This window comes from Phragmites australis, chromosome 6, assembly GCF_958298935.1.
Source record: "Phragmites australis chromosome 6, lpPhrAust1.1, whole genome shotgun sequence".
Lineage (NCBI taxonomy): Eukaryota > Viridiplantae > Streptophyta > Magnoliopsida > Poales > Poaceae > Phragmites > Phragmites australis.
In genome coordinates this window covers 3,879,354-3,950,934 of record NC_084926.1, presented here as the reverse complement: position 1 = coordinate 3,950,934, position 71,581 = coordinate 3,879,354, and the positions used below count along the sequence as shown (strand labels likewise).

General features: G+C 42.5%; 4 protein-coding genes and 1 pseudogene across 5 annotated transcripts; 3 read left to right on the top strand and 2 right to left on the bottom strand.

The window, feature by feature from the left end:
- The first annotated feature begins 17,258 nt into the window (after positions 1–17,258).
- Positions 17,259–31,682, top strand: LOC133921173 (MADS-box transcription factor 22-like). 2 transcript variants are annotated; one of them, XM_062365943.1, is made up of 8 exons: positions 17,259–17,763; positions 21,946–22,024; positions 22,795–22,856; positions 22,944–23,043; positions 23,130–23,171; positions 30,274–30,315; positions 30,581–30,735; positions 31,372–31,682. In XM_062365943.1, the coding sequence occupies exons 1-8, from the start codon at positions 17,582–17,584 to the stop codon at positions 31,394–31,396; spliced, it is 687 nt and encodes a 228-aa protein (XP_062221927.1). In that variant the 5' UTR covers positions 17,259–17,581; the 3' UTR covers positions 31,397–31,682. The 2 variants fall into 2 exon arrangements, with proteins under 2 accessions (XP_062221927.1, XP_062221925.1); XM_062365941.1 differs by having other exon boundaries at positions 17,265–17,763; positions 30,575–30,735.
- Positions 31,683–33,177: 1,495 nt separating this feature from the next.
- On the top strand, positions 33,178–38,243 carry LOC133921172 (peptidyl-prolyl cis-trans isomerase CYP40-like; annotated as a pseudogene).
- Positions 38,244–38,679: 436 nt separating this feature from the next.
- On the bottom strand, positions 38,680–42,497 carry LOC133921171 (uncharacterized). Its single transcript, XM_062365940.1, has 8 exons — positions 42,307–42,497; positions 41,922–42,224; positions 41,029–41,312; positions 40,203–40,331; positions 39,706–39,828; positions 39,502–39,609; positions 39,224–39,402; positions 38,680–39,013 (listed from the first exon to the last, which is right to left on the bottom strand). Exons 1-8 carry the CDS (start codon positions 42,437–42,439, stop codon positions 38,890–38,892), a joined length of 1,383 nt encoding a protein of 460 aa, XP_062221924.1. The 5' UTR covers positions 42,440–42,497; the 3' UTR covers positions 38,680–38,889.
- Positions 42,498–44,865: 2,368 nt separating this feature from the next.
- LOC133920357 (uncharacterized) lies at positions 44,866–46,415 on the bottom strand. The gene has a single exon (XM_062364973.1). The coding sequence runs from the start codon at positions 46,235–46,237 to the stop codon at positions 45,047–45,049; it is 1,191 nt and encodes a 396-aa protein (XP_062220957.1). The 5' UTR covers positions 46,238–46,415; the 3' UTR covers positions 44,866–45,046.
- A 1,246-nt stretch (positions 46,416–47,661) lies between these two features.
- On the top strand, positions 47,662–57,049 carry LOC133921169 (presequence protease 1, chloroplastic/mitochondrial-like). Its single transcript, XM_062365939.1, has 19 exons — positions 47,662–48,043; positions 48,429–48,609; positions 48,793–48,967; positions 49,057–49,189; positions 49,293–49,363; positions 50,739–50,822; positions 51,176–51,266; positions 51,381–51,901; positions 51,988–52,152; positions 52,256–52,474; positions 53,286–53,413; positions 53,509–53,698; positions 53,889–53,972; positions 54,054–54,151; positions 54,457–54,721; positions 54,826–54,988; positions 55,175–55,355; positions 56,411–56,482; positions 56,597–57,049. Exons 1-19 carry the CDS (start codon positions 47,755–47,757, stop codon positions 56,736–56,738), a joined length of 3,252 nt encoding a protein of 1,083 aa, XP_062221923.1. The 5' UTR covers positions 47,662–47,754; the 3' UTR covers positions 56,739–57,049.
- The last annotated feature ends 14,532 nt before the right edge of the window (positions 57,050–71,581 follow it).

The window sequence follows — 71,581 nt, the reverse complement described above, 5'->3', positions numbered from 1 at the left end:
CATAATTTATCATAATAGACATATATTGATCCAAAGTATTGGGAAGAGTATGCTTAGATGTTTACCTTGTTGCTCTGGTGACCGCCTAATGCTACTCACGCAGTACTCATAAAATTCTGATAGATTGGCGTCGCCTTCGCCCACGCTCGTGTCACGCGCTGGATCTTCGTTCACTAAATAAGAATATGTGCAATGATGAGTATAAATAAGGTGCAACAATATATGCTATAATATGCATAATAACATGTTAACAGTGCAAGATATGAAAAAAAAAACGAACTTTACGATCTAAACAACGCTGAAAAACTAACATGAGGTCGGAGATTCCAGGTTGAACTCATAACATCCGGTTTCCAGAACCTCCGGGGTGTACTCCAGACAGGGGTTCTCGGTTAGCCATTTTTAGATTAATTCAGAAGTTCCACATGCATACCTTGATTTGACTTCTAGAAGGAGGATTCGAAGAAGAAAGAGAGAGAGAGAGAGAGCTTGAGGGGAGGGAAAGGGGAGATGCTCCCTTGCCTTGGTCGGTTGGAGAGAGCGTGGAGGGAGTGAGGGAGAGAGAGGGGAGTAGGTGTGTTGCTGCCCCAAGGAGAGAAGGGGTGGTTGGCCACCCATGCAGGCCCCATATGCTAGGGAAAGAAGCCTATTTTAACTGCGAATACTATTTTTTTCTCGCTCGAAATACTTTATCGTAACCGATTGACTCTAAATGAAATGCTCTAGCGTTCCAAAAATAAAAATTACACAAAATTAAACATAATGCTTATGAAGCTTGATTATGCTTAATTACGTGATTATACTTTTAGTACGTGACAAAAAAGAAACTCCGGTTCACCGCACCCGCCGCCACAGCATCTGGTGAGTTCTCGGTGTGGTTTCGAGAACTAGAACAGAACAAACACATGGGATGGAGATTAGGTTGGAGATTGAGTCAAGGGTATAATAGTCTTTTCACATGTACTAAGTGGATAAAAGAAAACCAGAATCTATTTAATTGGCTAAAATGACAAGAAATCAAGGTGGGCAATATTTTTTGACATATTGCCGAAGCCAAAGTTTATGTTGGCAAATAATCAAAGCCCACATTTTGTGATGACAAATAGTCAATTTTCTCGATGATGATGTTGCTTCCAAAAACCATCGTACTGAGAGCCACACGATATATAGTTTTGAAAAAATAGATCATGGATGGACATTTAAAACTTCAAAAAGATCACACTTTTAGCAATACTATGGTTTTAAAAACAGCAAGATCTTTTACATCTAAACACCTCCAAGATTTCTAAAACCAAAGTATTTTGCAAAACCATAGTGTTTTTTCCAAACACACTTGACTGAAATTTAGGAGGCGCAATCAGGCTCCGGGTTGGCGACGGCGGGGTTAGACCTCCAGGGTTGGTGGGGGGGGGGGGGAGGGGGTGTTAGGGCTCAGGGGTTGATGACGACAGCTTCCCAATGAGCGACATGCTTAGATGGAGGTCGACGAGTGAAAGGCTGGCCCGAGTAGGGGAGACAGGTGTGGGGGCGAAGCGATGGGGATAGCGCCGACCGTGAGAAGCGGAGGATGGCCGGTGGGCGGTGTTGGGGCAAGGGCGAGCGGAGACGACTTGACAAAGTCATTTTAGCTCGACGGCGAGAGCGTCATCGGAGACATGTTGAGGCAGGCGTTGAATAGGAGACATGGGAGAGAGCGCGCAGGCCGCTGAAGACACGTGCAGACAGACGGGTGAGTGAGCTCTTCATGTCGGCACGCGGGAAGAAGAAACAGACACGAGAAAGTGGAAGAAAGGAGGAGCGCCCGATTTAGATTCATTAGTTGTCCTTTGTCGATTAAAAAGTCCCCAAATTTTCAGACACTGAATAATAACATCACCCTTTTCCAAAACTAAAAAATATTAGCGTTCAAACAGGGCCTAGAAGTTCAACGTGAAAATTACAACACTTTTGCGAAGTTTTCTCACGTTCTAGAACTACTAACCCTAAACTTATTTATTAAATCTTAAACCTAATCTCATCTGTTCATTTCATCCACCTGATATTCATCCATCAGTGATTCCTTTACCTACCTGTATTTTTTTCACCTACTCATTTAACATGAATATGACGCCTTCAATTGATAATGATATCAACTTAGCTAGTGGAAATTTGCCTTCCGTACAGTAACTACAACATAATATAGCATCGCTGCCCGTCGTGTGGTTGGGGGCTGGGGGTTGCGTTGTCGCCAGCGTGACAGGTCAGGAGTGGATGAGATCGGCATGATAGATGATGATACTCCTGTCATCGTAAATTAAGAGATTGACTAGTACTCTCTCCAATCATTAAAAAACTTTTAACGTCAATAACTTCTAAAATATTTAATTTCGAAACATATAAATTATACGTGTAGATTTATTTTAAAAATACTTTTATAATATTATATTTTTATTAAATATTATAACTATATTTTAATAAAAAATAATAGTCAGAATATGTATCAAATACATCGAAAAGTCAAAAACGACAATTATTTATTACCGGATGGAGTATTTCACACCGGTCTATCTTCCTCTTAAAAAAGACTTTTTTGGTAAAATCAGCGCAAACAATAGTATACAGCTTTACACTCCTACCTGATGCCTCACAGAGTCACAGTCCACCGCCTTGCCACTTGCCATCTTCAATCTCCCACCACCATCACCAATGCCCCTGTTGCTGCAGATGAGAATCTCGCCATCCACGTCGTGAAAAGACTTCTTGGTGCATGAATAAAGAGTCAAATCCAAAGGTGTGCAGATTTCGACTGATTTTCAAAAGAGAATCCGACTGGTTAGCAACTGCGATGAATTAAAATCTCTTTCCTGGGAAGAGCATGCGTGTCGACGTGTCGTGTGTCGTACCGGTCCAAACGTTGGGCGTCGCTGTGCTCCGGATGGGTAGCCCATCTGCCCACGTTGGTAGCCAGGTAGTCGCTACTACTAACATCCATTTCAAAATAATTGATAACTTTAATTTTACTATTAAAATTTTGACTCAATATTTATTTAAATATCTAGTTAAGTAAAATGAAAAGGTATCAATAAATATGTTATTAATTTTTAAGCGATCAAGCTATTTATATAAATATTCATAAAACAGACGAACGATCAAAGTTGTCAATTATCTGAAACCGAGGTTAGTGCTACCCAGGTGCATTGAACCGATGAATCTCACGAGGGACAAGCCAACCATGAATGTGACACGAGCACAGTTCCGTGCAACAGGAGGGCCCCAAAAGAGGAAGATCCATGCACCGTACGTGTACATGGACACCGAACACGTGCTGCTGCAGCGGCTTTTGCCCCGTGGTGCGGTGCCACAGGGGATCCCCTACCCTCCTGTCTGGCCTCCTTGAAAGCCACCCTGTCGTTTTGCTCCAAGAAAGGCGCCCCGGAGCAGGACGCAAGTCGCAGTGCGCCAGTGCGCCGGTGCGCTGCCCCCTGACGCGCCCTGAGCCGCTGCTGCGGTTTGGCACGTACGAGGGTCAGTCCCGCACCCACCGAATCGCGGCTCGCGCTGTGGGAGCTGTGGACTCGATCACTGCCCTGCCCGTGGGCGCGGGGCTGTACAGGTGCACAGCACTCTACGTTGTACGCTTGGCTGCTTGAGGCCTGTGGAAGTGACGTGGATCGCCGCGCGGCCATCGAGGAGTCAGGATTGGACGGCTCGGCAGCCTTCTACGTACGCTCGTCGTCGTCGGGGCGTACGCATCGGCCGTGAACTGCGTCTGGAAGCGCGTCCGTGCCCTGAAGATCTGGGGGATGGTTACGGTTCAAAGCCTGTAATGTTTCTACTTGTGGATGGGCCTATGCCCTACGGCCTAGTATATACTGTTCATGCCACCTGCTTCATGAATAATGAGATCCCATGCTACCAAATAACTCCTCAGTGAACTTTTGAAAAAGCAGTTGCACAGTCAGTTGTTTCTTACCGATTTATGCTAAGGTCATTCAACACATTAAAATTTCCAACCATGTTGATATTGATTTTTTAAATGATGTTGATTATTGGGATAATAAAAAAATGGTGCTAATATTGATTTTTTAATTACCAGCAGATCTCGTAAAAGATTCGTTCTCGATAATGTATCCGTAAAAAATATAATTATCTTTGTTGATCAAGAATCGAGTAAGAAACGAGAGACAAGATGTAGACATGTTCGAACCTCCGATTGGAGTAACACCTTACGTCCTATATGGATGTTGATGTATATGTATTCTCTCGGGTACAAACAATGAAGCTATAATTATTTAAAAAATAGATCGAATCTAAGCTAAATTACAGATGAAATCACCGAGTATCTCCTATAATTTTGTTGCTCTCGTCAAGATATGTATCCTTAAGTTACAATCGTCCTCCTCCTCTTGGGTCTGGGTCACCGTCTTATATAGAGCTGATGTACCATCTTCTATCCAACCGTAATTGATAGGAAGTTTTTCATCTTATCCGCCAAGACAAAACAGATAGATTCAGTCGAGATATTAGTCATACTCGAGTTGGGTAACCAATCGAGTCCTTCCTAGTACACACATTCTAGATTTTTATATGTATTAGGTACTGCGGATTCGGTTCCATAATACCCAGAGTTGTTGAGTATATGTGTGGTGTACCCTATCCGTACGATATATTTCTTATACGTATATACCCCATAGTTAAATATTCGACAATAGTCTCCTAACTCTGCTCAGGAGAAAAGGTTTTCACAAGTGTCCACTCGAGCATTGCCAAGTCTAAGCTTGGTTGAGTAAGGTGGATCAGGCTTTCAGTCAAAAGAATCGAGCAGAAAACGGATCATGTTCCGAGGATCGAGTGGAAGTGTAATTGGGTCGAGCGCCCTGCTGTTAGTCGCACTCAAGACTCGACAAAGGACTAAAACTCGACAAATCGACACTCTACTCTTAGTAGAGTTAAAAAAACTTTCAAAATTTAAACTGTTAGGTATAGGAGCATTTAATGCACTCAGACAAGTGTTCATAGATTCGCCCAATGCCATCATCCCGCTTTTCAAGCCGATCAAGACACCACAGAGACGGGAGTGGTAAAAAAAAGGCGATAAGCTTTGGGATATTTAACAGTACAACTTAGACTGTAGCAATTCTTCATCGCTCTCGATGCCAGCCTTTTCATACAAGCTTCCATCTTTCTCCACCTAAACACGCGCTGCTGCCGAAAAACTTACATCCATGATTTTGGTTCCCCCATGAAGACCTTAGCTCCTTCCTCACCGGAGAAGCAGCCCAATGTGATGAACACTGATGCCTTGCCTGAGCAGCTAGATGAGATGAAGCGCCTGACTAAAGCTTGGGTGATCTCGTCAATGCAAGAATCAAGACTTAAAGAGCTTGAAGTTGAGGGAATAGTGTCTCATCATGATCTGGTCAACTGGAGGCCTGCATCTGGTGAAGAGTTCTCATCTTGCCGATTCTACTATGAGATTATCATTTTTGAGTCCTTCTTTTGCTACGATTTCATTGCCCCCTTCTAAGTTCCTCCTTTCTGTACTCAGTTTCTACCAAATTGAGCTTCATCATCTAAATCCGAACTCGATCACTATGTTGAGTATTTTTGTTCATATGTGCAAAGCTTTTCTTGGTATTGAGCCTAGTCTGAATTCTAGTATCTCTACCATCTGAAGAGGAACAATGAGAACAAATATGTCAGAGGTTAGGGTTTCCAGCTGTGACATGGAATTAAAAACTCCTATATCCTAATCGTTTTAATCTCCTCTTGGTAAAAAGTTTGGAAAAAAAATACTGGTTTTATGTCTCCAACCCCGATCGAGTCCACTGCCCCTTAGTCTATAGTGGCCTATTTCCCCTACAAAATCCATCTTGATCGAAGAAGCACCGCAAATCCAACCACACCTCCTACTATGTCACGAAGATTGGTGAACTCGAGCAAAGTGGCATAACTGGATAGCACGTGGTCAAAGACATCATTAGTCGGAGGTCGAGTCTTTTGAAAGCGTTGGATCGCTTTGCTTGGGAGTATTCTAGAGACAAGGATAGCCCCATGGACGCGATCGGAGGTAAGATTTATATAGTAATTTGCTGCTTCTGTTATCGCAGTCAAGCTCTTTCGAGTGATTTTTTCTTTTTTTTATAGCTCTGTCTCCTCTAGATATTGTTGCTCGATTGGACAAACTCTTTTCTGAAGATGCGTATGAATGCTCTGTATAGCCCTACTCCCTCACGAACCCTCGATCAGAGGTGGAGATTCTATTAAGTAATAAATTAGCATTGATTGTTGCTTGTTCAACCTGATTCGACTTTTTGATTTCAGGTCCTAGTCTTTTATCAAGAGCACATCCTCACGACTGAGGTTCTTGATCTTGATGACACTTCTTCCTCCAGCACCGACAACAAGCAAGACCCTCACTCCGCAACCAGCGGTGTTACAAAAAAAGCAAAGACCAAGGGGAAAACTCTAGCGATAAAAAAGCAAAGGGTCTCTTCAATCCAAGAGATCGTCTTTGCAATATGATCTATTACACCTCAAGCATACTCGAAGAAAGAGCCAACTTGTAATGACATCAAGTTATCATGTGGTTACTTAATTACTACTTTGGCCGTCGAGCATTTACCCACTGACGCCTAGATTTCCCACTCGATCACTCCCTCGAGCAACTGACACATCTGATGACTCGGTAAGAAAGGTAACTCGAGTTACCTCCCCCGCATTGGTCATTCTTCTAAGTATTTACTCGATATGTCCAGAATGATGATAAGTCATTGTGGGCTGATTTCCTGCAGGCGATGATAACTTTGGCTTCATCAGACCCCCAGACCTTACCTTCAGCACAACAGATCAAAGCTGCCAGTATGATGAAGAGGAAAGTAATAATCAAGAGGAAGAAGTCGAGTTTTTGCCCGCACCCCAATCACCACAAGGTTAGATATGATTATTTGTCTTGGTTTGCGGTCTTTCTTCCTCTTTCTTAGCTAGTCGATGGCAGGTTGCCATGCTTGGAGAAGTCGAAGGAGAAGGAAACAAGTGACACATCCAACTAGCCAGTTTTGGCTTCTTCTAACTCACCACTTTCGCCTTCTCGAGTACAACGAACTTCTACAGACGCACCTAAGGGAAGCTCGGAGCCTACTGCGACCATAACCCTTAGACCAACCGTTGATCCTTGGACAATGATAAAGGATCACACAACAACTGATAAGGCTCAATATATGGCGATCAACCATGTTGTTCATCAAAGAGCTCGCGAGGAGAAGGATAAGGAGCTGAAGTTCCAACTCCGAGCTGTTGCTGAGTGAATAAAGGTCCATAGGAAGGATGCTGATCAGCGAGAAGAACTCAGGGGTGCTTTGAAGGAAGCAAAAGCTGAGCGGGATGCAAAGGCTGATGCTCCGAAGAAGGTAGAAAATGATCGGGACACCATGGCAACTAGTCGGGACACTACGGTTACAATGCTTCAAAAGCTAAGAGAACAGACCCTCAAACGCATGAACTAGTCCACATCCATAAGCGTCGGGATAATGTGGCATTTTTCAAAGTCATGTTAGTTGGTCCGATGGACGGGACATCACTTTATACCACCTCGGCTTAGGCCTTTGTTATCACCGGTGTTGATCAACTTTCTCGTATCCACCACAACTATAGTCGTGTCTAGATCGTTACGCTTGTCACCAGGTTTATTCTTCTTACCCTCATTCTTCGAGTATTCAGGCTTGTCCTTGCCACATTGAGGATTCTTAGCATGTACATGGACTTCGGCACACTTTGCGTACTTATTGACCAACTCGAAAAGCTTCTTAACCGTATGAATATTCCGGGTAGCCAGCTTCTCGACCAGATTTGGTTCTTTAACACCTCGCTTAAAGATGATCACGACTGACTAGTTGGAGATGTATAGGATCGTATTACGTCTGTCACTAAACCTGCGAATGAAGTCTCGAAGGGATTCATCCCTACCATGAGTCAGTTGATGAAGATCTTCTTCCACCCTTCGAACATACCCTAGAAGTTTACAATAAAGAGGAAAGTAATAATCAAGAGGAAGAAGTCGAGTGTTTTTGCCATCAACGAATTGAGTTGGGCGGTAGGTTAAGCAACCAGGACCTCGCAAGTCCATTGAGGGCGGTTAATAGATAATTGGCCATCTAAAAGAATCGAATGGCCCAAGAGGTATGGTGAATTGGATCTAATTAAAAATACTTCTACTGAATACTAAAATAAGTAGCAACCTTATCCTAGATATTAAGAATTGTCTGAAGAAGAGCCAATGGTCAAGGTTTACTAAAACTTCCTTTGACATTGGGTGTTGGTATGGACTTTCCAGTAGTCCAATATGCTGATAATACTTTTCTCATAATTGAGGCTTGTTCAAGACAAATGTTTGTGCTCAAGGTTCTTCTCAATACTTTTGTGGACTCAACTGGCCTTAAAGTGAATTATAGCAAGTCAATCATGGTTCCCATCAATGTACCGCCTGATAAAATGGTACATCTCACAAAGCCCATAATTGAGGAGTTCTTGCCTTTAGAACAAATGATTGAAAGAAGATTCATTAGTACATCTATCTATATGGGTCAGGCATGGAAATTGGAAATGGTTAATTCAGTATTCTCCTCACCGCCCACTTCCGACAGTAATTAAACAGATTGATAGCTATAGGAAACACTGCCTTTGGAGAGATTTGGATATGAATTCTAAGAAACCACATCTTGTTGCTTGGAAAATGGTGTGCAGGCCAAACTTAGAAGGTGGCCTTGGTGTGATTAAATTAATCACCCAAAATGACGCCTTGTTGCTCAAAACCTTGCATACATTTTTTAACATAACATATCTCCCTTGTGTCACTCTCCTTTGGCAAAATTATTACAGCCAGGGTTAGCTTCCAAGAATAACAAAGAAGGGATCCTTCTAGTGGAAAGACATCACTAAGCTAATGGACATGTACAAATGCATCTCAATAGCTTGCATTGGTGATGGAAAATCGATCTTGCTTTGGCATGACGTGTATTCAGGGATCCTTTCTGTCCATCACAAGCCAGAATTGTTCTCTTTTTCAATGAGACCTCATATCACATAGCATGATGTATGTAGACTCCCCAATTTATCTTAGATTTTCTAGCTGTCACTGTTGGAACTAGATCTTTAGCAATATCAAGAATTGGAAGGCATGCTTCGAGAACACAATTTAACTAATGCTCATGATGTATGGACATATATTTGGGGCTTGTCTTTCTTTTCATCTTCCAAAGCTTACAAAACCTTCATGTGAAACACTGCTATGCATCCAATTTTTCACTAGCTCTAGCCCTCCTCTTGTCAAATGAAACACAAGGTTTTCTTTTGGCTTCTTCTCAAACATAGATTGAACATAAGGTTTCTCCTCAGTAGGTAAAACATGGTGCTAGAATCATATTCTTGTGATATATGCATTCTACAGAGAGAAGAAACTTTGGGTCACTTAGTTCTTAGATGTAATTTTGCTTGTGCCTGCTGGGCTTTCGATTGGTCTTCTGGTGCCAAACTCTGATGCCTTTGCAAATTTTCAAACATTTCAAAAGGCAGCTTGCAGTTCCTTTCTATATGGAGGTGATCATTCTGATGGCTTGGATCATATGGACGATGAGAAATGATTGGATCTTTAATGATATAGATCCCACGGTCTCATCCTACAAATCAAAGTTTGTCCATGAATTTGCCCTGGTGGTTCTTTGTGCTAAGAAGATTTATTCCCTCGTATAACTGAATGGTTAGATTCCTTGTGATCTTTCCCTTTTCTTTTTTGTTTCTATGTTTCTAGTTTCCTTTCTCTTTGTTTATTTTCTTGAATGTACTTCTGTTTTTTTAAATATATTTTAATCAGTAGGACGAGCCCCTCCTGTTCTTTAAAAAAAATTATCCTAGATGAAATATAATGCAACTACGTGAACAAGCTAGAGTAAGACAACAAAAAAAGCAAGCAAAGAAATTAAGCAAATTGTGGAATTAAAAGATTACAAGAATGTAAATGCTCAAAATAAATGCGGAAAATTTAAAAGATGGACAAGAGGACACCGATTTTTCATGAGGTATTGAGGAGTTGGCATTTCCCTTAGTCTTCGTTAGAGCATCCACTAAGGATATTGCTCCCCCTTGAGTCATCAAGACTCAAGTGCTCTCTCCCGATTGCCACTTCTCCATCTCTAGATTAGCGGGTATCAAACTAAGTGTATCACACTTTCCGGAGCTCCCATAAGAACTCCAAGAGCTCAATGAGACAACTCCAATTATCTAAGACTGGCTAGGTGTTGCCAACCACTAAGAATAACAAGTCAATAGCTTCACTTGATCAAGATCAAGTCTAAACTACAACTAGATGCACACTTGCTACTCTCTAAGTACTAATGATGTCCTTAATATTCTAATTAGAGACTTTGCAAATCACTTAAGTGTTCTATCTTACTTCTTGATGACACACACAATATATAGGCTCCTCTGGGTTGCAAAAGAGCTAAGTGAGACCGAGTGAGGGGGTATTTATAGGTTAGATGTCCTAATACAATTGTTTCACAACCACCCACTTTATTTTTGAACGCCGGAAGGTCTCGCGTGCACCGGCTCATACATGCCAGACCATCCACGTGTACCTTTTTCAAACATTGTCAGTGCCAGCTGTCACTAGAAATTACTATTATAAAATGCTCCGACGAAGCATCTGGCTCACACGCCGGACCATTCGATGTGTGAAACCACAGAAAATCATCCGAGAAATCTTCTCTGTAAGAAATGCTCCGGCGAAGCCTTTAAAAGAACATCGGACCATCTGACATGTTGATTTGAAGTGCCTCTTCAGAGTCAAAACACCCCGACATGTTCAACCTGCAGAGTGTCGGACCATCCGGCGTTGACTTGTACTTTTTCTAGCTACGTCACTAGAAAAATGTTCTGGTGCTAGTACCTTTTGTGTCACCGGACCATCTGGTGAACTCAAATAATTTCTGACTTGAACCAAGAATGCTCTGGTGAGTTTAACATGTTAATCGTCGGACCAACCATTTTAGCCATATTCTTCTGAAGTCGTCTAGTTCAACCATTCTCAAGTTCTAACTCCTCTACATCTCATCTATGAGCTTCTTTAAGCTACTTAGTGCTAGAATTTTATAAGTGTGCATCCAACCAAGGCTAAATTAACCTAGGTCAAACTACTACTCTTAGCCCTTCTTTATAGTACGGTCAAAAGATTATGAAAAAATAGAACATATACTACACTAAGTGTCCTTAATCTCCTATGACACTTAAAACTAGAAGATCTTTAATCTTAATATACATATCCTTTGATCGTCCATAGAATCGCCTTAGGGATCAAGAATACCATAATATCATTGTGAACTAAATCTATGATACCATTTAAAACACACTTGTTAGTCACAATGATACAATTGTCATTAATCACTGAAACACTTACCATTTATCTAGAGGCCCAGATGTTACAGCATCATCCTGTTGTCCCTGTCGACTGCTCAAATAACAGTGATATACATCTACAACCACTCGTTAGGGTTAAACTTCCCATCGTACTTCTGGATTGGGCCCGCTTTGAACTTCTTGGGCCACCGTATCGATCGAAGCTCATGTCAGAAAGCTTCACAGACTCTGTCGAATTCTTTAGGAGGATACGAGGGCAGACTACCATGCATGTCCTTTCGAACAGAGGGGGGGGGGGTTCACATTGACTGTTCCATCCTAAAGATTTGTGTTCGTTGTAACGTCGATCATCTTCACGGTGTTCTTTGTGACTGTTGTCTATCACTCTCCGTAGATCGTGCCGATCATTAGGAACGTGATTACTTAAGTCTCCCTAATTCTTACACCCATGGAGGGGGCAGTTGCAGTTCGACCTGTAAGGTTGTACTTGAGGTCGACTTTCCAAGCTTCCTGCTTGTGACCCCTCCACTCAAGAATGTCTGTGTCCATGGCTCCTTGAACCAGCATCTTGCTCGCTATGGTGCCTAGAGTCACTAGGATTATTTACTCGGGCAGCTTGGATATGAGCCGCATCGAGTAAAGTCTTGACCTGATTAACCATGGGAGTTAAGGGATTCATCGGATTCAACTTAGGAAGAGACCTTAGAATCAGATGAGCTCTCTGGACATTAGCCTCTAGAGTACTAAAAACATCACCGCCGAGGCTTAGCTACGGTTGAGCCGATGAAGCTCCGTGATGACTGTTCTGAGGGAGTTCGTTTCTCGATTTTGGGACCGCTGCTAGTGGGAGTGTGCCCACCGAGAGTTGTTGTTGAAGGATATGAGGCACCTAACCTCCTGTAATCCGTTGATGAAGGGTTGTGTCAGAGGGCATGCAAGGCCCCAGCCATAGACGTCTCTGGTGGTATATTTTTAGGCAACGTCAGTACCGTGGGCGGTGGTTGCTGCTGTTGGATCCTCAGAAATTCCGGCACCATCGTTTACCACGACATTTAGATCTTTCGAGGTCGAGTTTGGGGGTGCGCTAGCGACTCCTCCGGTCATGAACACAAATTGATATGTTCAGCTGCTCTGGCTATCGATGGAGCCGTTGTTGCCACTCTCGTGACTTCCATCGTCGCTGTCGGTGTCTATGAATCGCAAAACTTTGGGCGCCATACGATCCCACTCGAGGTGTCCAACCTTGCGGTATACGTTCAATGAGCTAGACTCGAGGATACCGGTGTGGATTAATCCACCCTGATCGTCCCAGTGGGAAATCATAGTTTCGAATGTGATCTTTGATCCGGCTAGAGGCGATGGGTAGATGTCCTTCGCTGACTCGAAGTGGTCGTAGATACCGACATCAGAGAATCCGGTGCAAACGTGCACTCAAGACAAAATCGATCCTGAATAGCAGAAGAAGGCCCCTACCTGACGCGCCAACTATCGAAGATTCGTTCCTGACAATGTGTCCATAAATAACAGGGCTACCTTCGTTGAACAGGGATCGAGTAAGAAACGAGAGACACAATGTAGACAGGTTCGAGCCTTCGATTGGAGTAACACCTTACGCCCTATGTGGATATTGATGTATATGTATTCTATCCAATATGAAGTTAGACCTATTATAAAGAGTAGATCGGTTCTAAACTAAACTAGAGATAAAGTCACCGAGTATCTCCTATGATCTTGATGCTCACGTTGAGATGTGTATGCCTTGAGTTGCGGTCGTTCTCCCCTCGGGGGTTTGGGTCCTTGTCTTATGTAGGGCTGATGTACCACCTCATATTTAGCTGTAGTCGATAGAGAGTCCTTCATCTTATCTATTAAGACAAAACAGATATATCCAGTCAAGACACTAGTCGTACTTGAGTTGGGTAACTAATTGAGACATTACTAGTATACACCTTTTAGATTTCCCTATGTATTAAATACCGCAGATTCAGTTACACAATATCCGGAGGTGTTAAATATGCACGAGGTGTACCTGATTATATACGATATATTCTTATAAGTATATACCACGCAATTAGATATTCTGACATATCTTTTCGAAGTCACCAGGTGTGGAGAACATACGCACCAATCTCTTCATAAACCATCTACATTTACAGGCTGAGGTGAGCTCTGAAGTATGTTTATGAGTGTTACGAGTAACAAAAGAGAACATGCCGAGTCTGGTAACGGGCATTTTGTTCAGGGTATGTAATATTAACGGAAAAGGTCTATTCCACACGTGTGATATAACGGAAAAAAGTCCATTTAGGCTTGAACTATGGAACGGGTTATTTAACACCTCATCTTCTCACACCGGGTTAAATTAAATCACATAGGATTGCGCGGGTTAGGAGCTGAGGACCTTTGTAGAGCGAAGAGATAACTTGGGCTGATTGGTTGTCCGCGTAGAAGAATTGTTCAATATATATTATTTTAATTTGGTTTAAGTAGACGTAAATATATGTCTATAGTCTAGTTCAGTGGATATAAGTTTTTGTATTTACTCATACAGACGAGATCACTTGCCAGTATCATACATCAATTTCAAACGAGTAATAAATCATAATCTTAACTCTTATATCCACTTATACAACCTCAAATTTAATCAATTAAATTAAAAATTACTTTAATTTATAAAAAATATAACTAATTAAATACTATTCTTTTTAACAATATAATTATATTCAATATATTTCCCCCCAACCTCCCTATGCGGTCTATACGAAATCGTGGGAACAACTATCATACCCGGGTGATGCCTCCTGCCTCACCAGGACCGACCGTACGACTTCAACATGTCAAGCCGAAAGAAAGGCTGCGCCGAATCAGAAATTGACTGTTGCGGGTTTGACTGACGAGGGCTAAGATAGTCCACGGCGCGCGGAAAGAGTGTGGGGACGGGGACGGGGACGCTAGCGTGAGCACACCCGCGTGGCCAGTCCTCGGATTATGTTTGCCTTGGATTAGGATAGTGCAGCCGTTTGTCCAAAAGAAATGATTCCTTTTACTGCTTCAAGCCAGTGCAGAAGAGATTTTTTTAATAATATTATTTTAATAAAAATTGCAAAATATAATTTTAAATAAAAAATTGTAGATATATATCTATCGACACTCTAATTACCGACTAGCCAGCTATCGACAATCAGAATACTAACATCCTATTTGGCACTACAGATAAAGTCTTATCGACACATAAAAACCAACATGACCCGTTTGTACTTCATATGCTGATAGGTTTTATCGACATTATACTATCAATATCGATAGAATTTGTTGATACATAGAATACCGACATATACTAAGAAAGACTATGAATCAAATAGTGGGATCTAGAGCACATAGAATACTAACATGTCATGTTGGTTTTTGTGCGCTGACAGACCCTACTCGTATTGCCTATAAGGGTTTAGTGGGCAATCTAAGCCAACTGGCATCTATATATACGATTTTTTTAATTTAAATTATTTATATATTTTTTAATAAAATAATATTATTTAAAAAAGTTCTTAGCTAGCGTGGGGTCATTTTTGGCTAATGTCAGAATCTCAACTGATAAAGCAAACTCTGATGATTCGGCATTAATATCTGGGCTACATCCAGCCGGATGAGATGAGATTAAATATCACGCCAGCTTGAACGGACCCCTTTCACTATTGTGGATGCCAACTGATTTGATTACTCGCCGGTTATTAGGCACCTTGATTGGACACTCCCATTAGCTCTTATTGCTCGTTTCATGATGACGGTAACGATGTTCCAGTTTGGACAACGATACTTGGGCTCTCCTTGCACAGCTTCTACTGGTGTGCAATTCAGCTGGTGGATGAAGCTTAATTTTACTCACGAACTACTTCGAAATCCTGCGTTTTGACAACAATTTTGCTCCTTTCTCGGAGGGAGTCAATGTAGAAACCAGGGTAAGTGAGACTTCGGCACAATTTCTTTGTAAAACACCAAATGAAGAATCTTATGCCTAACCGAAATAGAGTATAACATGTTAGAAAATGAAAGCACTGCGGCGAGATGTGGCCCGCTGATCTCCACATGTTGCACAACCATTGGATTGTCGAATCATCCATGCAAGATTAAAAATTACTCGAATTCAATAAAAAACCACTCAGTTTTATCTAAAACGCTCAAGTTTAAGAAAAAAATAATAATTTAATCTTGTAAAATTGATGATTAATACATCCGAGTTTTAAATCAAATGAAACAGATTTTGTTGGTTTTCTTGTAACATTATCTACATCATAAAAGTATTTATACTTATAAAAAATTTGTATATTTTCTGTAAGAAATATATTTTCTAAACCTATTTAAATGTATAGTTAATTCTTTGCTAATCAAAAATCATGAAACCAATTTTGTTAGTCTTACTATATGATCCTAAGTATTTTAAAAATACATGAACTCATGAAATATTTATTTTAACGTGTATGATTATGTGAATGTGTTGCAACTAGATTAATTCATAACTAACCCATCACATCTCCAAAATTAGTAAAAACACTTTTATTAGTTTACTTATACTATACTTTATGCAGGAAAAATAATGTTAGATATGGAAAATTTAATTACAGTGTTGTTTCTTAATATATTCACTTTATGCTTGTGAACTTGTAAAAATTATGGAGTAATTAATAAAACAATAAATGAAGTGAAACCAATTTTAAAGATCATCTTAAGATAAGTTCTATATAAAAAAATATGTGTTTGTATATTAAGCTTTCTTTTAACATGATGGGTCAAATGATCATGTTCATACGACCCATTTCAACATTTAAAAAAAAAAACTTTCTCTCTATAAAATATGATGCAAACAATATTTTTTATGAATTTTTTCACAGAAGGTCTTCAAATTATCTGTAGTATTTTTAGATTATATATATATATATATATATATATTGAATTTAAATTTAAAATCGGTCGATTTCTAAATATGGTGTGGATAGAATTTGCCAATATTCAAGTGATTTTTAATGATTTTTCAAACCCTGGTCTTGAGGAAATGAGCGTACAACTCAAAGGAGATCTTCATCTCCCCATGCTGCTCCGAGGAAAATTGACCAGGCCACGAGAAACCAATGGACACTGTTTTCTTGCTTGGATACACAGGATTGATGCATATCTTCGTATAATGGACATCCTGAAGCTCCCCCGGATCCAAAATTAGCTCATTTAACTAACTCATGCGTTTAGTATTTCACTTCACACACCAGTCTGACATGTGCATATGGTATTTCTTTTCCTAACTAGTGTGGTTGTTAGGCCTTAACCCCATGACCATGTGAAATCAGATTCATGACAAAACAAAGGAGAACTGTTTGGTATCCCAACAAATATCAAACGCGGTACAATAAGCAGGTACGCGGCCGTGGTGCGGCCAATCTAATCCAACCCAGTCCCCAATCCACGCGCAGGCGCAGCACCTCCTTGATTTCTTTCAACGCGCTGCGCGCAGGCCAGGCGGCCAGCACCGTCACGGCGCACGCCGCACGCGGCCGCCTGCTGCAGCTCCAGCTCCAGCCAGTACTGTTCTGGTCCGGCCATGCGCCACCCACCCGCCCCGCCCCTTTCCTTTCCTTTTCAGGAATCCTCCGCGGCTCCGCCTCGCCACGCCTCGCCCCACCCCCTACGCGCCTCCTAGCCTTCTCGCCTCTCTACTCCGTCGTGGGCCCCGCGTGCAGTTCCGTGTTGCGAGAGCATAAACAATGACCGGGCCGGCCGGCCCCGACGCCTCTCTGCCTTTATGCTTTGTTTATGTTTATTCGCGGGAGGTATGGCAATTTTATGCTTTGTTTATGTTTATTCGCGGGGTACGGTAATTGCGTCGCCTCGCGTGAGCTGTGGCCGGGTCGGTTTATTTATGCCAACCTGCCAATAGGATCGAGTCCCCCGTCTCGAGACCCCAACCCACCCGGCCCCAGCCCCCCTCTACTACTACTCCTTCCCCCTTTCCTCTCCCCTCCGCCCGATCCTTTCGCATCGCGTCGCATCACATCGCAGGTTCGCAACCACCGTCGCCGGGTGAACGGAGTGGTTCGCTGCATCGACCTCTTCCGACTTCGCCTTGCCGGACGCGCGGAGTTCGGGGTTCGGCGAGGTCTCGGTTTGAGGAGTGGGTGGGGGCAGAGAGAGAGTAAGATCGGCGGGGATGGCGAGGGAGCGGCGGGAGATAAAGAGGATAGAGAGCGCGGCGGCGCGGCAGGTCACGTTCTCCAAGCGCCGCCGCGGGCTCTTCAAGAAGGCCGAGGAGCTCTCCGTGCTGTGTGACGCCGACGTCGCGCTCATCGTCTTCTCCTCCACTGGGAAGCTCTCCCAGTTCTCCAGCTCCAGGTACGCGCTCCGCGTGCATCTACCCCCTCCCTCCTCTCTATCTCTCGCGCGCCGCCGTGTTTCGATAGATCTACCCGCCTCTTCTCCCTCCTAGCCTTCCGGGGCTTAAGATCCGGCCTGGCTAGGGTCTTACCGCGCCATACTTGCACTCCATGTATATTTGTCGTCCGGCGATGAATTTCATGCGATGCGTTGATATGGGTCGCTGTTTTTCCAGTGGAAGAAACCTGTGTTTGAAGCAAGCGCCGATCTCCGGAGAAATGGAGATTTTTAATATACTCTACTGTAGTTTGACCATGTAATTTTCTTTTTCCCGTTTGGGTGTGTGGACTGAGGAGGCATCTCCGCTGCTGCTAGTACAGTGACTAATGTTATTTGCTGTGAGGTGTGTCTGTGGTGGGGGTAAAGTCACGCTGCTAATTGTGTACGGCTGTCCTTGTGATTTTATGTGGTGCTGATAGGGTCTCGTGCTTCGTGTGATGCTGCAACTACGGCCTGTTGGTTAGCCTTGTAGAGCTTTGTTTTTGTTGTTAAATCATGTGCTACTGTTTATTGATATGGACTTTATTTTTTGTTGTTAAATCATGCGCTACTGTTGTTTGATATGAAATCTGTATTTGTTGTTAAATCGTGTGCCACTCTTACATGCATGCATGTTTCGTCATCTGTTCTTTTTGGCGTCTGCTGAAAGCGAGCCTTCCTCAAAGCAGTCATTTATGTGGTGCCTAGATGTTACGCCATATGCTTGTTTGTGATATATTCCACTTTGTCCAGGTTTTATTCTTCGCCGCGGTAGAATGTGATTGTTGGGAACAACTTCAGAGTTTAGACTAGAATAATGCTAACACAGTATATATGTTCGAGCTTCTTGCAGCATCGTCTTTGTTTATGTTCGATATACCTCATTTAATTTCTTATCAAACATTAACTAAAATGATGCCTCACAGTTCTTTAACTTATATGTATTGGATTGACTAGTAAGCCTTGTCATTTTCAAAGAATCATGATCTTGTAGATGCACTTGTTTTCTTCCCCACTCGATGATGCATCTGCCCCTTTTTAACGAGAGATTCGTTCGTCTTTCTGGTGCTGTACATATTACATTAAAAAGTTTTTCCCAGTTAAACAAATGATGCCTATTCTTTGTTTGCACAATTTCAGCTCCATGATGTGGATTTACTTAAAATTTCTTTCTTTTCCTACCGATGCTTATTATTTCAAGTGTTATTTTAATTTGCATCAATTGATAAGTCCACATACTATGATCACAACATTTACTTCAAACAGAAACCTCATTGTTAAGCAATAGTGCAGTTTTATGTAACAGCAATGGATCAAAGCGTGTGTTTCGAATTTCTTGGATGAATATGGATCATATCGATACATGTTGCTTTGTTTTGCTGAATTAGGGTCTCCAGATTTTTAGTTAAAATCAATTCTGTACTTCTGGTTGAATAATGTTTAGTTAAGGTAGCAACATGATGAAGTGATATGATTCTTGTAAATGACAAATGTTAACGTAGAAGAATAACTTCTAGCACAAACATGTGTTGTCACGCCCCGAACACGGGCCCACGCGAGAGTCGCCATATAATTATAGATTAAAAACCCATAACCATGTTAAGACCAAAAAACTCAAATAAAATTAGTGGTATTTAGAGCAACTAGCGGAAGTTTTATTTATATGAGAAGTCATAATTACATGGTTAAGTGTCTTCTTATACAACTTATTTTGATGTAAACAAAATATTAAACACTACACTATTGAAATATTCCAAAATTTCCGGCGCATAGCATCTAGTTGTCGATGTCTTGATCATGAACTTGAGATTCTACGTTTGACACCCAAGACATTGTATGTATAAATAAACTTGAATTATTCTAATATCAAATTTTTGTTATTTATTTGACTCTACAGAGATTGTCTAATCATCAATATCATATCGTGTTTTGTAGCACGACAGGGCCTGAGCTTATCCTATGGACAATCACAAATGACACTTTCAATGCACGTCCCACACCATACAAGTGAATAAGATAGTCTCGATTACATGACCTAATTGTTCATGAGGCACACCTGGTAATTCAAAATGTATCGATTGTCCACGTCAGTATCTGAGTTTTTCTTATGGACAATCTCAAATGATACTTTTAATGCACATGCTACACCATACAGGTGAATAAGATAGTCTCGGCTACATGACCAGATCGTTCACTAGGCATTCCCAGTAACTCAAAATGTATCAACCGTCCACGTCAGTATCCACTCTACTATTAGTGATCGACAACATATGTATTTCTATTCTAGAAATGCAAGCATAACTTTGAAATGTAACATCAAACTGCAATATTAATGGATAATAATGCGTGATAACGGGAAATACAATATTGAAATATAAACAGAAAATAATTCTGATATAAATGTGTTACTCTAAGAGTGTGTGAACGCAGCTTGCCTCTTACTAAGAAAACTAGAATTCTTTCGTTGACTAGATATAGCACCTTTGTCCTGTCAGAACCGACGGTTGAAAACCGATGTTTATATATATCTCGACAGAAAACCCGGACTATAACTTGACAAAATATCCACGCTAACTATAGGCAATAGCATCCTAATGGTACACTAATGATCTTAACTAATACTAATATATGGCATACATGTATAGGTGTGTGTTGTATGAGGAAGAGTTGAGTGGAGGTGTGAGTGTTGAAAGAAGACTTGCTTGTGTGTATGGTCAGCAGCAGGTGGTGCACTGCTCTATTTATAGGCCTCGACAACTTGGCCGCTATGGAATCTTTGCGTTCTGCGTTGATAAACATGCAAGCTAGCGTGTTTCCTACTCCAAAATAAACCAGACTGAGCTATGTGCTCTAGTGGTATAGGAGTTAAGATTTGCTTTGATGGCCCAATAGTCACTATCATGTAGTATCGGTGGACTTAAGTCAAAACAATTAAACTCACACAAGCCTATGGGTGGCTATGGATTCGGTGCTCTGAGCAAAAGTAGAAAAACAGTGGGCTTTGCTAGAGTCACATGACGTGGAGATAAGCAAGGTAAAAAAAAGTTGTGCTTTATCAGTGACTTATAACTTTATCCAAACCAAATATTGGGCACCTATAGTATTTTGCTTACATGATAGACTAGAGTCAGATGTACTATGTGCTGCCATCTGCAATCCAATAGCCCATAGTACTAATGCATTTGACTTACTGGTGGGCCTAGAAGTGAATTACTGCAGTCAACTCTAATGGTTGGCACACTAGTCATGACATGTGAGCCATGGTAGAGTTTCACTTTCATAATGCAATGTAAGCTGTAATTATTTTTAAGTACTAGGCTAATATGTGGATCAATTCAAATATCATAATTAATTAGCCAAATTTCTAATTATCTTGTTCCTCACAGGTGTTAAAGTAGAAGCAGGTCTGATCTCGTCTATATAAAATGCATTATATCTTAAGTTCACCTTAAGAATGAAGATCTATTGCTGAATATAATTCATTATTTAAGTATATTAAAAAAATTGAGAAGGCTGGTGCTGCTTCATGTACTTTATGGCCAAAACAATGGGAAGGTAACTTGAAAATGTTATGCAAAATAGAACTTGTTGATTGAGTTGTCGCATGTTTTCCTTGATCTTACCTGCAGTAAATGTACCGGTAGACTTCACGAAAACATGCTAATTAACCATTTATCCACTGAATGTCATACCCTCTATCAACTCGATATATCTGCTTTATCTTATTCCGTTTGCCTAGTTCAATCGTCACTGAAGGCTGATCATATTAACATATAGACTAAGCTATTTGTAACTGACTGATTCTTTCTTTGCAGCGGGTTTCTTCGAACCCTGAACTTGAAACTAATGCTGACTCTTGTTTGAAATATGCTAGTTATTCTATTGTTTATGCATATCTCAATTACTGTGTCACGCTGCTGTGTACAACATGCCTGCCTTTCTTATTATGATATCTCCAACCATGAAAGCGCCAATCCTCCCCCATTCTCGTTTATATTGCTGAAGAAGATTTACTGTAACTGTCAACCACGCCTCTGTAATTATACAATCAGCCTTTATATAATTGTGTCCATGCTTTCATCACCAATATTTAATTTCAGTTTCGTTTTGCTTGATTTGTTGTAGCTTGCTATGGTACTGATATTGCCTTCCCTTGGACAGTATGAATGAGGTCATCGACAAGTACAACACACATTCTAAGAACCTGGGGAAAGCAGACCAACCTTCGCTTGACTTGAACGTATGTAATCATTCTTTTCTCGTACTGTAATGCTAATAAGTACTTACAGTACTTGTGTAGTACTCAAAAACCCAGGAAACAGCAGAAATTATATGAGAATATGTTTCAAAGTGGGACATTTTATGCCAACGGCCTGGGCTAGTTAAAGCCCTCATATAATATGCATTTTTTTTTCTGGGGTCATTGCATTGAAATTTCGTTCCTGTTCCTAAAAATACTAACGATTACTTGAAAGAAACTGCATTTGCTCCTTGGGGTGATCACCCTGGTTGGCCAATTGCGCCACTACTTACAGTATGCTAATTGGCAATGTTCTTTTTTCCTTTTTGCTTTTCATAAGCTATGAAACTTATCCTTCAACACTTTTCATTAATGGCTCGTCAGATATTGCACTCTCACCATGCTAAGTGGTACAGTACAGCACAATAATAGTTTCGTTTAATGGATCACGAGAACAAGCTGAAGGGGTTTATGGACTAATTGCTATTCAGAAAGAACAAAAATGAAAGTAGTCCATTCACTATCTCTTCTATATAATTGTTTTTCCGAGTCTGGCAAGAATCTTAATTCTTGCTTAAATTTCTCTTGGTACCTTTCAGAGATAAATTACTTTTGAACTTAAGCATGTAGTTGCGAAACTTGCCATGTGATTTGTAGGCTTGTAACTAATGTTTTAATATCTTTTTCTCTCTCTAAATGGTACTGACATGCTTGTTGCACGGCATGTCTACTTTGTTGCTAATATTGACAGTTCTTCTTTTCCTTTTCAGTTAGAACACAGCAAATATGCGAATTTGAATGAGCAACTTGCAGAAGCAAGCCTTCGACTTAGGTATGTCCTATTCCTTATTTTTACATGATCCATGGAAGCATTTGCTTCTGATGAATATGCTTATGATGTTTCATGTCTTATTTATAGGCAGATGAGAGGTGAGGAGCTTGAGGGATTGAGTGTTGAAGAACTCCAGAAGTTGGAGAAGAACCTGGAATCTGGTCTGCATAGGGTGCTTCAAACCAAGGTATGATGATTCAACGCAATCCTATTTCAGTTTCCATCAAGTCTTGCTTTGTATGAGCAACTTTTTGATTGGATATATGATTGCAGGATGAACACTTCTTGGAACAGATCAATGAACTCCAGAGAAAGGTAAGGACCAATTGTTGGATTGGATATATGATATATGATTGGATATTTGATGCTGCGTTCTAGGTTTCGGCTTGATCCAAATTGGCTGTCCAACGATGGCTCGATACAACGCTGTCCGCGTCCACGGCTGGCGGCTCGCCGCTATCTCCATTAGTGCAGTATCGGTCTCCGGGACATCGCTGGGTGGGCCTAATGGCAAGAACATCCTCCCGGATTCCTTGTCAGGGCCTCCATCTGGTCACTGTACCCCCTCGGGGTTCATGGTTGCCACGCGGGAAGCCCCACCTTGCTTCCCCAACCGCTCTACGCCGTCTACGGTTCATCTGGTCGTTGCTGCTGGATAGACCTTGGTCACTGAACGTAGTAGCCTTCGAGCGTCCAAGAGTGATGCTGTCTCCCTTCTTCCTGCTTCGGCACCGCGCAAAAAAAGCCTACCTGCGGCTCTCGACGGCCGTTATCTCAACTACCTCTCCTGGAAGCATCGTTGTGCCGAATGCCGCCTTCCACCGAGGTGCTTCCGTTGTCAGGGGTTTCGTCACCAGGCAAAAGATTGCAAGCGTCTGCGAGGATCCTCCTTCGGTTCCGAGGGAACTGGACGCCGACACCAAATCCGTCGCCTCTCCTCTGTTGGATCCATTCCGGTGGGCTCGGTGGCCGGGAGTGCTACCCCACCGCTCTCCTGGGAGGGCCGCCACGGTCGACTGCCTCTCTGTGCTGGCTCCACTCCCTCTGGCTCCGCAGCCCTCGGTTCCACTCCTCCAGGTTCTTGCATCGCCTCAATCCACCTCCCAGGAGGTCGATGCTCTTCGCTCTGCACCGTCGGTTCTGAGAAGTATCGTGCCTTGGTCTGGCTTCTTCTCGGCGGAAGAATGTCTCTTCGGTGGGCTTTCATTGCCTATGGGAATTGCGCTCGAACTGGTTTCAAGGCACCAGGGTTGTCGAATTTCATCAATGACGTTCTTAGTCCCGGCAGAGGATTTTTCCGTTAAGGGGTTCTTCCCCCAGAGCTTCTTGATCGAGTGTCGGTCTCAAGCGACGCGTGACACCATCCTTGCTCCCAGCGGGAGGCCTATGGAAGCAAGTGTTTGTTGGTTCTTCTTCCCCTGGACGAGGCTGTCGTTTGCGGCCGGCGGGTCCCTGGCCTTCCGTGTTGTCATCTCTCTTTGGGGCATTCCTCCACACACCTGATCCATGGCTACGTGCAGCATCTCCTTGCCTCTCACTGTTGGATTGAGCGGCTTGACAATGAGGGTGTCTCGCGAACCAGACAGACCTGACAGACCTCCGCGTTGTTGCCTTGATCGATCATCCAGAAGACATCCCTCACAAGATGGTCATAGAGGTCACGGAACCTTCCTCCGCCTTCGCTACGATGACCCTGAGATGCAGCATCTCTTCGGCGGCCTTCCGCCATACATCATGGAGGCGCCAACCTTGAGATACGAAGTTTCTTTACGCATTATCTCCCTGGCTGAATTTCACATGCCGTCGTCCTCCAGCAGCGATAGTGCTGTGCGATTCGACGATGGGGTCGGTGGGTTTGATGCCATGGGCCGCTCTTGCCTGCCTCGGGGGAGGCGGTTGTCGAACAATTTACAGTTCCTCCGTGTCGTCTATGCTTCCGACTGAAAATATTTCACAAGCCATGGCCAGCCCGGCTGTTTCGGCCGAGGCTCCCGCGCTTCTCAACGGTTGTCCAGATCCTCCAAGCGCAGACGATGTCGCTTCTCAGCGGCCGAGCTCCATCGTCGCTGAGAACAATTTACAGGCATTTGCTGATGCCGTCCAGATGGAGGTTCAGACACCACTTGCTTCAAAACTTGCCCTGGTCTCGCACGTTGCTGTTGCGCTGCCCTTTCCGCTGCTGAAGTGAAGCCAAAGGATTGCGAATCAACCGTTATTGCGGGTCAGGCCGGCTAAACAAGCTGAGATGGCTCTGATGCGCCGTTTTGGTATCCTCTCCGAATCCGCACCCGTTACTAAAGAAGCGCGGAAGGCGTATAAGGAATTCTTCAAAGTGGAATTATGCGGGGATCACCTGGCGGCCATCAAAGACCTCTTCCTGTCCCTCGGTAAGACCTCCACTGCAGTCGCTTCTTCGGCTAACTGACGACCTCGGCGCTTGTGTTTGGCCGCTTTCCGCGGTTGTTGTTGTTGTTTAGATGGATCAGACTTCTATTCTCTCTTGGAACGTGTTGGGCCTTAACTCCCGCGGCTCGGCGCGATGCTGTTCGCCTTCTCGTTGACGACAATTGGGCACCTTTTCTTTGTCTCCAAGAGACTAAGCTAGATATCACCCTTCCAGCGTTGTTTCCTCGATGCTTGGTTCCAATTCCAAAGATTTTGCGTTCTTGCCGGCTTGTCATATGCCCGGGGGGGGGGGAGGGGTGCTGATTGCCTGTCGCTCGGATGTCGCGTCCTTGTCTTGTGTTCAAATTGGCTGTTTCTCTGTCACGTCTAAGGTTTCACTTACCTCCGGTGACCACTCGTGGTGGCTAACTTCGGTCTACGGCCCACAGGAAGACAATGAAAAGACCCTATTCCTGGAAGAGCTGTAGGTCATCCGGGACTCTTGTCTCGGCCCTTGGCTCGTTGTTGGGGACTTCAACCTTATGTTGGTGGCAGCAAACAAAAATAATGCACGCATTAATCGTCGTAACATGATGCAATTTCGTCAAGTTGTAGACGAACTGGAACTACGGGACTTGCACGGTCGATTCTAGACTTCGAGCAACGAACGTGCTAATCCCACGCTCATCAAACTTGATTGTGCGCTGGCCAACCTAGATTGGGAAGAGCTTTTTCCCTTCTCCTACCTTCAGGGTTTATCTTCGGATATATCAGATCATTGCCCCCTTCTTCTTCAATGTAATGCGCCCATCAAGATCAAGCCGAGATTCCACTTTGAAACCTTTTGCCGAAGTTTGATGATTTCCTCGAGGCCGTGGAACGGGGCTGGCGCTGTCTTGATAACGTCTGGGACCCTTTCCGGCGTCTTGACTGCTTACTCTGTAACACGGCTTGAGGGCTCCAGAGCTGGGCGGTGAAAAAAATTGGGAACATTAAGTTGCAACTTCTTCTGGCCAAGGAGGTGATCCTGAGGTTTGATCGCGCGCAGGACGTTAGGTCGCTCTCGAATGATGAATCTGATCTTTGTAAGCATTTGAAGCGCCTCTGCCTTGGCCTGTCCTTGCTGGAACGAACCATCGCACGACAAAGATCTAGGATCTCACAGCTTAGGGAGGGTGATGCAAATACTTGTTTCTTCCACCTGCACGCCTCTTATCAGAGGCAAAGACTCACATTGCCAGCCTTCATGTGGATGATCACTTGGTCTACAGCCATGAAGAGAAAGCTCACGTTCTTCAGAAGTATTTTGAACAATTGTTGGGTGTTGAGGTTGCCAGAATAACTTCAATTAACCTGGAGTCGTTGGGGATCTATCCGCGGGACCTCTCCTACCTTGAGGTGCCTTTCTTCGAGGAGGTTTGGAGTGTGATCCGTGACCTGCCGCCGGACAAGGCTCCCGGTCCTGACAGCTTCATCGGTGCGTTTTACCAAGCAGCTTAGTCAGTGATCAAGACTGACGTGCTCCAGGCACTGGATGCCTTCTTCGCGCAAAATGAGTGGCATTTGCACTGTCTGAATGGCGCCCTTCTTTCCCTCCTTTCTAAAAGGCGGATGCTGCAGCCCCCACTGACTATTGACCGACTAGCTTACTCCACATCTTTCCCAAGCCGGTTTCCAAATTGCTAGCAAACCACCTCACACAACACCTTGGTGATATCATCCTCTTCAACCAAAGTGCGTTCATTAAGGGTCGCTCCATCCAAGACAATTTGAAGTATATTCAACGATCCGCGAAGCTGTTAATGAAGCGGAAAGTGCTTGAGCTGCTTCTAAAGTTGGACATCTCAAAAGCTTTTGATACAGTCTCATGGCCATTCGTACTGGAGGTTCTGCAAGACTGGGGTTTTGAGCGGCGGTGGAGAAATTGGATTGCAATTTTGCTGTCTTCTTCGTTGACACGTTTGTTGCTTAATGGCCAACCTGGACCGCCCATCTGTCACCGTTGTGGCCTTCGCTAGGGTGATCCTTTATCCCCCATGCTTTTTCATCTTAGTGATGGATGTTCTGAATCGTCTCTTTTTCAAAGCTAGCGCCAATAGCCTTCTTCAACCGATTCGCCATTCGGCATCAGTGCAACATGTATGCAGATGATGTGCTTTGAAGCCACGGTGATCACATGCATCCTGGAAATCTTCGGAGCTGCATCGGGCTTAAGGACAATTTTGAATAAGTGTTCAATTACTCCTATCTTTGGTTGCGAAGAGGCGTTGGAGGGTATTCAAGCCATCTTCCAATGTCAAGTTGTGCACTTTCCGATCAAGTACCTTGGTTTACCCTTATCGACCAGGAAGCTCCCAAAAGCCCAACTTCCCAACTTCTGCCGCTCGTGGAGTGCCTCGCAGGCAATCTGTCTTGGAAAGGGTCTCTGCTGAAAAAAAGTGGTTGTCTTATCTTGGTGAAGTCCGTCCTTTCGTCCATTCCTACATGCACTCTTATGGCTGACAAACTGCCCGCGTGGATAATCAAGGAGATCGACGCAATTCGTCGTAAGTTTCTTTGGTCGGGGACCGACACGTCCGTGCGCGGAAAATGCGTTGTCGTGTGGAGTGCGGTCAGCAGGCCATTGAAGTACGGTGGCCTCGGCGTTTCGGACCTCAAGCTCGCTGAATATGCTCTGCGTCTGCGCTAGCTTTGGCTGCAAAAAGTTGATCGTGATCGGGCTTGGTCGGCCATGATCCTACAAGCTGAGCCGGAAGTTCAATCTCTGTTTAATGCTTCTCTTTGTGCGTGGCGGCAATGGCGAACGGGCTCTTTTCTAGACCGATGCATGGCTCGGCGGGTAGTCGATTAAATCAGTTGCTCCTGCACTCTAGGCAATGATTAGTCGTCAGGCAATCCGCACTCGGACGGTGGCAGGCTCTTCAAGGCCGGCGTTGGATCCGTGACATCAACAGGGCACTTTCTGCGCAGCCTCTCATGGAATATATCCTGATCTGGTCTCGTCTTTTGGACTTTCAATTGGATGAGCATACTGAGGATGTCTTTGCCTAGCGATGGTCTGCGGACGGGGTGTACTCGGCGTGCTCAGCATACGATATTCTTCATCTTGGGGTTGTTGGCTTCCAAGGTGCCGACCGGATTTGGAGGACTTGGGATCCGCTCAGATTCAAGATTTTCATCTGGCTCGCTTCGCGGCGGAGCATATGGACTGCGGAAAAGCGCCTGAGACACGGTCTGGATGCTCACCCTACTTGTTGGCTTTCTGATCAGGCGTTTGAGACTGCAGATCACATCCTGGTGGAGTGCTCTTTCTCTAAATCGATCTGGTGGGAGACGCTCCTGTGGGCTCGCCGCTCATGTGTGTTCCTCTCAAATGTCTCTCTACCATATTGGTGGACACACATCGTCTCCATGCAGTCGGCGGCTATGCGGAGAGGAACCAACACACTCTTCATGCTTGTAGCCTGGCATCTATGGAAGGAACGCAACACTAGGCTCTTCGATCATCGGACTTCTACAGTGTCACAGCTCCTAGATCGGATCATGGCGGAGGCTAAGTTATGGAGCTCGGTGGGCGCTCGTCACTTAGGTTGCTTATTTGAGTAGTCGGCTTAGGTGTGCGTCATCCTTATGCTGCTGGACGGGGGAGTTCTATTCTGCGCGTTGTGTTTGTAATTCAACTTTTTGTTCTTCTCCTTCTTAATATAATGATACGCAGTCCTCCTGTGTATTCAAAACCTTATGCTGCTGGGCGGGGGAGTTCTATTCTGTGCGTTGTGTTTGTAATCCAACTTTTTGTTCTTCTCCTTCTTAATACAATAATACGCAATCCTCCTGTGTATTATATATATATATATATATATATATATATATATATATATATATATATATATTCTTAGTTGTTTCTGTTGAAGGCCAATATTTTTTCTTTCTTTTTTTAAACTACTAGATGCTTTAAGCTTTGGTTTGTTACGTTTACCACGCTTCTCATGTTTCAAGAAACCTAATATAACAATATATTGTAATAGCATATTTATGATTATTCTTAATAACAGAATTATGTGTAAACAGTTGATCTAGTGTATCGTTACCTCCAGTATAGAAGAAAACTCATGTGACTTTAGTTTTAATATTGGAACTATAATTCTTGTAAACCACTTATATTAAATAAGAATTAAGCAAATGTGGGGATTCACGAATGGTCCACCTCTAAAGCCCCATTTTATTGGCTATTTGTGGAGAACTAGCTAGCCTGCTGATTTTAATTGTTGTCAAGATCATAAGGTAGCTATCACCTTGCTACATTAAGTGATAATGATTGTTTAGCTTATGTAGATGTTCTGTTAGCTGTTGTGTGGTGATAGGATAGTCTTGGCTCAGTATGGTTAACATGTTTGAGGGAGATTTGGATGTTTGGCATTTAATAACTGAGGTTCTTCAACCATGAGAGCTGGAATGATGATTCATGATATACGTAAGTGGAGCAGTAATGACAGTCTTTCCTCCTAACTTTTGGGGACTACATGGATAGATCCAGCTGTGCATCAAGCCTAGTAGGAGCAAACACTACTTTTTCTAAAAAAAAAATTCTCTAAATGACTTTTAGTAGTCAGAATATGAAGGGACACCTATTTTATTAAAAAAAGGAACTTGGTTGCAAACTGCAGTTGCTACTGTCAATCACTCAATCTGTTGCGACTTCAATGCAAACTTACAGATGTTTCATGTTAGGACAGTTATCTCAGAGTGAAAAATAGAGGTTTTCATGCTGATATTAAAAGCTGTTCAGATACTGCATTAGCAGATGGAAACGAGTGACATGTTCTCTTGCAAAGAGCACTCTTTGGTTTGAAAAATACATATAAAAACTTACCAGTAATATTATGACTTCTTGGTTTGATGTACCATTGTCACTTGATTAGCGAAATGAATTTAGTAATCAATATATATTTGGTAGGTTCCTCTCCTGTTGTCCTGTATTCCTGTTAAACACTAATTTTCATGTCACACTATTTTCCATGTTTTACTGCAGAGTTCACTGCTGGCAGAGGAGAACATGCAACTGAGGAATCAAGTATTAACTGCACTTCTTTATCTAGGAGGAATTTGCCCAGTTGCCACTTAGCTGCGTTTCGACAAAATGCCACCCCTCTCTCACTGACACATGAGGCCACCTGTGTCAATGACATGTGGGTTAGCATGTCAAATCTTCGAAACACAGCTAATTTGGTGGCATATAGGCAATTTTTCCCTTTATCTAGCCATCGTTTCTTTTCAGAAGGATCCATCTGATTTTGAATACATATTTGTGTTTCATTTAAATATCTGGATAGATACAGGTATCCCAGATACCACCAGCTGGCAAGCAAGCAGTTGCTGATACTGAAAACGTTATTGCTGAAGACGGGCAGTCCTCTGAATCTGTGATGACTGCATTGAACTCTGGAAGCTCACAGGATAATGATGATGGTTCGGATGTATCCCTGAAATTAGCGTGAGTCTCGAGTAGCTTTGTTTTTCATGCGCACTAAGTTTTGCTGAAGTAGATCATTTTTTATTTTTTTTGTATTTGCTTCTTAGATCCTGGTTTTGGTTAAGATATAGACGAACCGAGCTCTTGTGTTGAGTCCTATCTGATAAACTAAACGAAGGAGCATATTTAGTCTATCCTTATTTTACTTCTATGGTTGGTCTCACCTTGTTAGGTGTTGGCTTCGATTTGTACTGCCGAAGTAAGGCTTGTGATGCAAACAGCATGCATCGTTTCATATAAATTTGGGTTTACCTGATAGGTTTAGGTTTGGGGGCATATCAATAGAACTAGATGTACCGAGTCTTATCTGCAACCGACTGATATTTCCTTTTTTGTTTTATATTTAATCCATTAGACATTTCTGAGGTCCGGACATTAGTAAAGCTTTAAATTAGCGCTAAGCTACATACAAGTTTTAGATAGAGAGGTAATCTTATAGGTGTGCTCAACGACGATGTTTACAAGACCGACTAAAATTTTATGTTTTATATCAGTTTTAGTAGTGTGGATGGTGTTGTGCTTACCTGATCAACTGAAATTTTATGTTTCGTATTGTTACTTCTAGTGTTTTCCATGATTTTACTCTCCACTGTGCAGGTTGCCTTGTGTTCCATGGAAGTAACAACAAAAAGGTGTCCGTGCGGATCGGGATGGAGTTGCGGCCTCAGCGGATCGGCTCTTGTGTTATGGACAAATCCAGACTGCAATAATCTTGCATTAGAAGCGAGATCAGTTAACCTGGTTTATCATCCTTATGGCTTCATGATGCGATGTTCCGCTTGTACCGTTTGCTAGGATGTTTAGATCCACCTGTACTGTTCTTTTCATCGCTCTTGGTACTGCTGATGCAATTTATGTACCTGTTGCTATCATAAGTTATGTTCTATGACTAGGCAGCGTTCCTATTATCTTTCTGAAACATAGGGATGCGTTAATGTTCTAAGTAGTGTTATCTTACTAAGAGTGGTAAGGTTGAATATGTCAGTGTACTTGCTGTCTGTGAAGATAATTCCTTGGTTCTTATGTGCACTCCTTGGAAAATGAACTAAACTGTGTTAACCCTTGCTAATAATTTCGATAGAACATTTGATGCAACAGCTGAGGGGCTCTCTGTTGATTGTATCTTGTATGTCGGCTTACGCCGCTGCCCCCCGACGTTGGTTGAAAGCGAGTTCGCGGTGTTCCAACGAGGATTGGCTGCGGTCCTACTTATATGCTGTTTGATTTTGAGGAATGAGTTGGTAAGGGATCCATTTGATCTTAGCTTCGAATCCAACTTGTTTAGTTTGAGGAGTGAGATGAGTTCATCCATCACTATCTCATACATCGCAAGCACTTAATTAGTGTAAATACGAGGAATGATGTCATCTCATCAAAATTCAATAGAGGACTCCCATTAGGATGGGTCCTCAAACCAAACACCGAATGGGTACACGGCGGCTTGGCCATGGGGTTACGCATCTCCTTTCAACCCGATGGAAACGGGCCCGTCGACACTGAATTTTCTCCTTTTTTTTAGCGAGGAAGTCGACCTGAAAATGTATACACTGAAACTACAATTATATATACGCTCGCTAAGAGGATTGATCAGCCTCGTCTATTGTTTTCGCCACATGTATGCTTCAGTCGGGTTGCAGCAATTTGGGAGATAAAAATTTATCTTCTACGTTGCACCTTCTACATACATGTCAAAGGCATATCCTGACAAAAAGTGATTTATGTGTTTCATAAAACCATACCATCGCAAACAGTAATATATTGATTTTTGTTGTTTTCCTTGCGTCTACCGGTAGCTGCTCGTACCGTGGAGAGTCACGCAGACGCCGGGCAATTGTATTTTTTTTTTTAAACAGCGCTCCCTCAACTGCACAGTTTTCTTTGAAGACCGAAGGTGCGGGATAGGATTCGAACCTCCGTTGACCCGGTTTTTCCCGGAGCCTTATCACCACGCTCTATACGTGTCCATATCAATTGTATATCTGAAAGAGTATGAAAATCTATACTATTATTAAGTGTACATATGTATTAGGAAAAAGATCAAAAACCAAATAAGTTGTTAATGATATGGGCTCAAATAAATAGACACAAATACTATAATAATGTATTAAGTAGCACCATATCTCACAGTCTTCTAAAACCACAGGTACGAAACAATGGATTTTCTGAAATTTTATCCATATTGAAACCACCTCTTACTGTGTTGATCAACCAAGACTTAAATCCTAATCCCAGTGTTCATAATATGCATACACGTCACTCAGCCCCGACCCGCCCCGTCGCCTCCTAGCACCGCGTTGCGTAAGCCTAGCAGATAAATGAGTATACCCGCGTTGATAGGTTTGATGCTTGCTCTTCACTTATGAACATTCGCGGTATACTTACAAGCGATAATAACAGACAGATACGGTTATAATGAGTATTATCCGTATCCATCACATCTTATTGTTATCCCTATCTGGCCTAACAAAACAGGCCCACCAGTCAGGCAGCAACAAACCTCGCCAACCAACGCTCACGCCTCAGGCGGCGGAGGTCCCCTTCCCCTCCTCGCCCCCCGTCCTGTCGCTCCCTCCTTATTTGAACTTACCACGCCCAACGCGGCGCTGCAACACAAGCACAACCCACCATTTCGCCGTCAGCTTCCCGAGGCTGAGGCGCCTCGCTTTGTTTCGCTCACGCCGCCATCACCGACGCGCGCCTCGAGAAGTCCGTCACTAGGGCTTGCTCCCGCCTTCCTGCTTGGCACGGCGATGGAAAGCGGCCGCGAGGGCCCCGCTGCTGCTGCTGCTGCCGAGGCGGCGGCAGCGCCAGCGGTGGAGGAGGTCGTGGCGAGGAACCCGAGGTGCTGGAGGGGCGGATCGTGGTGGAGCTCTACTCCTCGGTGGCGCCGCGCACGGCGGAGAACTTCCGCGCGCTCTGCACCGGCGAGAAGGGCGTCGGCGCCGACACCGGCGCGCCGCTCCACTACAGGGTTTGTCCCGGTTGATTCCAAATGCGCTTTTTGGTGTAGTTATGTTTTGGTTGAAGAACCAGAGACTTTGGGAGGTTTGGGGTTTTAATGTGGTGCGACTGGGTTTAGTTCGGGTGGCTACTGGCTAAGGTCTTCGGTTTGGGGATTGTGTGATTTTGGTTGACGAATCGGAGTCTGTATAGCCTATTACTATGATTTGGAACACTAGGTTTTGGTTGATGCGGATAGCGATGTTTGCTTGAGATTAATTTGGTTCTCAATTCTGTAATTGCCCACTTCGATCGTACTCGGTCTAATTCAAGCTGTAACCTTCGTCTTGGTGTGATGGGTACCAGTACAATGATTTCGCCCTGAACGATCGCAGCATGCACGCTTTTTGCTGCCACCTGGTTTTAGTGCGACATGATCGGTACAGACGTACAATTATTGATTTAGGCACTGGGGATAAATAAACTCGGTTTGATCCAATTTTGTCTATTCTAGTTGGAGCTTCATTTAAAAGTAATAATATATAATTCTAGTTGGATTTTGATGTGTATGTACCTTGCAGTTAGAGTTGTAGTTTGTAGTTTTTCTTTCTGATTGATTACAGTGATATCTTTCCAAGGCCTTGCTGCCCTTTTGCTTTGATTCGACAAACTTGTTTTTGGGGTCTTTGTTAGGATTGCTTCCTTTTGTCAGACAAAATAATACTCTGTTAATATCGTTTGCTTTTAGTGTTTGTGAAATCCAAATTAGTGTTGCTGTTTTTCAAGTAGCTTTGACGTACTAGTTGATTGATTTACTGCCTAGTTTCAACTACTGGCGCCACTAAACACTAGTGCCGGTACAGGTAAACGTGGCCCTACTTCCATTTTTGACTTCATCTCACTGTTCGGCTTTGGATGCATTATGTCCTTCCAATACTTACTTTCTTCTCTGGCATCTTGAAGTACTTGGTGAAAGCGTCATATACGACAGTTCCTTTCAAATTTCATACTTTGCTTTATGCGGCAATATTGTTTTCAACGCAACTATGTCCTGTGAAACCTGAAATGTCCAGTCAAGGTCCTGCAATGTGGTCATATGGACATGACATGCACACTTTCTGGCAATTTTGTCTTCACACTACTACAGCTTTAGATTAGCCTCAAAGCAGCATTTGTGAGTGCCAGGTGTCCCTAGATTTGCAGTGCTTATTATTTGTGCATTGTGTCTAGGACAAACTCAATGGATGCAAATGAATCTTATGTGGTCGATGTTCCATTAGCAGTTTGTGTTGTGATAGCCTGGTAGGAGTAAAGGACAGTCTTTGCTCTGTATAACTTACATTTTGAGTGAGGTTTGGCATTTAACAGCTGAGATTCTTCAAACCATTAGTTGGAATGATGATGCATGAGAAATATATAATTGACATACTAGTGATTAGTCTTTCCATTGAACTGTTGGCAACTACATGGATCCAGTTGTGCAATGAACATAATGCGACTTCCATGCTTTGTACTTTGTAGTGGTGGGGACTTGGACATGTTGGGGGACTTGCTTTTCCATTTCTTAGTAAGAGATTGGTACTAGTGCTAGATGTTCGTTGGACAGAGTTAGCATGATCTTAACATTTAACGTTCATAAAATAATTCTTCCTTTTCTGAAAGAAAGATGAAGATAAGCCTATGTTATGTAAACCAGAATTGTTTAGTTCTTTGTGAACAACTAGTCCCACTTTTGACCTCCGCCAATTACCTTCTATTTTTCCATCTAGACTTTAACCTCCAAGAATTTTTTGCTGACAACTTTGAGTACGCCTTTTCTACCCAAAAAAAAAAAAACTTTCAGGGCTCATGTTTTCATCGTATAGTCAAGGGTTTTATGGTGCAAGGTGGAGATATAACTGCTGGTGATGGAACTGGAGGACAGTCAATATACGGATTGAACTTTGAGGATGAGAATTTTGTTTTGAAGCATGAGAGGAAAGGGATGTTATCAATGGCAAATGCTGGACCCAACACAAATGGATCCCAATTTTTTATCACTACCACCCGAACACCTCACCTCGATGGGAAACATGTTGTTTTCGGTAGGGTTACAAAAGGGATGGGGGTGGTTCGTGCAATGGAGCATATTTCTGTTGGAGAAGCTGACCGTCCGACTGATGATATTGTTATTGTTGATTGTGGGGAGCTACCAGAAGGTTTCAATGATGGAGTTGCAAATTTTTTCAAGGATGGTGACATGTATCCTGATTGGCCGATTGATCTCGATGAAAAGCCTGCAGAAGTTTCTTGGTGGATGAATGCTGTGGAGTCTGCAAAGGCTTTTGGAAATGGAAGTTTCAAGGTTCATTTTCTTTACTTGACTGCAGCTTGTATTACATATTTGACAAATATTCTTTTAAGTCATATGTGGAATTTCAACTGTGGCTGACTGGTACCATTAGGCTATTCAGGTAGATGGTAAAATAGAAGCCATGCAACTAGCAAATGAACTTCATGTCAATTAAAAACACAGCATTTTGTGCAAACGTTGCTTATTCTCCACTATGTAAAATTAGGTACTTCGGAAACCCAGTGGAATTCTGCAGGTCTTGCATTTTGTAATAAAAATTGGCCAAATTTTTGCAAAACCCGACATCCACTAAATTAGGTAGGTAGATAGTCATAATATGTCAAGTACCCCATGTGGTTCCTTATTGGAACGTGCAACTTAAGTTACTGCTATGTACAGAAACAGGATTACAAGACAGCCCTCAGAAAATACAGAAAAGCCATGCGGTACTTAGATCTTTGCTGGGAGAAAGAAGACATAGATGAAGGTAGTTCTTCTTTTATCTTATCAGTGCTCAGTTTTGTTAATTCTACAGCTTATTCAACTATGGACCACCTAGGCACATTTCACTTTTATTCCTAACGGCCAACTTATGTCCAGAGAGGAGCTCATCACTGCGAAAAACAAAGTCAATTATACTCACAAATAGCTCTGTAAGTTCCATTCCAGCCGCTTGTTCATTCACAGATCTATGATTTTCTGTAGTATAACATTTTGAAAGGTTCTATTTGCTGCATCATTAATGTTTCCCCAACTGGATCTACAGTTGAGCCGTGCAAACATTAGTATCTTTTGCTAGTATATTGAAGCCATTTATTTCTTCTTCAGGCTTGCAAACTGAAGTTGGGAGATATGGCGGGTGCTTTGTTAGATGCAGATTTTGCATTGCGTGAAAGGGAGGACAATGCAAAGGCATTTTTTCGACTAGGACAGGTTAATGTCTGTCTTTAGTGTTAAATCGTCGAAATTTACATTTCCTGTACTAGTAGCATATCTCAGGAAGGACATGGAAATGTATGTACTATAAAACCAGAGTTTGTGGAGAATACAACTGGCTTATTTGCATATGTTTTTGTTGATTGCATAGTTACTTATATGTTGCATTCCTGCCGTACTAGCATAATTTTATAAGTAAAATATTTGCTATTCCTGATTCTACTTTATTGCTAGCCCTGTTGTGTTGGTAGGACTTGCTTTTAGCACCTTCATGGTTAATTCAAACTTCCTAGCAGACATGTCAGAATTTCACATTGTACCGTCTTTGCAGGCACGCATGGCACTCAAAGATATTGATGCTGCAGTTGAGAGCTTCAAGCACGCACTGGATTTAGAACCAAATGATGGTTTTTGCATCTCCATGCTCTCTTCATTGATTTTTACTTTTTTGTTCATGATTGAGAACGCTGATTTTGTTTTGATATTCTTCAGGAGGAATTAAACGAGAACTTGCTGCTGCAAAGAAGAAGGTTAGTTCGTTATTTCTATGAATCCTAGAACTAATGGATGTTCCAGATTTTCCTGACTTGTCATCCTCGATTCGGGCAGATCTCTGACAGACGTGATCAGGAGAAGAAGGCATTTTCGAGGATGTTCCAAACTTCAGGACGATCAGAGAACAGTAACAAAGTACTTTTCTACTACCACATTATGTCATTCGCTATTCAAAATCCTGATCCTTGGGCACAACACGAGTCCTTGGGCACAACATTATGTAATTTGTTTTGCTCTCCTGCAGGAGAGTAGTTGACTCGCAGGGTTTTTGGCAAATCTCAAAATGTTCAGGTAATCAGATTTTGCTTTACAACCTACAGCCAATATATCTTTTGACTTCTTTTGAACTGATATATCTTTTGACTTGAGCGCATGTACTTTTGTCTAGGCATTCTGACTTCATGCTTTATGTTCTTCAGGTATAAGGAGGGAGTTTGCGCAACAAAATCCCATTAGATGACCAAAAATAGTGTGGGGTGACACCAGAGCCTTTTAGTTTTTCAGCATAGAAGGAACCATGAATCCATGATTCACAACGTTGTCGTACGGAATGTAATGCCTGGCATTGACTGGAACAGTCAGATTCTCAGAAACGGTTGCTGATAAACAGTTACTGTTGATGACGACCCATACCTCCTTGTGCGTGGTTTGCTTATTTTGCGTTTTGTCTATGCACTGGAGTTATTTTGCACATATAAGTTGGGAATCATGTAGCCCCACATTCCGAATTTTTCACACAAAATAAGGATCACTAATTAGATAGGGATACAAGTAGGCACCCAATGAGTAGTTATGGGTAACTATTTAGTTTTTTAAAAAAAAAATAGATGGGAGTAAAGATCTGTTTGGCAGAGCTCACAGAGTAACTTCCCGGTTGAAATCAAGGGGAGCTCTGCCAAACAGCAGTTTTCAGCTTTTAACTCACTGAGTGAAATCTGTAGAAGTGATTCTCTAAAATAAACTAAAAGTTGGAAAGCTAAAAAAAAATAACTTCCCCTGATTTACTTTCCGCAAAGAATCACTTTCTTCATATATTTTATTTTAGAGAATCACTAAAGAATCACTTTCAATCACAAAATCACTTTCTCCAGAGAATCACTCTCCTTAGAGAATTTAAATCAATAAGAGCTCTACCAAACATGCCCTAAATCTCTAGTTTATTTTTTTTAGTTCTAGGTTGACCTAAAGATTCAAAAGATACAAAACTTACGTCTCTACTTACAGACGCAAGCACAGTAGTACAATTCTATGGATTCCTTCTAGTGCGGCACCTGATAACCCACACGACATGTATTTTCTTCAAAACGTTCTCACATGGCCAACCAGAACACTACATAGACTTCCTATGGTGTTTATGCATTGTAATTGTCCAATCCCAGGTCCCTCAAGGCAGACGTGGCAGCATCTTTGCAGCTTCCATGAATCATCTTGGCCTTTCTAATAAGCTTCTCTGCACCATCGTTAAGTAGGATTGTCCTGCATTGGCAGCACCAAGTGTCAGGATGTAGAAACATATTATTAGTAAATCAGCAAAATGATGTAAAACTAGCTGGAGATGACAATATAGTAGTTGTGTGCGGCATTGGAATTATACTTCCATCAATAGATCTCACCTGCCCGATAAACTCTGTACATATAATGTTTTCAAGGAAAAATGCAAAAAGAAGTGCATATTCCACAATATACCTGTTTTCAGGGTTTCTTACAACAAGATTACGAATCATAAGACACGCTTGCTTCTGGGTCTGGCCCAAGGAGGGAAACCTTTGCATTGCCTGGATCGCGAGAGTCCCATAGCCTACTTCCACTGCACGTGCTGCATTTTCTGGTGACCTCAGTGTAAGGACCGTCACCATATACATCACCTGCACATTCATTTAGCTCAGGACGGTATCTCAAAATAGAAATTATTCAGTATTTCCTATTTAATATAGTATCTCTTGTTTCTTTTTCAAAAAAAGTACCTCTTGTATTATAGAAGGATCTTCAGAAAATCTGGATGTCAGCTTTAAGAACCTATCAAAACCACGTCGCTGAATGATAACAGACTTGTTCGCATCACTCGCAGCCAGCTTAAAAAAGAAAAGAGTGTGATGTAAGTTTAATTTAATGAAAGTGGGATGCCCTCAAGTACAAGAATGTTGCAATGTTATACCATAATACCATACCTTAGACAACAAAGAGCAGCAAGATCTTGCTATAACTTTGTTCTTGTGTTCACCAGCCTCATCAATGCATTGAAGAAGCACATCGATTCCACCATTTTCAGATATGGAACGGCATATTTCATCCTGTGGTAACACAAAACAGAAGATGGTGAAGTTCTCCTACGTCAGCTCATAATCATATATGTTACTGCACAATAGCTTGTTTTTGCTTTATGAACATACAGCATAGTTACTTCACGGAAAGAAAATAACAAAAACATGAGAAAAATGGCAAGGGCAAGATGATGGTTGACACTTTATTATAAAACTCATCATACTTTTGACATGCAACTCAAATTTCTACTCGCCAGCTACAGATGAAAGACAAAACTAATAACATAAGGACTTCCCAGAGTGAACTCCCTCCTGAGAAGTTTTTCCTTCCAAGTTCCCACTTCCAACATCCAAGAAAACTGAAGCTTGAGCAAATAAAAAATGGACAACATTGCATAGCTTACATTGACAGCAATCGCCTTTAAAGCAGCACAAGCAGATGGCAAGCTGGAAGGAGTGACTTGCTCACGAAGTGAACTGACAAGAACTTCTGCAATCCCAATTTCTGCAAACCTCCGAGAGTATCCATATACCTGGTCAAGTTCATCTTATTTAGTTCATATTTCAAATTCCATTCATCTCAAAACTCGTTTATTGTGAAACTATCATGGCAAAAGATTATCTAAGCAGTCTAAAATGCCTTCAGATGAATATGTACAGAAATAAAATAACATAATAAGCATCAGGTGATAAACAAATTGAAGGAAAATTTAGTATCAAAATTAGCAACCAAGATTACATGTTCTGATAACATTGAGAAAACAAAATGGTCATATACAAAAAGAAAGAAAAAGGATAGGCATAACAATGTCTCCAAATATTGAAGTCAACACATAGCGCTTCCATATTATTTCTGTCAACATGCTGTCTTAACATACAATCATTGCTAGAAGTCTATTCAGTACTAGATAGCAAATGTCCAATCTGATTCCACTCAAATATCTACTGAAATGCTGCATTCCGCTTCTTGCTGTATTCCAAATTGAAATGAAATCAGCAAGGCACAATTTTAACAATGACATATAGACTCATTGCATGCACATAACTGGTACATATTATAGCGCAAGCTAGTTGCCATATCACTATCTATTTCTATAAGATCACAAAAAGAAATGCCAATGCCAAATATTTCCACAAATCATAGCATATTCGCATCGAACTGGTGCATTTGCTAATGTGAAATTATAGCAACAGTCTTCACACAGTCCTACAAGGATAGATAGGACATACTTGAGAAGCCACTACTCGGTTGTCATCAGGCGTCAACAGAACACGTACAGCAACATACAAGCTTTGCACATTAGTTTTTGATTTCTCCCTCATAACCTGCAGAATGAGTTCATGAACCTTCAAGTCCATAAAGGATTCTTTCACAACTTCATTGCCAGCAGAACCCGCTGCCACAACACTAAATCCAGCATCCAGTAAATCTGAACTTTCTGAGTCTGCTTTCAAGATATCCATGACAATTTTGGGCCCTTCACTTTGTCTGAACTTTTCGGTGCTTACAACATCTACAGATTGAATATTCCGGATGTTAGAAATGGTACAGATTGTCCATGCCAGGATATAATAAAGAGTGCAGCGAGCCAAATCTTTTCATCCATCATTTTGCAGTGCAAAATAAAGCGAAACTAGAATAATGATTTTTTATATGAGGAGATAAATAAATATACATGGCACCACCATGACTGAAATGCGACAGGGCATAGCAGAACAAGACACTTTATAGCTGTACGCAGTATGTGAAACTACAAATCACGCAATGGAAGCGGTCTATACTAAGCTCATAACTGCCATTTGAATACAACAATTGCGTGTTGAGTCTATCGGTACAACTATATCCATTTTTTTTAAATATTGAACATCCAATTTTCTAGCACACCATTCTATAACATTAGCACATGTGTAATTTCTGCCAAGCAGAAACGAGTCACTGCTTCCAAGTGCATTTTCGCGGTAACCAGGAATATTAATAGACGCTAGTATGCTAGTTTAACAAAAGTTTCAAATTTCTACTGGTAAGTCATAACTGCAAACTTAAGTTGTGAATAGAAGAGCGATGTAGATTGCAAAACTCATTGCCGTATCTCAGAACAACCGCAAAGACAGTAACGTCATACCCCGGAGCACGGAGCTCAGCGCCTTCAAGGCCGACGCAAGCAGCATCTCCTGCTCAATCCGAGCCAACGCGCACAGGGCGACGAGCGCCTCCACGCCGCCATTCCGCACCGCGACCGCCGAATTCTCTGACCCCTCGCCGGAGCTACACAGGGCGCGGAACTCGTCGAGCAAAGAGATCAACCTATCGAGATCCTTACCCGACCCGCCACTGGCGCTGTGAGAGGCCTTCAGTTCGTCCAGCACCCGCACCACCGGGCTCACCTCCGCCGCGTCGGCCTCTCCGGGCACGCGCTTGATGATCCCTGCATGGAGCAGCGAGAGCCTGAGGCGAAGCGTGTAGCGAATGAGGAGGTGTGGATCTGATGCGGAGGAGTTGGTGGGTACCGGAGAGGTCGGCGCCCTGGAGGGTGAGGGCTTCGACGGCGTCGGCGAGGGCCTCATCGGGATCCATACCGAGGTCCTCCATGTTCTCCCGGACCATGGAATCGAAGGCATCCTGCGAGATCGCGATCGCCATTTCCTTGCTGGTGGCTTGTGAGTTTCGGTGCCGAGTGACGAGTGAATAGAAGGAAGGCTTTGTTGGGGGGTTTTTGGTTTTGAACGGTTTCTCTTTATAATTTTCATCACAAAAAAATCTTAAGACTATTTATTTCAGAATAGTATTATTTTTTTCTTTTTATAAATCTTTTTAAGAAAAACTGTTAAAAATAAGAAAAAATAAAAGGAATGTAAACGAAAAGGGAAATCAAAAAGTGAATAAAATGATGAGAATATGGTTGAGAATGGTCTAAGACACACAAGAAGTTAATTTTTAAATTATTTCTGTCTTTTTCTCAATTTACCTTTTCACTAAAAGCAATTATATCATGTGCTGAAATGTTTGATCAAATCTGATTTTTAAAGAAATAGTATGAAGAAAAAAGATGAATACACGTAGGTTTCAACACAGACATGTGTGTTAATCGATGTGACTCTCCTAACCGAGTGAGCGAGCGCTAGGTGTTTGGCCATGTTTAACTCAACTCATGCTCAGACAATATTGGTTTTTTAATGAAGGAAGACATTGCAAATTTGCAATCAACAAGCGTCGTGTGAAGACCTTGGGCAAAACCATAAGAATGGAGTGCAAATACTACTTGTTGGCTGCTTCCAAGTTCCACCACTGTCCCCGCCTTCGCCTGCTGCTTCTGCCATCGTGGCCGTGCTACGCCGTCTGCCGGCAGCTGTGTTCCTTTCCATGGTGCTGCCTGTCTGGCGCTTGCCCGTGGCCATCGACCGCTTAAGGTTAGGGATTAGGAATTAGGGTTAGAGAGGAATGGGGATAGGAAGTACTCGAGCTGGTGGAGGGAGTTGGTGCGAGCCCGAGGCAGGGAATTGAGTTTGTCGATCATATACGAGTCCCTTTGGAGCTTTTCTTTATTTTTCCTTATTTCTAATGGACCGGACTGAGTACTTAGCAAAAATCAGAGTAGTCATAGGTTTTTCAGAATGCCTTGTGGATCCGCTCATGGCCGGCGTCATCCAAGCCTCCCTCTAAGTCCATGTTTGTTTACTTTGAATTGTGAATTCTGATCATGAATTCTACAAATAAATGGTTAAATTTTGAAAGTAAATTCTGCAAATATATATGAATTATAATTTAATCCACAATCTATTTAAGATGAGATTCTACAATCCATAATTTAAAATTCAGAATTCAGAACATAAACAAACAGGACAAGTCTTACGAGCAACCAAATGATAAACCTCGCTGGAGGCCATAACATCACATAAGAACATAAATATCTACGTAAGATCACGAGGGCAGAAAAAATCAACTGTTTTGGCACAAGAAAACACGCGACTGCCATTAGCAAAATCGATGGTTACTTGAGCATAGAAGAAGTTGCTCCAGTTTATCAGATTTCCACGTTCGGGGCTGTGTGCCTATGCAACCCTACACTCCCTGTTTTCGTTATTTGAAATTGGAGACAACGAAAGTTTATCATATTAACATGTTTGGTCCAGGCGTCCAGCAGTTATCACTAATTGTCATTTCCCAGACATGGCTCCTACCTGCGACCCACGACATTGTATCGTGCTGGATTCATCCCAACCAAATCCTCCTGTAGATGTATGTTCCGACTTCTATCAGAAGATGCGTTGCACGTTCACAAAAAAGCGAGGTTGCCCGGGCAGGGGAACATCTGTTCGTGGCTTGGATCGGGGTGAGATCGTCACGTTGTCTTTGACCCGGGCAAGAGGAAACGAATGTCATAGTAGTCAAATAATTCGGCGAATCTGACTCAGGTGGTCATACTACCATATTTAGTGGTTAAGACGTATGATCTATGAAGTGATCTGCATGTTATGTGTGTGTGGTTGATGCATACGTGCCAACTGGGGCCCATAGAAATGGGAGCTATCATAATTCAAAAGTTCAGAACATGACCAGCACTTCCTTGAAATGTTGCAGTCTCTTACGTATTATTGCATTTGGCTTAGGAGAAAAGAACAACGTTGGAATAACGCGACACTTCGACAAGATAGTTTGGATATATATAAACACGTCTAGGATAAACCAACGAGCACAACATGATTAGCACTACCAAGCAAAATACAAGGAGCAGGTAGAACAAAGCTTACACCGACGTTTACCCAAGGAGAGTTACTCCTGATATGGATGCCAAATGCAGCGCGGGACGACGCCAATCTGTCGGCAAGAACAATTGTCTGGCATCCTTCGCGTGTTCAAACCACGTCGGTGTTATCGCCTATTCACCTAACACAAGTATGCCATGGTGTTGGGGACGGGACCCCCAGCGCCGACGAGCTCACCCTGCTCCGGCTAGCCGGCGCGTTCCGCACTGGGCGATGCGGACTTCTCAGCGGCGTGGTGTTCTTGGATAATATCAAGCATTGTTTGAGCAATCCAAGTGAACGATGAAAACAGAGACTGTAGCTCATTAACAGCGTGTTATTGGATAATCTCTTCTATCATCATCATTTAATACATGAGGGTAGAGTAAACCAAAAGGCCAAACAAAATGCTGAAAAATGAATCGAATTATACACTGTCTCACGAACGTGGGAAGCAAATAGCGAAATACCGAAACAAGGAGTTCATCGTTCTTCCAAGAAATCTTTACCCTTTCATCGCCGACCTGGTGGTGCTGGGGCCGCCGAGGTGCGCCGAATGCCCGTTGAACCCTTTGGCCAGCCGGTGCAGGCCCGGGTGCAGCCGGACGCACCCCATCACGCTCTGCCGGTGGGGCATCGGCATGCTGTCCTCCGGCGCTGCCGACGCAGCGGCCTTCTTGCTCTGCTTCTTTCGCTTCCCGGCAGAGACGTCGCCATTGGTCGACACGGAACCCGCGCTTGCCTTCTTGATCGGCTGGCCAAGTTGTTGCACCGGCCAGTACTTGAACACTGGGTCCTTGCTGATGTTGCCGGTGGCGCGGCCTTTGGCTGATGCCCTCCGGAACAGGAGGAGGTCGCTGAGCCGCCACTTCTTCCTCCCGCCATTGTTCGTGGCCGGAGGAGTGGAGGCCGGGGACGTGGCAGAGTCGGGTTTCTTGGGTGAAGAAGCTGACTCGATGCCGCCTGCGTCGTCTTTGCCGCCGGCGCCAAGAGGGGAGGGGGCCTTGGCTGCCTTCGCCAGGGCGGCGGCAAACGGGTCAAAATCTGCACTGCCGGGCCCGACCAGGCTCCGTAGCCGGGGAGACCAAATGGCTGACCTTGCCGATCGTGGCGAGGACCCGACGCTGCCGCCGTCGAGCAAACGCGGCGGCGGCTTCAGAGGGCGGATCTTGCCCTCGTCGAAGAGCTCGTCGGCCGTCGTCAGTTCTTGCGTCTGCGCGGCCTTGTCGAGAAGGACGCCGAAGTCGAAGTCCGTGTCGTCCACCTCCCCGCCGTCCGCCGTCATTGCAGTCGCGCTGGCGAACTCGGGCTTCGGCTTCCCTGGCTTCTCTTCCCAGTCGAAAGGCACGGTGGAGGCGACCGTGGAGTAGGACACGCGGGGCTGGAACCCGTCGTCGTCTGCTTTGTCGTCGCCGCGGCCGCCGCCATCGACGCTGTCGAACTGCGCGTATATGGCCGCAGCACGCGCCGGGCTGGCGGGGGCGCTGGTGAAGTGCTGGAAGAGGTCGAAGGGGTCAACATCGGAGGCGCCGGGCGGGAGGTGCTCGAACGGGTTGGGCGACGGGGGCGCGGTCACCGCCGCGGAAAAGAACGGGTTGCCCGCCGCCGCGTCGTCGGTGGAGGCGAACGGGTTAGTGCTCCCCAATGCGCCGTCGAACACGAAGTCTTGCGGCGGCGGCGGCGTCACGAGCTCCATCACGTCTGGTGTAGAGATGCGCGTCGCGGCGTGGAGGTTTTGAGAGGGAAGACAGAAAGGAAACCGAGGCAAGAGGCGGATATGAACGTGGCGGAGACTAATGGAAAGGAGGAATTGTTGCCATGTTGGGTTGGGGTTTTTTTTGTTGTTGCCAATGGGCCGGACAAAAAAGAGTCGAGGCAGCCCCCCACGGTTCACAATGGGCCCAATACTTTTGAGTCTGACAAGCCTAGCTCGAATACCTTTTTTCTTTTCTTAAAAAATAAAAAAATAAACCCTCGAACTTCTAGGCTGACATCGGCAATTCGGCATGTCCATAAATTAGAAAGAAAAGCTTATATTTGAAAAAAAAAATGAATTTCGAAAACTTCAAAGTAGGGATGACAGTTTTACCCATTTATCTAGGAGTAAATATCCTAATAAGATCAAATTTGTTCCCTATTTGATGCCCGCTGGCACCTTCGTAGACACGAATTTCTACTTGACGGGTAAGACTTACTCATACCCGTATCACCCATTTACCCGTGACAGGTGGGCCGTGAGCAGTCTAACTCTAATCCTAATCCCCATCCACCTGATGCCTGCCACCATTATTCACACCTAATCCCCATCCACCCGTGCAACCCCGCCCCTTAGCTCGTCCGCCATCCCTCCACCGTCCGAGATCTTCACGCTCCCTCCTTGCTCCTCCCCACCCTTACCCACTCCGTCGGGCGCTGCCTCTCCTCACCCCAAGTCGCTCCGCCAGGCACCGCCCCTCCTCGCTCTGCTAGGAGCTGCACCTCCCTGCCCCGAGCCACTCTGCCGAGTGTCACATCTCCCCACCCCGAGTTACTTTATCAGGTGTCGTATCTCCCCGTGTCGAGCCACTCCATCGGGCACCCAGCCTTGTCATGTCATGAGCTATTGTTCGAGTGCCGTGGTCGCCGCCTAGCCCTGCCTCTCCCCGCCTCGAGCAGCACTGTTGCTGCGAGCTTCGGCCCGTGCCGTTGCCACCGCTTAGCCCCTCCATGTCCACCCCTCGCTGCCACAGCCCCGCCTCATCATCAATGGGTAAATGAGTATACCTGCAGACGACAAGTTTGATTTTATCCACATACGTTCACGGATATACCTATAGATAAAACAAAAATTAACTGATACGAATTTATGTAAACACTATTCATATCACAATTCCCGATTGCAATCCTATCTGCAAGACTTGCAAAACTCTACTTCTACACCCTCTAATGTCCATGCTGCAGACACGTCCGCAAGACGCCAATTTTTTGCAGCACAGTTCCGTCAACCCCCAACTCCCTGTCAACCACACGAGATTCCATCAAACAATCCCAGCCATCCAAAATCCACCCGTAAAAGAAATCCAAAAGAGTAAGAGACAAAAATCGAAGATTTTTCTCCTCACCTTCTTGAAGCCCAAGCAAAACCTCGCGAACGAAAAGGCCCAGGAACCGAAAGCCTAATCGCCGCCCCCTCCTCCAATCCAGAGGCAGACGGGCAAGCTGGACACCTACGCCATGGAGCGGGTGGCGCTGCTCCGCGCCTCCGGCCGCCGCCTCCTCCATCGCTGCCGCAGGGGCAGGCGAGTGGTCCCCGCCGCCTCCGCCTCGTCTGCGGCGCGCCGGCCGTCGTCCTCCTCATTCCCATCGCGCAGCTACTCGGCTCTGCCCGGAGGTGGCGCGCGCCTCCTGGCCGCGGCCGCGCCGCTGCACTGCGCCGGGCGGTACTGGCCGGCAGCTGCTCCCCGGCTTGCGCGGCGACTGTCCGCGCCCGCCGTCTCCACCTCGCCCTCTCCTGTGCCCCAAGGTGAGGACTGCATTTGTTCGAACTCATCTACTCTAAATCGGAAAGCGTAGTGACGTACGTGTGCTATTTTACTTGCAATTTCCGAAGCAAAAGGAACAATGTGTTAATTGGGAATAAATTTGTAAAAGTTGCATTGTGATGGCTAGTCTGTGCTGGGATTTCCTTTTGCGTATTGAATAATTGAGTATGTCTCAAGATAGAGTTTGTAGCATAAAAGTTGTGCAGGTGCTATGTTGTTTTGCTCATAATTTTTACATGAGGCTGCTGAAACATAAAATACACTACCATGAAAGGAAGCAAGCATTCAAAATGCATCCTTTTGTAATTTGAAAAATCAAGGTCATATGTTCATCAAATGTGTGATCGTTTCTTCTGACGTAAGCAGATATGGATGATGTTCATGAGTATGCTGCAAAGCTCGGATTTGAAAAGGTCTCTGAACAGATTATAGATGAGTGCAAATCAACTGCTGTTCTTTACAAGCACAAGAAGACAGGTGCTGAAGTGATGTCTGTGTCAAATGACGATGAAAATAAAGTGTTCGGCATTGTTTTCCGCACCCCTCCGTAAGTGCATTCAGTCCTTGTTTCTTCGTTTTTCTAATGGTATATTAGTATTTTGTTGTCCCGTTGGCATAGGATTTCTCGCACAAAAATGAGTTAGGGAGTCCTACTTACAGATAGGGAATGAACGAATCATTGTATTTAAGCTTGGTGTGGTGTTTTAAAGAAGTATCTTATTATTACCAGGAAAAATTCTACTGGCATACCCCACATCCTTGAACATAGTGTTCTCTGTGGATCAAGAAAATACCCTTTGAAAGAACCATTTGTCGAGCTCTTAAAAGGAAGTTTGCACACTTTCCTGAATGCATTCACATATCCGGATCGAACGTGTTATCCAGTTGCATCAACAAACACTAAGGTGATACCTAATGGCCACAAATCTGCTTCATTTATTTGTTTTATCAACTCTTCTTCAACATTACCATCATACAAATGTTTGTTTTGCAGGATTTCTACAACTTGGTAGATGTATACCTTGATGCTGTCTTTTTCCCCAAATGTGTTGAGGACTTCCAAACATTTCAACAAGAAGGTTGGCACTATGAGCTTGACAACCCTGAAGAAGAGATAACCTACAAAGGTTTGGTTATTGATTCTAATCTAATGGAGCAATCACATTTATATGTGTGGTTACTTGTCCTTCAAAAAGGATCCGAATATAATTCTTTAACTTGTGACTTTAGGTGTTGTCTTCAATGAGATGAAAGGAGTTTACTCTCAACCTGATAACATAATGGGACGTGTATCTCAACAGGTAAACTATTTGTTCTATTTCAGATGTTCAATCTCTTGGCCTCTTGTATTTGAGTTCATTAGCCATTTGTTATGACCGGCAAGGCGTACAGCAAGCGTGGCAAGCATGTTCCAGAGTCAGTTTAGGAGATAGAGTCCAAGTCGGTTTGATGATTTAATCAGTTTCGGTTTAGGAAATGTCATAGAGTTTGGTAGGTTTCAATCAGGAAGGAGTTAGAGATAGAAAGTAGAGATAGAAGTTGGATTTGAACAAGATCTTGTAGGCTGGCTGAGATATCTCTTAGCCGGCTATATATTTTCAGTGTTATGCCGTGATCAATCAAGGAATCAATTACCTCTACTTCTACTCCCTTCCTGCCTTGCTGTTCCTTTGCCTATCCCTGCTGTTCTGCCTTCCAACCCTCTGTCCAAGTCCCTGCCGCGATCTCCAGGAGGTGATCACGGCTCCCACTAGCAAGAGCTTGAAGATGAGGCCTCGAATGCAGAAACGCTACAATCTACGAAGCCAAGGCCCTATCACCATTAGGAGAGGGAGATTACATCTCTCATCGTCCATTGCATGACATTGCCCAAGGATCACCTTGTTGGATAGCCTAACAAGGTCAGGCCTTTTTTTACAACCTACATCTATTGATATTGAACTTTGACACTATAAATTAGTTGAATTTTGGTCAATTTCTGTACCGTCATTATCAGCTGACACCTGATCCATACTTATAGATTGATGTGCTGTTCCCCTTTTTCTGACAAGTTTCATAACTAAGCATTGCAATGAACCGGGTCCAGGCTGTTGCATTTCCTCCTGTATTTATTCTGCGTTCTGGTTTAAGCAGGGTATATTTTAGACTCAGTACAGTAATGACCTGTGACTTTATTTGTAGTATATGCTTCTTGGTTGATTCTTCCTGGTTTAGTGTGATGGGTGGTGTGTGCAAGGCCCAGGAACGGATTCACCGTCGTATGGTTGACCGGCGATTACTAGCGATTCCTGCTTCATGCAGGCGAGTTGCGACCTGCAATCCGAACTGAGAACGAGTTTTTGGAGTTAGCTCACCCTCGCGAGATCTCAACCCTTTGTCCCGCCCATTATAGCACGTGTGTCGGCCAGGGCATAAGGGGCATGATGACTTGGTCTCATCCTCTCCTTCCTCCGGCTTAACACCGGCGGTCTGTTCAGGCTTTCAAGGTTCCAAACTCATAGTGGCAACTAGACACGAGGGTTGCGCTTGTTTGTTTGTGCTAATAAGCCTGAGTACCCCTTTGTGCCGTTCTTATCAGATCCCAAAGGCATTTTCCCCGCTTAGTTTCTCTTTTCATGATCCTATTTTGCCAGTTTGTACATGTAGAAGGGCCTAACTTTTCAGAACTTTATGCAGGCACTTTTCCCTGAGAACACATATGGTGTTGATAGTGGTGGGGACCCGAACGAAATCCCAAAGCTTACTTTTGAAGAATTCAAGGTTTGATATTAGTCTTGATCCAAATTTGGTATTTTCATTTTTTGATATTTACTTTGCTATTTGCTCTTACATGCCCTGTACCAGCAATGAAGTGTTTCATAGTGTCTTTTGCTCTTTGAGCTGTTAGGTATTGCCTGGGCCAGCAAGGGCCCTTTGCTCTTTTATTGTTAGAAGTTTTGATGGTTGGTGGTTTTTACTACAAATTATAAAGAGGATTTACTAGATCACCACACTAGATTTCCTCAAGCACCACCGAAAAATATTTCTATATTTTGGAGTATAATTAAGCTAACATTGGTTGATTAGTTTGTTTTGAATTTAATTTCACTTCCTTTTTTGTGTCTGACGTGCAGGAGTTCCACAGTAAGTACTATCATCCAAGCAATGCGCGGATCTGGTTCTACGGTGATGATGACCCAAAAGAGCGGCTGCACGTTCTTAGTGGTAAGTTGTACATCTAATAGCAATTACTCATGGTAGTCACAAAGTTTCCTTTCGAACCACCTTTTTGTGATGCTCTGAGTTTCCTGTTTCTGAACGCTCTTCAAACTTCTATAGAATACCTTGACCAGTTTGAAGCCAGCCCCACTCCTAATGAATCAAAGGTTTGGCCGCAGAGGCTATTCAAAGAACCAGTGAGGATCGTAGAGAAGTACCCTGCTGGTCAAGAAGGTGATTTGACAAAGAAATATATGGTGTGCATTAATTGGCTGTTGTCAGAGGAGCCACTAGATGTAGAAACTGAGCTTACACTTGGTTTCCTGGATCATCTTTTGCTGGGAACTCCTGCATCACCACTTAGAAGGATTCTTCTTGAAAGTAGTCTAGGAGAAGCTATAGTGGGAGGTGGTGTTGAGGATGAGCTCCTTCAACCACAATTTAGTATAGGCTTGAAAGGTGTATCGGAGGATAACATTCAAAAAGTTGAAGAGCTGGTTATGCAAACTTTGAAGAATTTGGCAGAGGAAGGGTTTGCATCAGAAGCAGTGGAGGCTTCCATGAACACGATCGAATTTGCTCTTAGGGAGAACAACACAGGATCATTTCCTCGAGGCTTGTCACTGATGCTTCGTTCAATTGTATGAGCAAATATCTCATTTCCTTTTTGAAAAAGACATGTTTGAACATATTCATGTATTGTCTTCAACTTTGCAAAAAATTGCAGGGCAAATGGATATACGATATGGACCCCTTTGAGCCTCTGAAATATGAACGACCATTGCAGCAATTGAAAGCACGCATTGCAGAGGAGGGATCCAAAGCTGTGTTCTCACCGCTCATTGAGAAATTTATTTTGAAGAATGTACATCGTGTCACAGTTGAAATGCAGGTCAGTAGAGAACTTTTCACTTCAGAATATATTTTTTACATTAAAATAGTTTTTTTTTCTCTATGCCTCAGACATGCTTCCAATTTAAACCTTTATTGTGCAGCCTGATCCAGAGAAAGCATCACGTGATGAAGCAGCAGAGAAAGAAATTCTTAAACAAGTAAAAGGTAACATGACTCAGGAGGATCTTGCAGAGTTGGCACGTGCTACCAAGGAGCTAAAGGATAAACAAGAAACTCCAGACCCTCCGGAAGCTCTCAGGGCTGTCCCTAGCCTGTCATTGCAAGATATCCCTAAAAAGCCTATTCATGTACCAATAGAGGTAATTCTTTGACTTGCACCTGTGACCTATTTGGCCAATGTCAATGTTCTGCATTTTTTACCTCAGCTGAAGCTCTGAAACCAGGTTAACTCCAAACTCTGTCTCCAGCGGAGCTTTGAAAAAAATCCTGAAGTTTAGCCCTATGTTACTTTGAATTGGCCCTAGCTCTTAGTTTTACACGTGCTGGTTTCCGAAGAAATTAGCAGTCTGCCCAGCTTGGTGTTAAGCTAAATGTAAACTGTTGCCATTTGGCAAGATTTGCAAGTTTGGATTTGTATGGTGCCATTTTATGAAGGAAAAAAAAATCTAGCCTTTACCAGCGTTACATTTACTGGCCATAACCTATTACTGCACCGTATAACAAGAGAAGTGATTTAGGAGTAAATAAGTATGTGATGTGAATCTTCTAGATTCCCCCACGTTCCCAAACTTTTGCTTGGCTAGGCCAATTTGCCTAGGAAGAATATAATATTACCAGCAAAAACTTGTGCGTGCCAAATAGCCTCTTTACCCTGCACAGTCAGATTAATTGCTGCTGGGGAAGAGCACCAGACAGCCCCTAATTTGTCCCACAGATTGGTATGAAGTTGCATGCTTTCCTGTTCATAGGCCAAACCACCAATCAAGTATATCGGATTTCTTTTTCTTGGAATATATATGGAAAGGTTGATAATGTAGAATCATGAACTGATAATTAATAAGTCTGCTGCCTTTGTTTTCCTGAATAGGTTATATATCTTTAGATATCTTCATTTTATTGTTTTAGTTAGAGTAGAGAATACAATGGTCACACTGTTAATGGCATATGTAGGTGGGAGAGATAAATGGTGTCAAGGTTTTGCAACATGATCTCTTCACCAATGATGTTGTCTACTCCGAAGTTGTATTTGACATGAGTTCAATGAAGAAAGAACATCAACAATTGTTGCCTTTGTTTTGGTGAGCTGATTGATCAATACATGTTTGTTGATATATCATGAAGATATTTTCGTATATTATGTGGTACTTGAACTAACTATGAGCATGTGTGCCAGCCAATCCTTAATGGAGATGGGCACAAAAGACATGGACTTTGTGCAGCTTAATCAATTAATTGGAAGAAAAACTGGAGGTATATCAGTTTACCCATTCACATCATCGGTGAGGGGAAAAGAAGATCCTCTTACTCGCATCATTGTTCGGGGAAAGGCAATGGCGCCGCAAGTAGAAGATTTGTTTAATCTGGTATGTTTTTGATGATTGTCTGTGTAGACCATAGAGGCAAAGGCAACGACAGGGTGCAGAAGACATGCTTCATGCTTGTTGCTTAATCTGTTTAACTTGCATGGAAACTCTCATATGGAAGATGACCTAGTCATGCAATTACTGCTCTCATATTTGCATAATGAAAACATATTATTTTCTGTTCTTTCAGATCTACACCATTCTTCAAGATGTTCAGTTCACAGAACAACAGAGGTTCAAACAGTTTGTTTCTCAAAGTAAAGCAAGAATGGAGGTACTAATCTGGCATCTTTTTGATGTGGACTATCATAAGCATGCATCTGATGTGGTTACCTAACGGTTTGTTCAAACACAGAACCGTTTGAGGGGCAGTGGCCATGTCATTGCAGCTGCTAGAATGGATGCTAAGTTAAATGCAGCTGGATGGATTGGTGAACAAATGGGTGGTGTTAGGTAAGATTCTTTGTGGTAGATACATTATATACAGATTGTTAAGTCAGCTGGCTCTTGAAATAGAATTTATTGTTATTGCATTGTAAGCATAATTACATGACTCTGGCGTAGTCCACTGTAGCTTACCTTTATGATATGATTTCTTGGTTTTCTTCTTCTTTCTTTTATGTGGAGGATCTTACGTTTTATGTGCTATTAAGCCATTTATAAGAAATGCATTATCATCTGCACTAGAAGCCATTATGTTTATCGGCATGGTATTTATGTGTTGAGATATTCATTCATTTATTTGTTGCTATCAACAGTTATCTTGAGTATTTGCGAGACCTGGAAACAAAGATTGATCAAGACTGGGACAGCATATCATCTTCGCTTGAGGAAATGAGAAAATCACTCTTTTCCAAGGATGGTTGCTTGATCAACATAACAAGTGACTGGAAAAATCTAGAAAAATCAAGCCAACATATCGCCAAATTTCTTGATTCGCTCCCAAGTAGTCCATCCCTTGGAAGTGATCCATGGCTTTCTCGCCTACCTTCTTTTAACGAAGCCATTGTTGTACCAACTCAGGTAAGGGCTATTTGTCTGAATAGCTTTCAGCACTTTGGGAGATTATTCCTCACTGGCAGTTTGGCATACTGAATTTTCAATATCATTTTATCTGTTGCCTGTAGGTTAATTATGTTGGAAAAGCTGGAAACCTTTACCAAAGTGGATACCAGCTTAATGGAAGTGCCTATGTCATCTCAAAGCACATAAGCAACACGTGGTTATGGGACCGTGTTCGAGTTAGCGGTGGTGCGTATGGAGGGTTTTGTGATTTTGACACCCATTCAGGTACTTTATTCGAGCTCTTTTTCTTGACCTGCTATGTCAACTTTTTTTAATATAGTTATATAACGGATAAATTATAGTCATTTGGTTCCATTGCACGTTCATATATATTACTATATTTGATTGAAGCATTACACTTCCTGCAGGGCAAATTATTTACATACTGCTAAATATTGTTTCCTGTTGCAGGAGTGTTCTCCTATTTGTCATATCGCGATCCAAACTTACTGAAAACACTCGAGGTCTATGATGAGACAGCAAAGTTTCTCAGAGAGCTAGAAATGGATGATGATGCACTCACAAAAGCTATTATTGGTACCATAGGTGATGTTGATTCCTACCAGCTACCGGATGCTAAAGGTTACAGCAGGTATGTAAGCCTCTATTTATGCTGCGTACTCCCATTCAGCACAATTCAACCAAAAATTGATGATATGCCTTATCATTGGCGGTTTTGATCAAACTTTTGCACTGATGGGGGCTGATATTGAGGTTCTATAAACCTGTGTATTGTTGCTGGTAGGCCCGTTCATGGGCAGCATAGCCTGGCAGGCTCAAATTTGTTGGGTTTGGATGGGGCTCGGTCCCCAATTTCAGGGCATTAGGCCCAAGCCTGAAAGTATGTATTAGACTTATATATATCCCTTATATATTAATTTATTTTAAGTGAATTGCACAAAACTACAACTATTGCGCTATTTGTAACATAAAACTATAACTATTGTGCCTAGTAATACAAAACTACAAGTTTTGTACACTAATTTCACACATAACCTGATTTTCGTTATATCTGCTGTCGAAATTCATCGGTACTGAATGGAGCATTACAAAGTAACTCATTTTTTCACCATATAATCTAGGGCTGAAAATAATTTTAGAAATTAGTCCATCATATAAAAAGAATATTGGTAAATTTTCCTAAATTTTTGAGATTTTATTTGAGGCCCTAACAATTGTTAGAAGTTATAAAAGTAGTCTTTTTGGGTGAATCCAATTAAAATGGGTTTTACATGGATTATGGAACACATACAAAAATTCTAGGATTTTTGAAGAAATATAAGACTATTGATTTTTTAATCAGTGAACAGTACCGTGAACAATGAATTTTGACAGAAGAGATAACATAAATGGGGTTACTAGACACAATAGTTGTAGTTTTGTGTCAAAATGACACAATAGTTATAGTTTTGTGCAATTCACTCATTTATTTTTGTACTAAAATTTGGTATAAATAATATTTATATTGGGGAAATAGGTCATGCAACTGACGCAGCCCAGCCTTTGAACACATCTAGTTGCTGGTTTGTGATGCATTTTCTTTTGGATTAAATTGTATCTTATGGAAATACTGTGCAAATTATGCTCTCTTTAGTGTGGGGCATAAATAATATGTAAGAACTGAACGTGCATACTGGTTTTTTTCAGTCTAATGCGATATTTGCTGGACATCACGGACGAGGAACGGCAGCAAAGACGTGAAGAGATACTATCGACGAGGTAGACAAATCCATGATCCAAACATCATATACTTTTGTCTCTGCGCTTGCCGTATCATCCACCTTGATATTTTCTTCACAAAAAACATTGATTGTGCTGGTTTTCATGTGGCAGTCTAAAGGATTTCAAGGAGTTTGCTGATGCTGTCGAAACCATCAAGGACAATGGGGTTGTGGTTGCTGTTGCATCACCTGATGACGTGGAAGCAGCAAACAAGGAAAATGTGGTATTCTCGGAAATAAAGAAGTGTTTGTGAGGTTCCTCCGTTCCTGCATTTTGCAGGAGTTTGTCAGAACCTGCACGGAGCCCAGAGGTTTTTTCGACCTTTGCCCTTCACTGATGAATGCCAAGGCATAATGGCGAGAGCACCCTCTCCATCACTGTAGGTGAATCATGGCTTTTTAGTTTCCCATGCAATTTTGGGGGCAATAATTAGTTCAGAGTGATGAGCGAAGCACATTAGTGTATGCTAGATTGCTCCACCGCGTAAGCTCAGTGCTCAAACAAGTCAGATGCACGCGAAGATTCTGACAGAATATAAAGAAGAGATTATTAGATTTGTTCAAATGATTGTTCAGGATTTTCGATATGGAGTATTTGAGTGCACCTTTTGCAACGACGGATACCTGACAGTTTAGATCGCACTATCGCACCAAGTTTCCTGTCTGATCTCTATTGATTTGACCATATTCAGATGTACCAAGGATTTTGACAAAATATAAAAAAGAGATTATGCAATTTGCTCAAAATGTTTGTTCGAAATTTTCTACGTTAAGTACACACTCTGCAAAGGAAGTACCAATTTGTTCAGATCGCAATCAGTCTTATCAGAGCATGTTTGCAATCTACAATGGCTTCACTAATATATTCTACTAATATAAAATTCTTTAACACTTGCAGCCATTGCAACTGGAACGGGGTGCATTAAATGGACATATGAGTGCTTCTAATTGTTGACGCAAACTAGCATGACCAAATATTGGTCATGGTAGTGTTAAAATTTGACGTAGAAAGGAGTGTTTGGGTTACAACTAAGTTATAGCAGTACCAAGATGTATGACATTGGCTTCACATATCATTATGTATTTATTGCTAAAATATAATCAACACTGATCTTATTTTCTAGGTTAAATTGCAAGAAATATACCGGTTCAAGCGGATCACAAATCCGATGTATGGTTTAAAGTTATCATAATTTGAAATAAGTTAATTTCAAAATGCAAAGCATTTAATGCAGCCTATACAAGATGACACATCAGCAAAGGTGTTGCTGCAGGCTAGCCAAATTCCGAAGTCGACGTTTTCCTGCCCCAAGCCATGCCAAAGGATTGCTATCGATTGTAATTCAAAATGCAAAGCATTTAATGCAACCAATAACAAGATGACACATCAGCAAAGTTTTGCTGCAGCCTATGTAGCCGAAAATGATCCTACTAGGATATAATTATAATTTTATTGATTAATAACAATAAAGTTATTATAACTAATATGTTTGTCAAAAATATATATTAGGAGATCTCATAAATGCAATACATAAAGAAGTCATCATAGTTGGGATAAAATTTAATTAAATTAGAGAAGTCATAGAAAAAATGACTACGCCGGATGATCCGACGCAAAGGGCTTTGTACACGCCGAAACATTTCAGTTTACAACACTTGTACACGCCGAAGTATTTCCAAAGGAAGATGTTCTGCAATGCAATGGACCGGATAGTCTGGCGCTCTGGGATGAACACGTCAGACAGTACATCAGAGAAATTCTTGTAGAGAGTGATTGCTGCTGTGAAAAAATGAAGATCAACACAACAAATGATTCGACGTACTGAAGACCATCACGCCAGAGTGTTTCTACACAAAAGAAGAAATCAAACAACACACCGGATGGTCCGAAGATGAAGCAAGGCAACGCTGGGGTATTTTGTACAGAGAAGAAGAAGTGTACACGTCGGATGGTCCGACATTAGAGATGAAGGTACACCGGAAAGTCTGGTGTTCACAGAGGCATTGAGTGGAGTTTCAATGGCTATTTTCTGTAGTTGTACTAACCGGATGATCTAGTGTTAGTACTACTTTTGTCACTGAATCATCCGGTGTTAACAGCTTTTCTGAGCTGTTGGGAAAATAGTTAGCTAGCAGGTTTGAGGCTATAAATACTTCTCCACTCAGTCATTTGAAGGTGCTAGAGTTTAAAGAAACTTAGATGCACTTGAGAAGACATCCAAGCCACCATAGTGCTTAATATGATCATCCAAGGTAATTAAGTACATAATTAGTAAGTAATTAGTGCTTATAGGCCTAGAGAGAGTGTTACTAGATGATTGATACCTAGAGAGTAGATCAAAGACTATTCCTAACTTGTACCGGGAGGTACATCGGTGTCTTGGAGTTTTGTTGACTCACCAGTAACCTATTTACCCTTTGACTCAGTGTAGAGCAACGGCAAGAAGATTGCGTGGGGACACGGAGACCCTTATTTTTGTGACTAAGGTAGTGTTTGGTTTGTGGGACGGGATCGAACGGAGCAGATCATCCCATTTTTGACCTGTTTGGATGGAGAGCAGTAGGATGGAATAGTTCAAAGTTAGAGAATATTTTCAAAGATTCGGGATGGAGCCGTTCCAAAAAAAGGTGAAACACAGCCATCCCACTTCGATCGTGACACTGACGGTGGACCCGAGGTACTAAAATAGACTCGTTTCATCCCACCCACAAAACAAGTATCTATATATGAATGGAACCATCTTATCCTCAAATATATGAATGGAATCATCACATCCCACCTAGCTCTCCAACCAAACACTACCTAAAGCTTCGAAGTAAAGACGATATACAAGTGACCAGAAGAGAAGTTAGTGGTAAGACATCGCCTTGGTGGCTTATCGTGCTTGAGGTCTTGTCTTTTGACTTGGTATCTCAAGAACTATGACTGGAAGAGACTTGGCGACTGGGAGCAATCATTTGTAAAGCTCCAACGTGGACTAGATGTGACTTGTGTGTCACCAATATCACGTGATAAAAATCTCTTGTACCAAGTTCGTCTCTCTACCTTATTTATGTTTTCGCATTTACATATTTACAATTTACCTTGCTAGAGTAGGTTGCAATCCTCTTCAGCAGTAGAGTAGACACACTAGATAAATCTAGAGCATATTTAGATATAAATTGAGATAGGTTTATCTTGTGAAGTTTTTGAAGCTAAATAGATTCTAAATGTCCTAATTCACCTCCCTTAGGACGTAACTGATCCTCACAATTGCTCTTGTGAAGTTTTTAGAGCTTAATAGATTCTAAGTGTCCTAATTCACCCCCTTAGAACGTCACCGATCATCACAATTGGTATCAGATTTAGTGCTCACATTTAGCTCTACAATTAGTGTTAGAGCCTCAAACCTTTCACAATGTTTCACCAATTCAAATGGCATTTGAGCCTTCGTTTTATTGTGATCAGTTAGACTTCACCGCCTAGTGAGTTGTGATGTTCGGGATCAGGATGAATTTCTATAGTGCTCAATTTTTCAATGGCACAAATTTTTCATGTTGAAAAGTTCTTATAACTTGTTATTTGCAAGCCCGAGGTTTAGATGTTTGGAGAGTCACCGAGAAAGGGATGAGATCTCGCATCATAAATAAGGAGAGACAATCCGATGCTATGGTGAAGAGTATCCTTTTATCATCTATATATATTGATGCTTTTAATTGTGTTTATTCTCTCACTAATGCACATGATATTTGGATTGATCTTATTGAAATACATGAAGCCACAAAGGATACGCGTAATGAAAAATATCATGTGCTACTAACTAACCTCAATTGCATCAAACAACTACCCTATAAAAATGCTAATGACATGTATTCACGTTTGAATATTCTTGTCAATAAGATCAATGAGTTAGGTTTGACACCAATTGAAGATGATCAAGTGGTGAGAAGAATACTTCAATCTCTTCTTCCAAAGTACAAGTTGATAGTCTCTATCATCTACGACAACAATGACATCAAGAAGATGACTCTAAGTCAAGTGTTCGGCAAGATCACCGTCCATGAGACGACCATAAACATGGGGGTGGAAGCTTCTTTCTCATCCAACACCAAAAACTTTGCTCTCACAAGTAAGCAAGCTCAATACCAACACATAAGGGTAAAGATGAGGAGACAAGAGTAAGAATCAAGCTAAAACGAAGATGATGGTAATCAAGATAAAAAGAACAATGAATAAGATGATCAAAGCACATCAAGTGATGAAGAAAATGATCTCAAGATTGACAAGCTCTTCTTAAAGTTAAAGAAGAATATGAAGAGGATCAATGCCAAGATTGATCATCCAATCTCAATTGAATGTTGTTGTAGAATCACCTTTGTAATGAGATTTATGTTGAGAATGTTGTTGTAGAATCACCTAACAATTTTATTGCACAAGAGAATAATGAGCTTAAGCAAGAAATAGAGAAGCTCAAGAAGAACTTGGCAAGCTTAAAGGGCAAAAAACGCGTCCAACCTCCTCAAGATAACTGTGCTACCATAATGAAGAATCTTACGAAAGGTCAACTATGTCATGCTTCAAATGTCATCAAGAAGGTCACAAGTCCTTCCAATGCAAACAAGTCAAAAAAAATAGACCAAGGAGAAGAAAAAAATGATGAACCTCTCCGACAAGACTTCCAACCTCTACACCAAGCCAACCTACAAGACCAAGACCAAGAACAACTACTACAAGCTCAAGAAAAAGAACAATGACAAAGTGGTTGTACACATTGTTGGGAGAAAGGACCAGGTGTGGAACCAATCCATTTATGTGACTAAAGAAGTCATCACTAACATAACAGGGCCCCAATCGGTTTGAGTTCCAAAGAAGACTTGAAGCCCGAGGTGACTATGATGATTTGAAGACTTGGTTCACAAGATGAAATGAATGTTTAAGCTAAAAAACCAAGTGTATAAGATTAGACGTATTAATAAAAATCATAATCATTATATACCCAAATTTCCATCTAAAGGTAAAGAAGACAAATGTAATAGATGTTAAATCCTCTAAATTGATGAATTCACTTGCCTTGTCTAAAATTGCATGCTCTTAATTCAATTTATTGCAATATCTAATGTAGATTTTTTTATATAATATGTTGCTTGTGTTTCTCTTTTTCTTATGAGCAACCTACATAGTTTATTAGTTGCAGATTTATTACATGATAATAGTTTTACTATTAGTATTCTTTATATGCTATGAACCAATCTATAGGTTACCCTTACTATTGTTATCAATAACAAATGTATATCTCTCAGAAGTATTAAACACTTATATGCACATATTTATGAGAGTATATCATATTGGTTGTGATTTTGAGACTAATATATATTTCAAGTAATATCTTTTGTACTTTCATAGAGTAATCAAAAAATCTTCGGATGTATGCAATACTTAAAAGCTTAAATTGATATCATTATCAATTCATTTGTTTATTTAAGCTAACTCTCTACATAATATGGCTTAAATTCCCATCTTGACATATTGTCTAGTTGTAGATATGTATCTTTTTTTTATCATATGTATGCACACATATATGAGGAATTTAAATCATATTATTTGAGTTTAATGAATTGTGATCCATGTGATTTCATTTTAATTGGTACCATATTCTTAAAATATTATCCCTACAAGTGGTATACTTTCAATTGATATCATTTCATTGGATCATAATTTATGAAGCTCTCTCCTATGCGCTCTAGCGCTATTCTTTGAGTTCAACATGTGTTTGTAGTCTTTTGTGAGATTGTTGACAAAGGGGAAAAGTTTGATGACTAAATCAAAAGACATGCTTAGTGGAGAACAAACAAGATGTCAATATTGACAAAGGGGACTCATCTACATTTGGTATCAAAAGCATGCAGTGGATAAGCTCTTGCATCGATCGATCAAGGGAGATAGTTGCAATAGAGAAAGATAGAGTCACAACAAAAGGGGACTAAGTAGTAAGAACATGCATCCAAATAATATGGTAAGATTTTGTGGTTTCTACAATTGATATCATTTATTATTTGTCACTTGCTTTGTTTGTGTTGTCATCAATCATCAAAAAGAGAGATTATAGCAAAAATGAGCCTATTAGGACATAATTGTGATTTTGGTGATTAATGATAATATAGTCGTTGGGACTAACATGTTTATCAAGACTATATGTTAAAGGTCTCATGAATGCAATACATAAAAAAGCCACCACAACCAGGACAGAGTTTAATTGAATTGGAGAAGTCATAGAAAAAATGACTACGTCGGATGGTCCGACGCAGAGGGCTTTGTACACACCAGAGCATTTCAATTTACGACACTTGCACATGCCAGATAGTCTGGCGATATGAAGATGTGCACGCTGGAGTATTTTCAAAGGAAGATGTTCTACAATGCAATAGACTGGATAGTTCAACGCTCTGTGATGAACACGCCGGATAGTACACCAGACCAATTCTTGTAGAGATGGATTGCTGCTGTGGAAAAATAAAGATCAACACACCGGATGGTCTGACATACTAAAGATCATCACGCCGGAGTGTTTCCACACAAAAGAAGAAATCAAACAACACATCAGATGGTTCAACAATGAAGCAAGGCAACACCAGAGTATTTTGTACAGAGAAGATGAAGTGGCTCGGGTGGCAAAAAGTGTACAAGTCGGATGGTCCGGCGTTGGAGATGAAGGTACACCGGAATGTCCGATATTCATAGAGGCTTTGAGTGGAGTTCGAACGGCTAGTTTCTAAGGTTATACTCACCGGATGATCCGATATTAGTACTACTGTTGTCACTGGATCATCCGGTGTTACCAACTTTTCTAAACCGTTGGAAAAACAGCTAGTTGGCGGGTTTGGGACTATAAATACCTCTCCACTCAGTCATTTGAAGGTGCTGGAGTCCAGAGAAACTTAGATACATTGAGAAGACATTCAAGCTACTATAGTGCTTAATGTGATCATCCAAGACAATGAAGCAAACAATTAGTAAGTGATTAGTACTTATAGGTCTAGAGAGACTGTTGTTAGGTGATTACTGCCCAGAGAGTAGATCAATGAGTGATCCTAACTTGTATCGAGAGGTACGCCGACACCCTGAAATCTTTGTGACTCACCGGTAACTTGTTGATCATACGACTCGGTGTAGAGCGGCAACAAGAAGATTGTGCAGGGACGCGGATGCCCTTGTCTTTGTGACTAAAGTGAAGACAATATATGATGAGGACATACATGCTCAGGCCACCACAACTCCAGAAGTCATTCAAGGACCAGTTACTCGAGCCCGTGCACGTGAACTCAATTACGTTCTCCTGTTAAGTAACCAAGGTCCAGCTGAAGGGTGAAGAAGGAGGGCTTCATCAAGGTGCTGCGCCACCTGCATTAGGGGCTGGCCCATGTCATGTTTTGCCAAGTTTAGGAGAGAATAAAAGGGGATTGTTTTCTTTCCATAGATGCTAGCGCCTGGATTAGGAAGGAATAGGAGCAGAGGCGCATGCCTTGCATGGCCCCTACACCTATTAAATCCAAGGCTACGCCCCTCCCCTGGGTGGGTTTCCTTTTGTTTTGGTTTAGCCATTGTGCAAACACTGATCTGCAGTTGTGTCCAACGACCACCTGATAGACAGCAATTGTGAACCCCACATTTGAGCGATTTATTTACAGTCTGCCTACATCTCGTTCTTGCTTGTTTCTTTCGAATGCTTACAGGAATTGAACCTCGTGTTCAGGTTGATCTTGCCCAGTAAGGTCAATAACCATTTGGAGTTGGTTTAGCGATTGCTAAGGCGCCACGACCTGTTCGTTCGTAGTCGGATCGCGAGAGTCACCTCCGTCCCAAATCGAAGTTATCCCTCTCACCGAAAGATCGAGCACTCCAATTCTATCAAGTGGTATCAGATTTCAGGTTGCTCGGTGAGATCTACCCCTCTCTTTGTAGTTCTGTTCCATTACCTATCGTCCACAACAAAAGCCAAAAAAAAAACAGATAGATATTAGGTTACAACCACTGTCCTCGAACCATTTGGCCATTGCATTTATCATTCAGTAATTTTGCTTTGTTGAATTTGTGTGTCATTAGCGTCTTGTTGCTGGTTGCATTATTTTCTTGTTCTTCCTCTTGTTCATCACCACAATTAGTCATTTTCCCATCCGCACAAAGCAGAACCCCTTGTTTTGGAAGGTTTGCTGCGTTTGTGATTCCTACCATCCTTGCTCGGTCTTAGTAGGGACATCCTGGTGCGCATTTGTTCCCTCCTATTTTTGCGCCAAGGGAAACCTGTCAAAACAAAAAAAAAATGAAAGGGCACGGTGCAAAGTAAACTAGAGGAAAGGTGAAAAAAAAAAGAAACGAAAAGCCGCACCTTCGGCAGGACAGAAAGAAAGTTTGTACCACAAGGAGAGACATTATCTCACGTGTATATTGGTTTTCCTTTCAGCCTTTCTCTATACAAGGCAAGAGTCAATCTTTGGGCCATCAAATCAACCGCCAAGCAGTAGCCACATCTGTGCGCACAGCATTCCTTGTTTTGAGAGAGAGAGAGAGAGAGAGCGAGAAAAAAAAATATTTGTTCCTCTTTCTGTTCCCACGTTGTTACCAGCAGCATTGCAACGCACTTTGCACCCTTATTCAACTTTGCATTTGCTGAATGATTGTGCTAATCCTTGCTACAAAGTGAAGCCTTCCTATAGCTCCACCTATTTCTACAGCGTGCAGGTTTTGTGTCACCTGGCAATCGCTCCATCCAATCTTCATTGGTTGCACCACTGGTTGCAGGTCACCCCTGTTGGCTTGGTCAGAATTGGTAAGAACTTGATAACGGCTTTAGATTGAGTGACCTACTCAGAACCACATCCCATTAGGTGTAGGACATATACTTCTGATCTTTTTTTTCTCTGGCGCTAACAATGACAGGATCTTCTGGGGACACCCCCGATTCCATGCAACATTCTCCTCGAACGAAGGGGATCATTCAGCATTTTGAGCGGCAAGTCCGGCTGCAAGTAGATGCGCTTGCAGAGGATGTTCAAGTCTCCAACGAGCGCCTTGGCCAACTTGAAACCACTCAACTTGAAACCGGTGCGACACTCAGGGACATGCAGGCAGCCCAGGCCACCACCAACACCAATCTGGCCACCATCATGACTCGGCTTGAGGAGTTGTCCCAGCAGCTTGCAAATGTTCACCATAGCGAGTTGGATGAACAGGCAGAAACTGATTACAGTGGTGACAATGAACATCCAAATCCCAACTACAACAATGATCGGGACCATCGTCGCAGGCGTGCCAATCGGCAAGGTATGCATCACTACCACCATCGCCATGCAGTCCGTAATCAGGATGATTCATTTGCGAAGATTAAATTCACTATACCTACATTTAATGGCAAATATGATCCTGATGCTTATCTTGATTGGGAACTTGCTGTTGATCAAAAATTTGCATGCCATGCCTTTTTTGCACATAATCGAGTTAGGGCTGCTACTAGTGAGTTCACAGATTTTGCTTCTATTTGGTGGCGCGAACATTGCAGCAAACATCCTAATAATATTCCCACCACTTGGGAAGCATTAAAAATGCTCATGCGACATAGATTTGTCCCCTCATACTATGCTCGTGATATGCTTAACAAATTGCAGCGATTGCGTCAAGGTACAAATTCCGTTGAAGAGTACTTTCAGGAGCTGCAAATTGGTATGCTTCGTTGTGGTCTAGTTGAAAACGATGATGCAGCTATGGCACGATTTTTAGGTGGCTTGAACCGGGAAATTCAGGATGTGCTAGATTATAAGGAGTACAATAATATCACTCGTTTGTTCCATCTTGCTTGTAAGGTTGAACGTGAAGTGCAGGGACGCCACACGCGGACACGAGCTAACTCTTTTGCAGGTCGCAATACTACATTCAAATTAGCCACTACACCTGCTTCCGTTTCACAGCCGGCTGCACCACCTCCATCCAGCAGCACGCCACGAGCTGCGACACAACATCTGTCCACCTCGGCACCGGTTAAACCTCCACCCGGGGCTCCAGCACCAAGTGCATCAGTTGCTTCCACCGGACGGACAAAAGATATCCAATGCCATCGCTGCAAAGGCTACGGACATGTTATGCGTGACTGCCAAACAAGCGTGTGCTGATTATACGTGATGAAGGTGAGTATTCTTCAGCTAGTGATTTCGATGAAGCCACATATGCTATGCTTGCCGCTGACGTTTCAGGACACGAAGAAGAACATGTTGCTGCTGATGCTGCCGACAAATATTTGAGCCTTGTCGTGCAGCGTGTACTCAGTACGCAGGTTGCACCACCCGAACAAAACCAGAGGCACAATCTGTTCCACACCAAAGGCGTCGTTCAAGAGCGGTCCATTCGCATCATCGTTGATGGGGGGAGCTGCAACAACTTGGCAAGCACCGACCTGGTGGAGAAGCTTGCTCTTCAAACTCGCCCACATCCCCATCCCTACCACATCCAATGGCTCAACCAGGGTGGTAAGCTCAAGGTAACGCGCTCCGTACATGTCCACTTTGCTATGGGTTCGTATCATGATTATGTTGATTGTGATGTTGTCCCGATGCAAGCATGCTCTCTACTGCTAGGTAGACCTTGGCAATATGATACTGATTGTGTACATAATGGTCGAACCAACCAATACTCACTTTTCCATAAGGGCAAGAAAATTATTTTGCATCCAATGTCTCCTGAACAGATTGTGAAAGATGAGCTTGCTCGTGCAAATCGTGAACAAAAACAAAGTAAGACTCCTGCTTTACAAAATGAGATCAAACTGAAAGCTCCTGTTTTACTAGCTACACAAACTGATCTTGATGAGTGCGACACGAATGGTCTTCCTTGCTATGCTCTTGTGTGTACTCATGTGCTGTCCTCCCTTGATGATGCCCCGCCTTTTGTTATGCCCCCTGCTATCACCAAGCTTTTGCAGGACTACGCCGATGTCTTTCCAACGGATGTTCTAGCAGGCCTTCCGCCCCTCCGTGGAATTGAACACCAGATTGATCTCATACCGGGAGCATCATTGCCCAACCGTGCACCATATCGCACCAACCCCGACGATACGAAAGAAATTCAGCGACAAGTACAAGACTTGCTTGATAAGGGCTACATTCGTGAGTCTCTTAGCCCATGCGCTGTTCCTGTTTTGCTAGTACCCAAGAAAGATAGCTCATGGCGCATGTGTGTTGATTGTCGTGCCATTAATAATATCACAATCCGCTATCGCCACCCTATACCTAGGTTGGATGATATGCTTGATGAGCTCAGTGGCGCTGTCGTGTTCTCTAAGGTTGATTTGCGTAGTGGGTACCATCAAATTCGCATGAAATTGGGGGATGAGTGGAAAACAGCATTCAAAACAAAGTTTGGTTTATATGAATGGTTAGTCATGCCTTTTGGATTGACTAATGCTCCAAGCACTTTCATGCGATTAATGAACGAAGTTTTGAGGGCTTTCATAGGCATATTTGTGGTTGTCTATTTTGATGATATACTGATTTACAGCAAATCTTTGGAGGACCATTTGGGTCATTTACGTGTTGTTTTTGATGCTTTGAGAACTGCCCGTCTTTTTGGGAACTTGGATAAGTGTAGTTTTTGCACGGACCGTGTCTCTTTTCTTGGCTATGTTGTTACAGCACAGGGTATTGAGGTCGACAGTGCCAAGATTGAAGCAATACAAAGCTGGCCAACTCCTACCACGGTGACGCAGATTCGGAGTTTCCTCGGGCTTGCAGGCTTCTACCGCCGTTTTGTTCGCGATTTCAGCACAATTGCTTCCCCTTTGAATGAACTGACAAAGACAGGAGTTCCCTTCTCCTGGGGTCCAGCACAAGATGAGGCCTTCATGATTTTGAAAGATAAGCTAACACATGCACCTTTGCTTCAGCTACCTGATTTCACCAAAATGTTTGAACTCGAATGTGATGCTAGTGGAATTGGGTTAGGTGGTGTGTTGCTGCAAGAAGGTAAACCGGTGGCTTATTTCAGTGAGAAACTAAGTGGTGCTAGTTTGAATTACTCCACTTATGACAAAGAACTTTATGCTCTCGTTAGAACGCTTCAAACATGGCAGCATTATTTATGGCCTCGGGAATTCATTATTCATTCGGATCATGAATCATTGAAACACATTCGTAACCAATCAAATCTGAACCGTAGGCATGCTAAATGGGTCGAATTCATTGAGTCTTTCCCTTATGTCATCAAATACAAGAAAGGGAAAGAGAATATAATTGCTGATGCTTTGTCTCGTCGTTATGCTATGTTCTCGCAACTTGATTTTCAGATTTTTGGACTACAAACAGTGAAGGATCAGTATGTTCTTGACCCTGATTTCAAGGATGTACTGTTGCATTGCAAGGATGGTCGAACCTGGGGAAAGTTTTTCTTGGATGATGGGTTCTTGTTCCGTGCTAACAAGCTGTGCATTCCCGCTAGCTCGATTCGCCTTTTGTTGTTACAGGAAGCACATGGTGGCGGCCTCATGGGACATTTTGGGGTCAAGAAGACGGAGGACATCCTTGCAGCGCACTTCTACTGGCCCAAGCTGCGACGGGATGTGGAGCGCTTTGTCGCCCGCTGCACTACATGTCAGCAAGCTAAGTCCCGCCTTCATCCTCATGGTCTATACATACCTCTCCCTGTTCCTAAGGCCCCTTGGGAGGATGTCTCGATGGATTTTGTCTTAGGATTGCCTAGAACAAAGAAGAGGAGGGATAGCATATTTGTGGTTGTTGATAGATTTTCCAAAATGGCTCATTTCATTCCCTGTCACAAGAGCGATGACGCCACTAATGTTTCAGCTCTATTCTTTCGTGAAGTGGTTCGCTTACATGGTGTGCCCAACACAATAGTTTCTGATCGTGATACAAAATTCCTTAGTCACTTTTGGCGCACATTATGGAACAGATTGGGTACCAAATTACTTTTCAGTACTACGTGCCACCCCCAAACTGATGGTCAAACTGAGGTAGTAAATAGAACTTTATCTACCATGCTTCGGGCTATTTTGAAAACGAATTTAAAACTTTGGGAAGACTGCTTGCCTCATGTTGAGTTTGCTTACAACCGTTCTGTCCATTCAACCACAAAAATGTGCCCCTTTCAAATTGTGTATGGTTTCATTCCTCGGGCACCCATTGATTTGATCTCTGTTCGTTCCTCTGACCCTCCTCATTTTGATGCTGCTGCACGGGTTGATCAAATGCTCAACATTCATGAGCAAACACAGCAGAACATTGCACACACTAATGCTAAGAATCAGGTAGCGGGTAGTCGTGGGAGGAAGTTAATTACTTTTGAACCAGGTGATTTGGTGTGGTTACATCTGCAAAAAGAACGTTTTCCTGCTCTGCGCCGGTCTAAGCTGATGCCTCGTGCTCATGGACCCTTCAAGATTTTGCAAAAGATTAACGATAATGCTTACATACTTGACCTGCCTCCAGAATATGGTGTTTCCTCTAGTTTTAATGTTGCAGATTTGAGGCCTTATGTGGGTGAGGACGAGCAGATTCCGTCGAGGACGACTCCAATTCAAGAAGGGGAGGATGATGAGGACATACATGCTCAGGCCACCATAACTCCAGAAGTCATTCAAGGACCAGTTACTCGAGCCCGTGCACGTGAACTCAATTACGTTCTCCTGTTAAGTAACCAAGGTCCAGCTGAAGGGTGAAGAAGGAGGGCTTCATCAAGGTGCCGCGCCACCTGCATTAGGGGCTGGCCCATGTCATGTTTTGCCAAGTTTAGGAGAGAATAAAGGGGGATTGTTTTCTTTCCATAGATGCTAGCGCCTGGATTAGGAAGGAATAGGAGCAGAGGCGCATGCCTTGCATGGCCCCTACACCTATTAAATCCAAGGCTGCGCCCCTCCCCTGGGTGGGTTTCCTTTTGTTTTGGTTTAGCCATTGTGCAAACACTGATCTGCAGTTGTGTCCAACGACCACCTGATAGACAGCAATTGTGAACCCCACATTCGAGCGATTTATTTACAGTCTGCCTATATCTCGTTCTTGCTTGTTTCTTTCGAATGCTTACAGGAATTGAACCTCGTGTTCAGGTTGATCTTGCCCAGTAAGGTCAATAACCATTTGGAGTTGGTTTAGCGATTGCTAAGGCGCCACGACCTGTTCGTTCGTAGTCGGATCACGAGAGTCACCTCCGTCCCAAATCGAAGTTATCCCTCTCACCGAAAGATCGGGCACTCCAATTCTATCAATATACATGTGACCAGAAGAGAAATTAGTGGTAAGATCTCGTCTTGGTGGCTTAATGACTTATCATTCTTGAGGTCTTATTATTGTGATTTGATATCTCAAGAGTCATGATCGGAAAAACTTAACGACCAAAAGCATATCCTTTGTGAAGCTCTAACATGGACTAGATATAGCTTATATATCACTGATACCACGAGATAAAAATTTCTTCTACTGAGTTTGTCTCTCTACTTTATTTACGTTTTTGAATTTATATACTTGTAATTTATCTGGTTAGAGTAAATTACAATCATTTTAAACGGTAGTGTAGACATACTAGATAAATCTATAGCATATTTAGATAAAAATTAAAATAGATTTATCTTAGAAAATTTTTAAAGCCGAATAAATTATAAATATCCTAATTTACTTTGTTTTAAAACATTACCGATCCTCACAGTCGAATATGACCAATTTTTTTTTGCATGACCAATGCACGATCACAAACCAAATGAAAGCTAAATTATTTAAGTATAGTTAAAATTTGGGAAGAAATACAAAAATAGACAACATACGCTAGCGTATTTACGAAAATAGACAACATATCGACGTATTTGTAAATCTAGCATCTGTATTCGGCACTTAAAATCCGAAAACTCAATTTCGGTACTCAAACTCCGAAAATACGTCGGACCCACTAATTTCGACAACTAAAGTACCGAATACGGCACTGTTCACCATATTCGGCACCTCAAATACCAAAAACACGCTACTGAGGTGCCGAAAGCCGTATTTGACATCTCAGTTGCCGAATATGGCTTCCGCCGTGCACACTCGAGAGAAGCTAGCAAGCTACAGTAGAACACAGAAAGTAGTTAAAAAT

Bases quoted from the DNA above. Each gene is read 5' to 3' on its own strand.
- LOC133921173 (XM_062365941.1), top strand. From the start codon at position 17,582: ATGGCGAGGGAGCGGCGGGAGATAAAGAGGATAGAGAGCGCGGCGGCG. The intron at 17,764-21,945 runs GTACGCGCTCCG...TCCCTTGGACAG, and splicing joins TCCCAGTTCTCCAGCTCCAG to TATGAATGAGGTCATCGACA. The intron at 22,857-22,943 runs GTATGTCCTATT...TCTTATTTATAG, and splicing joins GAAGCAAGCCTTCGACTTAG to GCAGATGAGAGGTGAGGAGC.
- LOC133920357 (XM_062364973.1), bottom strand. From the start codon at position 46,237: ATGGAGCTCGTGACGCCGCCGCCGCCGCAAGACTTCGTGTTCGACGGC.
- LOC133921169 (XM_062365939.1), top strand. From the start codon at position 47,755: ATGGAGCGGGTGGCGCTGCTCCGCGCCTCCGGCCGCCGCCTCCTCCAT. The intron at 52,153-52,255 runs GTCAGTAGAGAA...TTTATTGTGCAG, and splicing joins GTGTCACAGTTGAAATGCAG to CCTGATCCAGAGAAAGCATC. The intron at 55,356-56,410 runs GTATGTAAGCCT...GGTTTTTTTCAG, and splicing joins GATGCTAAAGGTTACAGCAG to TCTAATGCGATATTTGCTGG.
- LOC133921171 (XM_062365940.1), bottom strand. From the start codon at position 42,439: ATGGCGATCGCGATCTCGCAGGATGCCTTCGATTCCATGGTCCGGGAG. The intron at 39,829-40,202 runs GTAAGCTATGCA...GTGTTACCACAG, and splicing joins TAAAGGCGATTGCTGTCAAT to GATGAAATATGCCGTTCCAT. The intron at 39,014-39,223 runs GTATATTGTGGA...CTGCCAATGCAG, and splicing joins GTAAGAAACCCTGAAAACAG to GACAATCCTACTTAACGATG.